The 60000-nt window shown below is 41.4% G+C and overlaps 1 protein-coding gene across 4 annotated transcripts; it reads right to left on the reverse strand.

Moving 5' to 3' along the window:
• Positions 1-32951: 32951 nt before the first annotated feature.
• LOC106571461 (verrucotoxin subunit beta) lies at positions 32952-50997 on the reverse strand. 4 transcript variants are annotated; one of them, XM_014144611.3, is made up of 8 exons: positions 50806-50997; positions 50618-50716; positions 48236-48349; positions 46539-47025; positions 43290-43515; positions 39047-39127; positions 36944-38890; positions 32952-36787 (listed from the first exon to the last, which is right to left on the reverse strand). In XM_014144611.3, the coding sequence occupies exons 2-8, from the start codon at positions 50653-50655 to the stop codon at positions 36261-36263; spliced, it is 3420 nt and encodes a 1139-aa protein (XP_014000086.2). In that variant the 5' UTR covers positions 50656-50716; positions 50806-50997; the 3' UTR covers positions 32952-36260. The 4 variants fall into 4 exon arrangements, with proteins under 4 accessions (XP_014000086.2, XP_014000078.2, XP_014000095.2 ...); XM_014144603.3 differs by having other exon boundaries at positions 43290-43518; positions 50806-50996; XM_014144630.3 differs by having other exon boundaries at positions 36503-36827; positions 43290-43518.
• Positions 50998-60000: the final 9003 nt, after the last annotated feature.

Consider the following 60000-nt stretch of genomic DNA (forward strand, 5'->3'; position numbering starts at 1 on the left):
GGTCAGGCTCTAAGCTAAACTACTCCTTCCGCGTGAGAACCATCAAATTAAATGGTATTTAACACCCATCTGTATTTTTGATAGTCCCCACAATGTTACAAGCCTAATGGCTGCCTTTCAATGGGCTTGTTTCAGAAAGGCTCCAAAGGCAATGTAGTCTAATATAAGCACCACTTGGGAGTGTGGACAGAGTTAAACTAAAGTCCTTCTGAACTCTTGGTCTCTCGCCCACATGCCTTGGATGCTGGTGGCGGTGTAGTGATAAGGCAGAAGACATGGTGGTGCCTTGCATGGGCGGCCAACCAAACATTCACAGCCGTGATAAAAGGAAAGAGTGGGGGGCGTTGTCATAATCCCGGCCTACAGTTTGTGACCTAGTCCTAACAGAGAGGAATCTGTCTGGGAAACAAACCTCTCTTTATAGGAAGTCTTTCTGAAGGGAGTCAGACCGTTAGAGCATTTTACTGCTGATGGACACTATTTGCTGCCATTGCTATGGGTTTCTGTACGCTAACATCGATTCATCCTTAATGATGTTTTCTTGCGATTTTGAAGATAACATTGAAGACAACCAATTTAATTGAAATGACTGCATATGCTACTCTTGAATGCACAAGATGTAAGGTTAAGTTACTTATAGCAACAGGCTATTTAGATTCCTTCTAGGCATTGCATAATTTATTCAGAAAACAGAAAGGAGCATATTTTCTGAAAGCAAGGTGAGTCAGTGTATTGGGGAAAAAATAACACACCTATAATGTTAATTCTCCAACAGTCTATTCTACAGGAAGTATTGATAGAGCATACTGTTCTGATGGAAAGTTTACATTCAAGTTTAAGCAAGATACTGTAATAAGACACAGGTGGACCTGGTATGAAAAGGACCAAATAATATGTCATTTTTTTCTCCTCCCAAGTCATCCAGGCTGTATAACATTCGGCCTGATTTGGAGTCCCATAGAGCGGCGCACAATTGGCCCAGCGTCGTCTAGGTTTGGCCGGTGAAGGCCGTCATTGTTAATAAGAATTTGTTCTTACCTGTCTTGCCTAGTTAAATAAAGGTAAAAAAAAAAAAGAATAATTAAAAAGTAATCATCACTTTTTTGGAGGGCTGATAACTCTCTGTTGTGTCTATAATAATAATTATTATTATGCTGTAATAATGTAATGATCATTTTTGTTCAGTAGTTTAACATTTTCATTCCCAGTACACATACCTCAGCCACTTATACAGTATAACAATGTGTAGAGGACAGTTCATCCTCCCTCGGGTCATAATAATGATGCCACCCACAACCATCTACATCTCAAGGTGACTAAAGTTTATTCCAGGTCACTCATATACCTCAAATCCAATTACTGAAACGTCCAATTTGCACAACTTGACATAAGCCACAGAGTCAGATGCTAAATTCCCCCTTATAATAATTTAAATGTACCATTCATTATAGTCAATTCTCCAAACCAACTCTGTTTTTTGATTGAAGCTTACAGTCGTTTACAAGAAGCAGCTTTCTGGAATCAATCAATGACTTACTTTTATGAAAGTATACCTTCACTCTTGAATCATTGTGTCCAAAATCTCTTGCAACGGCAATTGCGGTCGGATCCAGCAGCGCTTCAAATGTACGTGTATGAGAGAGATAATTAAATACCGTGTAACGTTGCTGAACTTCATGCTACATGCGCGCTAAGGTGTGCTTCCCTTGGTCTCTCCGTTCTTTTTCTGTTACCTCGTTCTCTCGCTCCATGTACCCCAAACTGAGATTTTCTGGCGACCTTATTTAGCATCGCAGGTTCTCAAAAGCATACTTTGTCAAGTGGATAAAAACCACTGTCAAACCCTCTTATGTGCCATCGGCACCCTCAGACAGTAGCGCAGGAGAGGTTAAGATATTCAGACGTTCTGTAGAATTGACAATATGTCTGTCTATAATCAGTTCCACAACAGACAAAATAACATGTTCAGAGATGGACTTTCATTGTGCTTCATACTTTTTTTTTTTTTTTACATTTTGTGTTGCTTCTTACTATTTTTACAGGTCGACCTAATTATGTTGAAATAATGTATTTGTCTCTGTAGGAATCATTTGACATTTTCGCATAGCAGTCACAACCTGTCTGATATTTCTCCTTCCTCTCTGTTCATTGTCAAATGGCAGTGTGTTTACTTAACAGTGATGGCACCAGTGAACCAGATGATTGTAATGATAGGGATAGGAGGTGTTTCCAGCTGATTGCTCAGGGAAATACAGCGTTGTATTACACCCCCAACTCAGTGAAACAGCACAATGACTGACCTGTCCATCCAAACATGACAAAAGTACACACAGACAGACAGACAGACAGACAGACAGACAGACAGACAGACAGACAGACAGAGACAGATAGACACACATAAACACACACACAGACGTGTTATGTACAATACATTTAAATGTTTTATGTCATTTTTTATAAATTTTTTCATGTTGATGTGACATTAAAGGCAGTATGCATAGCATATTGGGAACAAATGCTACAAAAAAAACAGTAGAATAGCATGGTCACACAGCAAATTCAATAGAAATGTAGGGGACCATTTCGTCTATAAAGCATGTGTAGGCCCACCCATCCCTGGTTTTCCTATAGAAGGCCATTGTGTATGACGGAAGTAGAGCTGTTTCCAATCTGCTCTTGTTCTGCCTCTAATCCAAAGAGTATGCTTGTGTCAGTTAAGCACAATGCATTGATTGTGCTCAGAGGAAATGATCTTATGCTCGCCTCTTTCATTAGCACCAGAACACACTTGCAATAGCGCTACACTGTACAATGGTCCCACACTGTGCATTCAAAAAGCCTACATACTCTAAGAATAAAAGGTGCTATCTAGAACCTTAAAGGGTTATTGCGCTGTCGCCATAGGATAACCACTTTGTAGAATAATTGCTGGTACTAGGTAGAACCGTTTTGGTTCCAGGTAGAACCCTTTCCACAGAGGGTTCTACCTCATACCCAAAAGGGTTCTAACTTGATACCCAAAAGGGTTCTCCTATGGGGACAGCCCGAAGAACCCTTTTGGAACCCTTTTTTCTAAGAGTGTACTTAAAGGGCATCTAAATCATTTCAGCCAGCAGGTCATGAAGATACATTACTGTGTGTATGTGATGACACTTGTGCGTGTGTGTGCTCTCATGTGCACGTGCATGTGACAAAGTCTGTGTGGCCAAGGAAGCCTTTGTAAGTGCCAACCCTTTGGACAGCACTTGTTGACAAAAGTTCAACATCTTGGTTCATTTAGATGCCTTCTCTTCCGCAGTAAGTTAGTTTCCTAAGTAACGATTCATTCATCCCGGCAGTTAAGTTGGTAACCACTGCCTCTCCTTGTGTGACACAGCTTCCTGCTATTCGAGGATGTTGTCACTCACTGGGTACCTTTTATCTTCATCCATTTGGAGATTAAAGTATATTTAACCTGATAGATTACCGTTGGAGGAGTGAGACACACATATGCGCACACACACACAGTTATTTGCATGCTTGTCTTGGTCAGACTGAGGTGATTGTACGATGGCAGTATGGTGCCTGAATATGTAACCTATACTTATTTCACCATGACTATCTCAAATACATACACCTTCAAACTCATACAGTGTGTGATACAGTGTTGAAAATTAAACTCTATTTTAACTTGATAGAAAAAAACAAAGTTGTCATCCGAGGGGGGGGGGGGGGGGGGGGGGTTTGTGGCAGGATAAAATAGTAAACATTTAAAAAAACAAAAAACCATGTAGCACCGTATATATGTTTTTTAAACCTCCAATAAGCTTCTTGAAATCTCCTGTTCCTAAACCAGATGCATTTGTAAAGAGGACAGCTTTTTTCATGTGAGGGTTTCAAAATGAGGACATGACTTTTGAAATTAATTTCCTTCTGATTCGAGGTCAGTGCTAATTAGAGACACACTTCTCCCCACAATAAAGAAATGGGTCAGAGAGCGACATGAGAACCATCAGCCACCCCGTCTGTGTCCCAAATAGCACCCTACTTCCTATGTAGTGACTACTTTTGACCAGGGCTCATCGGCAGGCCCCGTCTCTCTCTTTATGTTTCACACCACCTGGACCAGTTTGCTGAAGCTCCAGTTAAAGTTTGTCGGCACAAAACAGTCACCCAGTAATATTTTTGGGTTTGTATAGCTGCCTTTACCCCTGTTGACATAGTTACAGAATGTACTGTAACGTTCCAATGTAACAATATCAATAGCTTTCACTGTTGATTCCATTCAACATAATCATAATCTGTAGTCCACATGATCCTCACCATCGTCATCACAACCACCACCACCCTCGTCATCGCCTTCTTCATCCCATCAAACACACCAGCTATAGCCCTGCCATACTGTGACAAGCTGTGCTGACAATGCCGCTCAAATCAGTGTGTGTTTGTGTGTATGTGTGTGTGTGTGTGTGCGCGCATGTGCGTAGGGCTGCCTAGTTATCAAGGATTGTTTGATGATTTATGGAATGTGATACATAGGAGTTCCATTAAAACAATCACTTCAGCTCGCCCAGACAGACAGGCCAGGTGCCAGTCCTGGGAAAGAGAGACCCAGATGTTGACCCCAGCAGCCCATAGGTCGACCTAATTGCAGTGCCGTGCGTTTGAGGAGGAATTCCAGTCAAAACAGAGGGAGCTCTGAAAGGGCCATTGTTCTGTTAATCATGCCTGGGCTACATGTAGAAGTAAGATGTCAGTTTGGCTCAGAGCAGCACAGACCTATAGCTGGAGTTTCAACTCAAACGGGTAAAGTTATGATTGGAATCGCCATTTTCTCAACATGACATGCAATGATTAAAGTGAAGGAGGAAGAAAATACATTGGGTTGTTTACATGTCTGTCATTTAGCAGACACTCTTATCTAGAGTGACTTACAGTTAGTGCATTCATCCTAAGATAGCGAAGTGGGACAACCACATGTCATAGTAAGACAATTTGTCCTCAATAAAGAAGTTAAGTGCAAAGTCATTGCTAGTGGGGGGGGGGGGTCCTGCTACACTACAATCACCGGGTGACCGGCGTTGGCGTCAGACAGACGTTAAAAAGGGAAATCAATGAAAGCTGCTATACTGCCTATGTTGTTCTCGCGTTGAGTCACATCCAATGGCAGCATCCAAGCTCAAGAATCGGCAAGGTTACGTTTTTGACGCCTGACACGCGTGTTCATTCTATCTGAATTTAAATAATGAGAAATAAAGTTGATTTTGGTTGCATATGGCCTCCACTAGACACCACTGGTTATTTTAGTGAGAAGCTACTAGCTAGCAGAAACTCAAGCTAGCTTGACTATGTTCACAATGTAAACAAAAGCAACATGTGAAATTAGAGGATCATTTCGTACAACCACGAGCAACAATTTAAGAGTACTTGCGAAAAACTGGACCAAAGCTATTGTACTGACGCATAACGGATGGATATGGTACCGTAGCGGAGAATAGAATACACAAGCTCTGTGTAGCAGGTAGAACGTCACAGTGACACGACGCTGATGGAAAAACACTGCTTAAAGTGGAGATAAAGTGTCAAGAGGGCCAAGAGACCAGAGTTGTCAGAACGGAGTACTCAGGTTGAGCTGTAGGGTTTGAGCATAGCTTGAGGTTAGGGAGGGGCAGTTCCTCTTGCAGCTCCGTAGGCAAATACCATAGTCTTGAATTGGACGCAAGTTTCAACTGGAAGCCAGTGGAGTGTGCGAAGGAGCGGGGTGAGATGGGAGAACTTGGGAAAGTTGAACACCAGGTGGCTATGGCATTCTGGATTAGTTGCAGCGGTTTGATGGCATAAGCGAGGAGCCCAGCCAACAGCGAGTTGCACTAGTCCTTACGGGAGATAACAAGTGCATGTGAAGTAGGGTCGTACGTTACGATATTGTACAGCATGAATCTGCAGGAGCGAGTCACTGCTTTTATGTTTGCAGAGAACCACAGGGTGTTTTCCAGGGTCACGCCAAGGTTCTTTGCACTCTGGGAGGGGGAAATCGTGGAATTGTCAACCGTTATACATAGGTCTTGGAGCGGGAAGGCCTTCCCCGGGAGGAAGAGCAGCTCCGTCTTGTCGAGGTTGAGCTTGAGGACGTGAGCCAGCATCCAAGCTGAGATCTGTCAGGCACACAGAGATGCATGTCGCCATCTAGGTGTCAGAAAGTGGGGAAGGAGAAAGTAGTTTAGTGTCATCCGCATAGCAACGATAGGAGATACCATGTGAGGATATGTACAGTGCATTCAGAAAGTATTCAGACCCCTTGACTTTTTCCAAATTTTGTTACGTTACCATAAAGGCCTGATTGGTTGAGTGCTGAAGGATGGTTGTCCTTCTGGAGGGTTCTCCCATCTCCACAGAGGAACTCTGGAGCTCTGTCAGAGTGACCATCAGGTTCTTGGTCACCTCCCTGACCAAGGCCCTTTTCCCCCGATTGCGCAGTTTGGCCGGGCGGCCAGCTCTAGGAAGAGTCTTGGTGGTTCCAAACTTCTTCCATTTAAGAATGATGGAGGCCACTGTGTTCTAAGAAATCAATGCTGTAGAATGTTTTTGGTAGCCTTCCCCAGATCTGTGCCTCGACACAATCCTGTCTCTGAGCTCTACGGACTATTCCTTCGACCTCGTGGCTTGGTTTTTGGTCTGATATGCATTGTCAACTGTGGGACCTTATATAGACAGGTGTGTGCCTTTCCAAAACATGTCCAATCATTTGAATTTACCACAGGTGGACTCCAATCAAGTTGTCGAAATATCTTAAGGATGATCAATAGAAACATGATGCACCTGAGCTCAATTTCAAGTCTCATAGCAAATGGTCTGAATATTTTTTTTTTTTTACATTTCAAAAAACCTGTTTTTGATTTGTGATTATGGGGTATTGTGTGTAGATCGATGAGGGGGTTTAAAAAATATATATATATTTTAGAATAAGGCTGTAACGTAACAAAATGTGGAAAAAGTTTAAATACTTTGAGAATACACTGTATAGAGAGAAGAGGGCCTAGAACCGAGTCCTGGGTGAACCCAGTAGGGAGAGTATGTGGAGCAGACACAGATCCTATCCACATCACCTGGTAGGAGCGTCCTGCAAGGTAAGATGCAATCCAAGATTGTGCAGGGATGGCCAGCCCTGAGAGGGTGTAGCGGATACATCTAGGAAGATGAGAACAGAATAGAGAGAGTCAGCTTTGGCAGTGAGGAGAGCCTCTGTGACACAGGAGAGCAATCTTGGTTAAGTGATTCGTATTCAAGCCTGACTGGTTAGGGTCAAGAAGATCATTCTGTGAGAGATAGTGACAGAGTTGGTTAGAGACAGCATGCTCAAGTTATTTGGAAAGAAAAGAAAGGGATACCGGTCTGTAGTTTGACGTCAGAGGGGTCGAGTGTTGTTTTTTTGAGGAGGGGAGCGACTCTGACCATTTTGAAGTCAGTTGGGACGCAATCAGTGGTCAGGGATGAGTTAATTAGGGAAGTGAGGAATGGGAGAAGGTCTCCAGAGATGGTCTGGAGAAGGGAGGAGGGGATAGGGTAGAGCGGGCAGGTTGTCGGGATGCCGGACCTCACTAGTCGCAGGATTTCATCTGGAGAGAGAGGGGAGAAAAAGGTCAAGGGTAGTTCTGTGTGAGTGGGACCAGTGGACTCAGTAGGGTACTTCTGTGTGACTGGGACCAGTGGACTCAGTAGGGTACTTCTGTGTGAGTGGGACCAGTGGACTCAGTAGGGTAGTTCTGTGTGAGTGGGACCAGTGGACTCAGTAGGGTACTTCTGTGTGACTGGGACCAGTGGACTCTGAATGAATGAGGAGCGGATGTCGTCAACCTTCTTTTCAAATTGGAGAGAGAAGACAGTGGAAAATAGTTTCCTACAGTTAGAGGCAGAAGCTTGACATTTAGAGTGATAGAAAGTGGTTTTAGCAGCGGAAACAGAGGAAAGAAGGTTGAGGGGAGGGAGTGGAAGGGTCATAGGTCCCCCAGAAGTTTAGTGTTCCTAAATTGTCACTCAGCTGCCCACAGCCCTGTTCTGTAAGTTCGCAATGAGTCACTCAGCCACAGAGCAGGAGGGGAGGACCAAGCCTGCCGGGAGGAAAGGGGCAGGGAATGCAGCAGGGGATGGCATGGTTACTCCAATTTGAAAATATTAAAGTAATTGATACATTTGTTGAGTACATTCATTTATATGTGCACAGTTGCAACACATGAGAAATAGAGTCCAGATGCACCGTGACCTGCCTCTTTTGACTATTGCTGTAAGGGGATGTTTAAACAAACAAAAACATGTTTAAAAAAAAATAAACTATATTCCCAAGACATTATTCAGAAAATGACAACAGTCCCGAAACAATATTTTGTTGTGATGAGACATATGTTAGAATCCTCTGGCATGGTCTGTCTGTGGATACAGCAGGATACTAATTAATGCAATCACATCCCCATTCCTCAGCCCAAGCACAGGGGACACTTTAAACAGTCACAGCCCATGACCAGGCAGAAACAGAGAAGCCATTCACTACATGGAGGAAAGCTAGTTTGTCAAGCAAATACAGCAGTAGCATGTCTTTAATTACCAAGACGTTCCTCAGACATCATAGCCTAAGACGACTGTTGGAACCTTAGAGATACATATATATCACTACTTGGAAATAACCTGTTTTTGCATGGACATTTGTTTTGAGGACTTCCACCATTTTAAAGTAGTCAACTGAGTGCGACTTCCTATGGGTTATTAAGGAAGGATCACACAATTCCATCCAGGTCATCAGGAAGGATCAGCAAATGAATTAACTAGTGAGCAAACGTTCCATAAAGGCCTTGCCTTTATACCTGTTCAAACAACACACTCTAGGTGGCAGTATGCACCCTTTCAGTTTGTTTACCAACTCATAGAAGCAGTATAAGAACTTGGACTACTTCAAAATGGAGATGGCCTCAATGGCGCTGCCCATGCCCTCACAGACTCCAGAATTGGACGATACAAAGATGTGTTGTCTCACTAAGTCTATAGTTGGGACCCTGCCCCCTGCATCTTGAATGTGGCAGGGTTGTGATGATGAAATAATCCAGTCAATCAGAACCTGTCTTGGCAATGTCCACATGAATTGGCGGTGTTCTGATTGTTACAAAAGGGTACAAAGAATCTGAATCCAATTGTGTGTCTTTAATTGCATAATTGCACTTCATTTGCAGAATTAGTGAGGTAAAACAATACAAGCTTTTGGGAATCATGCGCATAAGGAAAAATGTAGTTACTCGTTTTGAGAATGTATGCAACTAATTTACGAAACTTGCGAGTGGTGAATCTTCTTCTGTGAATCAAAACTATATTTGCCGATGTCGAATCTGCGCATTCGGAATTCTGTCACAAATTTAGCGACTTTTAATTATTTATTTTGTTGTTGACGTTTTCACAAATCTAACGGGCATAATTCACATATAGAAAGACCATTTCTTTCAATAAACACACTGAGAAAACTTAAATAAAAATAAAACAAACATTCAGGAATCAGGAATCAAATTACAGAGATTTTTATAAATATCAATGGCTTGTTTATATAACTAAACAAGGGGAGGTAATTTTTTTACATTTGTGAATGCAATATTTTGCTATGATGATCAAGTTATATCAGCTTGGGGTGGCAGGTAGCCTAGTGGTTAGAGCGTTGGACTAATAACTGAAAGGTTGCAAGATTGAATCCCTGAGCTGACAAGGTAAAAATCTGTTGTTCTGCCCCTGAACAAGGCAGTTAACCCACTGTTCCTAAGCTGTCATTGAAAATAAGAATTTGTTCTTAACTGACTTGCCTAGTTAAATAAAGGTAAACAAAAAAAATTACAAATACTGAAAAGCAATATGAATGCAACAATTTCAACGATTTTACTGAGTTACATTTCATATAAGGAAATCAGAAATTTGAAATAAATTCATTAGGCCCTAATCTATGGATTTCACATGACTGGGCAGGGGTGCAGCCATGGGTGGGCCTGGGAGGGCATAAGCCCACCCACTTGGGAGCCATGTCCAACCACTGGGGAGCCAGGCCCAGCCAATCAGAATGGGTTTTTCCCCATAAAAGGGCTTAATTACAGACAGAAATACTCCTCAGTTGGTGAAGAAGTTGGATGTGGAGGTCCTGGGCTGGTGTGGTTACACATTGTCTGCGGTTGTGAGTCAAGGTTGTACGTACTGCCAAATTCTCTAAAACAACTGTGGAGGCGGCTTATGGTAGAGAAATGAACATTCAAACATCTGGCAACAGCTCTGGTGGACATTCCTGCTGTCAGCATGCAAATTGCACGCTCCCTCAAAACTTGAGACATCTGGCATTGTGTTGTGTACCAAAACTGCAAATTTTAGAGTGGCCTTTTATTGTCCCCAGAACAAGGTGCACCTGTGTAATGATCATGCTGTTTAATCAGCTTCTAGATATGTCACACCTGTCAGGTGGATGGATTATATTGGCAAAGAAGAAATGATCACTAACAGGGATGTAGACAAATTTGTGCACAAAATTTGAGAAAAATATGCTTTTTGTGCTTATTGGAACACTTCTGGGATCTTTGATTTCAGCTCATGAAACATGGGACCAGCACTTTACATACGTTTATATTTTTGTTCAGTATACATGCATTCAGCTTTCCTGTCCTCCATTAGAAAACCAAACCTGATATTATTACATGTTAAAGTGGGTATGAATAGATCATTATATGTCATCCAGTACTGAAATACACCCCAAAAGGTTTTAATAGGCTGACGTGTGTCACGCCCTGACCTGAGAGAGACGTTTTATTTCTCTATTTTGTTAGGTCAGGGTGTGGGGTGGGCATTCTATGTGTTATATTTCTATGTTTTTTTTCTTTCTTTGATTGGCCTAGTATGGTTTCCAATCAGAGGCAGCTGTCTATCGTTGTCTCTGGTTGGGAATCATACTTAGGCAGCCCTTTTTCCACTCCTTTTGTGTGGGATCTTGTTTTTGTACAGCTCAGTATAGCCTGCAGAACGTGCTGCTCGGTTTCCGTTGTTTATTCTTTTGTTTTAGTGTTCTGAGATATAATAAATAGAAATATGAACACTTACCACGCTGCACCTTGGTCTCCTCCTTACGAAGATCGTCACAGACGTGAAAAAAAACATGTTCTGCCATTTCAATATCTGAGTGACAAAACACACAATGGTTAATGTCAAAGTTAAATCTCTGTCTTAAGAAATTATTACACAGGTAAATGTCATTCAATGTTCTGAGAGGAACTTCTTTAGCTTTGGTGCTACATTTTTTGGAGAAGTAATGAGGTCTGCAGAGGCAGGGGATTTGGAAGGACTATATTACCACACCCAATACCACCTGCATGCTGATGTCTTGGCATCAAGATATAACTTCCTCCACTCATATCCAGGAGAGATATATGTGCACTGGATATGCTGTACCACAATGATTAATTTTCATGTTATAAATATAAATTATTTCTGTTTCAATCAGGTCTGATGAGGAATTATTATTTCCTACACAATAAAATACTATTGTTTCTTCTGACATCAGAATGCAAACAAGTCAAGAATATATATTTTATTATTTTGTACATTTTGTACATGTTTTCTGTGTTCTGTGATGATATTGTAGCAACCTTAAATCACCTAGCAACCACATCAAGACGTTCAGACCTCTTGGCATAACGGTTAAGGTGTTGGCTTGAACGTAGCTTGACCGGGATTCAAGTATTTAATTTTTTTTGAAAATGGGGAGGATCAAATGTTTGAGATTGTCATGTGAGAAACGCATGATGAAACAGTTTCAATAAGTATATTTTCATACTCAAATTAAACTGTCCTTTGTTATTATAGGTATGTCACAGGTGAGGAGAGGCGAGTATAAAAATATCCACATTTGTAGCCGACTATGTAAAAAAATGAAATACAAATTACTATCAAGAACACTTCCCCTTTCAATGCAGTTTTTCAATCTACCTGGACCACTTAACATGACTTCTGCTCCCGTGTTGAGAGGAGGTCATTGGTATGATCCTAAACCATTAAAGAAATCACAGGAATGTGACCAACAGGCGTGATGACAGCTTTACACCACAAGCCCACTGGATTTTCCTCTGCACCTCCAAAGACCCTATCTGTCAACACGGAGAAGTACTGGACCCAAGGTCTGGATCCTGACATGCAGACCCTTCCCATATCCACGGCCATGTTCACTAGGAATGTAACCGAGGAAAACAGACCAGCAGGGAGGGACTATCTGGATTTGTCCAATAACAAACTTTCAGAGAAAGAGAAAGAACCCTGTTTTTTTACATTTGGCTATGGTGTACTACTGAACACAACCCTTTAAACTCTCACTTACTGGCAGTCATTGGTCTCTCTGACCCCCACGCATTCATGGACATGTATGCTCTGTCACAAATAGTTCACAATGCCTTGATGGAATTATCTGTGAAAGAACTCAATGGGGCAAACACTGAGACCTTGAGATGAGACCACTACCGCGGTCCAACAAGGTACATAAATAAAGTCAGCCGAAATGTGAGATAATGTCTGGATGCTTTTTATAGTGGATATCAAGTTTATAACTTCCCTGGCTGGGCTGATGAGATAGTGGATTGTGTAGTCAGATGGAACAGAGTAAATAGGCATTTTAATGTCATAGATTTTTCTTGTGGTAACTTGTGAAATAGACACCGGCTGGAATACGCTTTTCAGCATTCAGGATTAGACCCACCTGTTGTATATAAATAGAGACATTCAGCTGCTCACAGAAGATCAAAAGGACATTTTCATTGACTCAGCCTTACTGCTATCCTTACCCTCTAATTGACTCAGCCTTCCTGCTATCTAGACCCTCTCATTGACTCAGCCTTCCTGTTATCCAGACCCTCTCATTGACTCAGCCTTCCTGTTATCCAGCCCCTCTCATTGACTCAACCTTCCTGTTATCCAGACCCTCTCATTGACTCAGCCTTCCTGTTATCCAGACCCTCTCATTGACTCAGCCTTCCTGTTATCCAGACCCTCTCATTGACTCAGCCTTCCTGTTATCCAGACCCTCTCATTGACTCAGCCTTCCTGTTATCCAGACCCTCTCATTGACTCAGCCTTCCTGTTATCCAGACCCTCTCATTGACTCAGCCTTCCTGTTATCCAGACCCTCTCATTGACTCAGCCTTCCTGTTATCCAGACCCTCTCATTGACTCAGACTTCCTGCTATCAGCCCCTCTCATTGACTCAGCCTTACTGCTATCTAGACCCTCTCATTGACTCAGCCTTCCTGCTATCTAGACCCTCTCATTGACTCAGCCTTCCTGTTATCCAGACCCTCTCATTGACTCAGCCTTACTGTTATCCAGACCCTCTCATTGACTCAGCCTTACTGCTATCCAGACCCTCTCATTGACTCAGCCTTACTGCTATCCAGACCCTCTCATTGACTCAGCCTTACTGCTATCTAGACCCTCTCATTGACTCAGCCTTACTGCTATCCAGACCCTCTCATTGACTCAGCCTTACTGCTATCCAGACCCTCTCATTGACTCAGCCTTACTGCTATCCTTACCCTCTCATTGACTCAGCCTTCCTGTTATCCAGACCCTCTCATTGACTCAGCCTTACTGTTAGCCAGCCCCTCTCATTGACTCAACCTTCCTGCTATCCAGACCTTCTCATTGACTCAGCCTTCCTGCTATCTAGACCCTCTCATTGACTCAGCCTTACTGCTATCCTTACCCTCTCATTGACTCAGCCTTACTGCTATCCAGCCTCTTTTATTGACTCAGCCTTCCTGCTATCCAGACCATCTCATTGACTCAGCCTTACTGTTAGCCAGACCCTCTCATTGACTCAGCCTTACTGCTATCCAGACCCTCTCATTGACTCAGCCTTACTGCTATCCTTACCCTCTCATTGACTCAGCCTTACTGCTATCCAGCCTCTTTTATTGACTCAGCCTTCCTGCTATCCAGACCATCTCATTGACTCAGCCTTACTGTTAGCCAGACCCTCTCATTGACTCAGCCTTACTGTTAGCCAGACCCTCTCATTGACTCAGCCTTACTGCTATCCAGACCCTCTCATTGACTCAGCCTTACTGCTATCCAGCCCCTTGTATTGACTCAGACTTCCTGCTATCCAGACCCTCTCATTGACTCAGACTTCCTGCTATCCAGACCCTCTCATTGACTCAGACTTCCTGCTATCCAGACCCTCTCATTGACTCAGCCTTCCTGCTATCTAGACCCTCTCATTGACTCAGCCTTACTGCTATCCAGACCCTCTCATTGACTCAGCCTTCCTGCTATCTAGACCCTCTCATTGACTCAGCCTTACTGCTATCTAGCACGTCTCCTCCTCTAACTAACACACAATCTTCACTGTGAAACCTTTGATAACAGGTCCTCACCCTCTCAGCCAAATGATGTATATGTCCATCTGCCCCATCCATCTTCTGAAACCAAACTGTCCTTCTCTTGGGACCAACAGAGGAATGTCCCCCTAACCCCTCTACGCCTGTACAACTCCCAACACTGTTGACATCAAACACTCAACAGGGCACAAACTGTCTAGGGCCATGTCTAATTGGTCTATGATACCACTTCTAAAACAATGTCACGTACCAACATGATAACATCAGCGGTTGCGTAAACACAGAAAATTATAGAGTTCCGTTGGAACGTGGACCAGGAAATGGTTATTGCCTTTGAGCCCATGCCCAGTGCTATTCCCAAATATATATTTTGTAAACATTCTGCAAATTAAAACCTTCAAATCTCTCCCTGGGTTCTCTCTCTCGCACCCCCCCCCCCCCCCCACCCCACCCCTCTCTCACACACACACTCTCTCTCTCTCTTTGTCTCAAAGGCAGATGCTGCAGTCTCAATCCTTGTTCATATAGTTTGGCTAGGAGGGGCAATCTGCAAACCAAAAGCAAATGTGCAGCGAGCAATTCAGCCTAACGTTTGGTCTTTTCATAGGGACACATGTCCTTTCTGTTAGGAAACTGGTAGTTTGACCATGTCTGTGGTTCGGCGTATTGTATCTACCGGAGGTATTGTGGCTGCTCCTCTCCTGCTTTCTATAGCTGGTGCCAGGTCAAAGAGGGGGCAGTTTAATGCGTTAATGTCATGATATTTATCAATATGCTGTTTCTCTCAATGTACATGCAGGCCTGGTGGGAGAGCAATGAGAGATAATCCCAGAGAAGCCCAAACAAACCAAATGACAGGTTAAGACAATATCCTGGACACAATTCCCCAAAAATATTCACATTTTATACTTACGCTGTGTATTTCCCATACCGATGTATGTTGTGGGTTTTATTCCACTATTTATTTCCCATACCGATGTATGTTGTGGGTTCTATTCCTCTGTGTATTTCCCATAACGGTGTATGTTGTGGGTTCTATTCCTCGGTGTATTTCCCATAACGATGTATGTTGTGGGTTCTATTCCTCTGTGTATTTCCCATAACGATGTATGTTGTGGGTTCTATTCCTCGGTGTATTTCCCATAACGGTGTATGTTGTGGGTTCTATTCCTCGGTGTATTTCCCATAACGATGTATGTTGTGGGTTCTATTCCTCTGTGTATTTCCCATAACGATGTATGTTGTGGGTTCTATTCCTCTGTGTATTTCCCATAACGGTGTATGTTGTGGGTTCTATTCCTCTGTGTATTTCCCATAACGATGTATGTTGTGGGTTCTATTCCTCGGTGTATTTCCCATAACGGTGTATGTTGTGGGTTCTATTCCTCGGTGTATTTCCCATAACGATGTATGTTGTGGCTTCTATTCCTCGGTGTATTTCCCATAACGATGTATGTTGTGGGTTCTATTCCTCGGTGTGTTTCCCATAACGATGTATGTTGTGGGTTCTATTCCTCGGTGTATTTCCCATAACGGTGTATGTTGTGGGTTCTATTCCTCGGTGTATTTCCCATAACGATGCATGTTGTGGGTTCTATTCCTCGGTGTATTTCCCATAACGATGTATGTTGTGGCTTCTATTCCTCGGTGTATTTCCCATAACGATGTATGTTGTGGGTTCTATTCCTCGGTGTGTTTCCCATAACGATGTATGTTGTGGGTTCTATTCCTCGGTGTATTTCCCATAACGGTGTATGTTGTGGGTTCTATTCCTCGGTGTGTTTCCCATAACGATGTATGTTGTGGCTTCTATTCCTCGGTGTATTTCCCATAACGATGCATGTTGTGGGTTCTTTAAATGTGTGTTAGCTGAATGTCCAGCTTTTACAGGTTACAAGCGTTCCAATCCACACAGCTAATGGAGATAGTTTTGTTCATGGAAAGCAGGTAAATTACACATGATTAGCTCACATAATCATGTACCCTCGGCTTTGTATGCGTTGAACAAGTACTCATGTATAATTTGACTTTTATAAGACTCTAAGAAATAAAATATAAAATACTCTATTGATAACAGGTAACACAACTAGATTCCATTTGATGATGCCATTGTAGATGCTGTTGTGCCTTTGAGAAAGGTACTTAACCCCTAACTACTCCAGTGGTGCTACACTGAGACTGACCCTGGCCTCTAACCCCTCTGGGTGTGTGTCAATGTGTGTCACCTCAACATTTTGTCTCAACCTGTGTGCACCTATGTTGTAAACTTTCATTTATAGGCTTGGTTGTAGCAACCTCATGATGGGTATAGGGAAATTTGAGTATCATGTAGTCGCCTAAACCTTTCGCTGTTACATTGAACTGGGTGAATGGAATATGAATGAGAGTCATCTAATATGCTGTAATGGAAATAAGGCTAGCTATATATCATGGCTTTGCTAGCTAGCCAGCTAGCTATATATCATGGCTTTGCTAGCTAGCCAGCTAGCTATATATCATGGCTTTGCTAGCTAGCCAGCTAGCTATATATCATGGCTTTGCTAGCTAGCTAGCTAGCCAGCTAGCTATATATCATGGCTTTGCTAGCTAGCCAGCTAGCTATATATCATGGCTTTGAGAAGTGCCTTTGTTCTATTCTGTTATAACAAAATGAAATAATGTCCTATCCCAGGTGCAACGTTTCATGTTCTTTATTAGGAAACTCACACCAGGCTGGGGGCTCACCGTAACCAATGACTGCAGCAAAAAGGGACCATTCAGTGGTTTGAATGTGGTCCCACAGGCTCCATATAAAAGGAGCACACCATAAGAGCAATGGAACCCTCGCAGTCTTACCAATAGCAAGTCTTTTGTTAAAGGAATATTGTGTTCAAGTCACCATACAGCCCCTAGTGTTGCACTGTTAAGAATAGGGTCCACAAAGGAGACCATAAAGGACACATTTATATAAAGACCCTGCTGAAGTAATGGGTTGATGATAAAGGATATGTTTGTATAGGTAAGCACTTATTTCTAATATAAGTCAGTAACCTTGCAGCAGGAGCCTTGGCTTGTGTGATTTGGAACGGCTCATAGACAGGAGCCCATCTCCTGTTTCTGTAGCGTGGGGCAGCCTGATGAACAAGTATACCCCCTGGACAGGATGCTTGTCTATAGCAGGGCCTTACCCCCAATCCATCTCCTTAATGCTGAACGCCAAACAGAGACACAAAGGGTTCCATTTTTTCAGGGCGGACACTAACCACAAGGCCAGCGGGTATATATGGTATATTTTTCTATTATATTTTATCATATATTGTCCATATTGTCTATACACACTATTCTCATACGTAGATATTTATTTATATTCCGAACTCGTTCTGATATGTCTTCATTTCTTTGTTCTTTTATTTTTGGTAGGATTACGTATTGCTATTCTATTGCTGCATTGTTGGAGCTAGACACATAAACGATAACATCAGCAAAACTGTATACGCAGCCAGTAAACTTTGATTTGATATAATGCTGGTCTAAAAGGTTGCTATGCAAGGTCGAACTACTGCTAATGGTAAAGAAATGATATATCAATGTCCTGAGTGTAATATTGTAAAGTAACGTGTGGGATCAGGAACATGAAACATTCTTTTCTTTTAGCTGAATTCCTTGTAATCTTAGATTCACTTTTATATATAAGTACACCGCTGATTATACTGATTATAATATTATAATACTGCACAATGTTTCAAAACAAGCAATATTAACTCCTAAACAAGTTTTTACATTGATCTTTCAACTTAAACCAAACCAAACCCCATCGTTCAAGATCCAAAGCACAAAGACTTGTTCAGTCTGGTTAACTTTCAAGCATCTCCTCAATGGAATACTAATGGCCTGGCCTTTGAACTTCTTAGCGCTGACTTTTTCAAATGCTGCATCTCAAATGGCAACCTATTCCCTATTTATTCCCTATGGGCCCTGGTCAAAAGTAGTGCACTATATAGTGAATAGGATGCCATTTGGGAATATCCGAGTTTGCTTGCTATTTAATACAAGATGAAGTCAAGCGTTTTGCAGAGGTCGCAAGTGAGATATTTATTGTTAATCGACCCAAAATAAGTATCTTCTTTCCCATTCACATGCCCCATTTGCTCTTACTTTAATGCCCAAGTCAGTGGTTCCCAAACTGTGAGTCAGGACCAACTTGTGGGTCACGGCAGGGGTCCAGGTGAGATGACATTCTTTGTGCATTGTTCCAAATAATTTCATTATTATACAGTCAATTCTCCTAAAATTGATCACAAGAACCCATACTAATATCTACATTCGGTTTGTAGGACTTTTTTTTTTTTTTTTACCAAACCATTCGTCCCTTTGATCTTCCTCTGTTAAAACTGGTGTGTTGAACATTTCACTTTCACATTCCAAAGGGGCGGAGTCTGCTGACAGGTCGCCTATAGTGACAGGTTGTCCAGTGTTGCGTTGTTTCACCCAGCCTTGACCTTTTCACCGTCTTATTAAGCTGAAATGTGTAATTTTGTTATCTCCTCTGTTGGCGCTGGGAGTGTGCGCTGGGAGTATTGTACAGTGGCACCATCTTGTGAATCTAACTTCAACAACTCTATATTAAAAATAGGTGAGGAATAAGGGAGTCATTTTGTCTGAACACTAGAATCAGTCTGTCAAGTCCAAGAACTCTGAAAGGATTCTTCATTATATAAAATATTAAATATTTGTCACGCTAAGAGAGCTGTTTTTTCTCCGTTTTGTTAGGTCAGGGTGTGATAGGGGGTGGGCATTCTATGTTTGTGTTTCTATGTTTTGGCCGGGTATGGTTTCCAATCAGAGGCAGCTGTCAGTCGTTGTCTCTGATTGGAAGCCATACTTAGACAGCCTTTCCCCACTTGGTTTTTGTGGGTAGTTGTTTTCTGTTTCGTTTGTGTAACCTGACAGAACTGTTGGCTGTTTTGTTTATTTGTCTAAGTGTTCGATTTCATTAAAATCCAATATGAGCACTCAACACGCTGCGGCTTGGTCCCCTCTATACGACGCCCGTTACAATATTTAAACATCTGTTGTTTCTTTTTGCCAAAAGGGTGTTTGTGGCATGTATGCAGTGGTGTAAAGTACTTAGGTAAACATACTTTAACAACTACTTAAGTCGTTTTTTGGGTTATCTGTACTTTATTATTTATATTTACTTTACTACATTTACATCACTACATTCCCAAAGAAAAGTATGTACTTTCTACTCCATGCATTTTCCCTGACACCCCAAATTACTTGTTACATTTTGAATTCTTAGTAGGACAGGAAAATTGTCTACTTCACACACTTATCAAGAGAACATCCCTTGTCATCACTACTGCCTCTGATCTGCCTCTGATCTGGCGGACTCATTAAACACATGCTTTGTTCGTAAATTATGTCTGAGTATTGGAGTGTGCCACAGGCTGTCTGTAAATATAGAAAACTTGAAAATGCAGCCGTCTCCTTTGCTTAATATAAGGAATTTGAAATTATTTATACTTGTACTTTTACTTTTACTTTTGATACTTAAGTATATTTAAAACCAAAGACTTTTAGACTTTTACTCAAGTTGTATTTTACTGCGTGACTTTTACTTTTACTTGAGTCATTTTCTATTAATGTATCTTTACTTTTATGCAAGTATGACAATTGGGCACTTTTTCCACCACTGCCAGTGGTGTAAAGTACTTAAGTAAAAATACTTTAAAGTACAACTTAAGTAGTTTTTTGGGGTGTCTGTACTTTACATTACTATTTATATTTTTGACAACTTTTACTTTTACTTCACTACATTCCTAAAGAAAATAATGTACTTTCTACTTTCTAATGTACTTCCATTTTCTTGGACACCCAAAAGTACTCGTTACATTTTCACAGGAAAATGGTCCAATTCAAACACTTATCAAGAGAACATCCCTGGTAATCCCCTGCCCCTGATCTGGCAGACTCACTAAACACAAATACTTTGTTTGTAAATTCATGTCAGAGTGTTGTAGTGTGCCCCTGGCTATCCGTAAGTAAATAAAAAAACCAAATTATGCTGTCTGGTATGCATAATATAAGGATTTAAAATTATTAATACATTTACTTTTACTTTTGGTACTTAAGTACATTTTAGCATTTAAAACCAAATACTCTTAGACTTTTACTCAAGTAGTATTTGATCATATATTTTCAAGTATGACTTTTTGGCACTTTTTCCCACACTGTAAGATATGAATAATGGAACACCCAATACTATACATGGTAGGGATTGTAATAAAAAAATATATAGGAAAATAACAATTCATAAAGAAATAAACTACAACAACACTATACCATTCAAGATAGGGAATGTTGTACAAAAAATTGTATTGGACTTTCTATTTATAGTATTTTATAAATAGATAAGACAGCATTAGAAGAAAGGATAATTAGCAAAATAATACATCTTCAAATATAAGGAACACAAAGTTCTCAGAATCAACATGGTAGAGATAAAAACACAGCAAACAGCGGACATAGAAGGCACAGTGTGTGGGTATGTGTGGGTGTATTGTCATGAAAGCTGAGGTGTGTGTTTTTGTGTTCTGAAAAGTGTGGAGTTAAGTGAGTGAAAAAGGAAAATGGTTGCAAATCCCAGAGCCCGTGTGTGTCTGCGAGCATGGGTTATGAGAGAGAGCTTTCAATTTTGTGCAGATATGGGATATACATTTTAAAATAAATTCTAAATACAGGTCATTTCATGATGAGATGGTCCCCAACCCTATCCCCTAGACACCTACCTGAGAGACCCATAGACTAAGGAGAAGTCCTTATATGTTTTATAGGCCTACTGTGAGTAGCCTATACGCAGCCAAGACAGAAAAATGAATGCAGTCAGAGACCCACTAAAGCAGCACCACCCCCTCAAGATTCTGATCCTGCCTGGCAGGGCTGGTTCTACAAAGCCCCCTGATGGGAGAGCATAATATACCAGGAAATTCTCAAAGCTGCTAATGAGAACCTTGATGACCTTGTACCTAGCCAGTGGGGATTCCGGTGTGGTGCCCCCACCCAGGTAGCGGCAGAGCTGGCAACATTAGCTGCAGTAACCAATCGGGAAGGGGTCACACTCAGACATTCAGAGAGAGGGCATATTATTGTGGCCCTGGTGGCACAAAATAATCAAAGTTCTGACTGCACAGAGATGCTTGGGAAAATGGTTACAACGGGGGACCAGCGTGTGGGTGTTTCAGGGGAAGGATTTGATCTCCATCAGCTAGGACTGTAACTGTAAATGCATTCGCACATCAAGTCCTTTCTTGAGTTGGGCTCAGGAATGGAACAACTGTTGAACATCTGAGCTCGTGGTTGTTTGTGGAGGAAAGGGGTCTAGGGGGGGTGGGTGTGTGTGTGTGTGTGTGTGTGTATGTATCACACATATGCTATGGAGTAATGATGTTAGGGACAATATAGGATGAATCACAATAATTGTTTGCTAAAATAATAATTGCTTGCCAAAAATGTACTCTTTGTAATAGCGATACTGTATACTGGTTATACTGTAGGTAACAACCCTTCGCATGAACTGCCTCCATTATTACACATATTATTCCTTAACTGTGGAAATTAAGATACACACAATTTGTTATATATATATATATATATATATCAAAACATATATATATATATATATAACAATACAAATTGAGGTGGCGGCATTGGAAATGCTTTTGGCGGTTGATCTGCTTCTGTTCTGTGGGTGGCACTGTGTGCTCTTTTCCAAGGATGGGTCCCGGTCTTTCGGGGGTCCCTGGGATGCAGGTGGACAGGGGTGGTCTGCCAGTCACTGGGATGGCAACCGGACTGGGGAGACGCACTGGAGACCGGGTGCGTGGGGCTGGCACAGGATATACTGGGCCGTGGAGGCGCACTGGAGGTCTGGAGCGTAGGGCTGGCACAACCCGTCCTGGCTGGATGCTCACTTTAGCCCGACAAGTGCGGGGCACTGGCACAGGACGAACTGGGCTGTGCAGGCGCACTGGCGACACAGTGCGTAGAGCTGGCGCAGGATATCCTGGACCGAGGAGGCGTACTGGAGACCAGGAGCGCTGAGCCGGCACAACCGTCCTGGCTGAATGCTCACTTTAGCCCGGCAAATGCGGGGCGCAGGCAACGAGCGCACCGGGCTGTGAATGCGCACCGGAGATACGGTGCGCATCACCGCATAACACGGTGCCTGACTGGTCACATGCTCCCCGCGGTAAGCACGGGGAGTTGGCTCAGGTCTCAACCCTGACTCCGCCAATCTCCCCGTGTGCCCCCCCCAAAACAAAATTTGAAAATTGGGAGCTTTATCTCGGGCTTCTGTCGTTGCCGTGACTCCCGATCTCGTCGCTGTTCCTCCCTCGCTGCTTCCACTTGTTCCCATGGGAGGCAATCCCTTCCGGCCTGGATCTCCTCCCACGTCCAGGATCCTTTGCCATCCAGGATGTCCTCCCATGTCCAACTCGTCTTCCCCGTAGGCGCACGCTGCTTGGTCTTTTTGTGGTGGGATCTTCTGTCACGTTCGCTATCTTCAAACTCCCGATCATAAATAAACCAAGGCGCAGCGTGCATGGAATAACACATCTTTTAATGAAAATGAAACTCACCAAAACAACAAAACAAGAGAAAAACGAAACGTGACGTTCTGGGGCTGCTCACAGGCAGCTACACAAAAACAAGATCCCACAATCACAGGTGGAAAAAGGGCTGCCTAAGTATGATTCCCAATCAGAGACAACGATAGACAGCTGCCTCTGATTAGGAACCATACTCGGCCTAAAACAAAGAAATAAACAACACAGAATGCCCACCCCACATCACTCCCTGACCTAACCAAATAGAGAAATCAAACGGCTCTCTACGGTCAGGGCGTGACAAGGGGGAAAATGTATTTAATTCATTTTAGAATAAGGCTGTAATGTAACAAAATGTGACCGACCGGCTCGATTCGGTCTTATGGAGCAAAATTTGACATTGTGTTTTTTACATTAGAGACTCAGAGCCAGAAAATGGTATATCATACACTACAGTTGGGGAACAATGGGAAAGTAATTCTGCTTTGAAAGTTAATAAACTTGTAACCTCACTTTTGAGAAAATGCCCCATTAATATTTTGGTACCTACTGGAGAGCTTCTCTTTGTCTACACCCATTCAGTATCGTTCACACCCTTTTAAGCTTTAGCCCCACCCATCTCTTTAAGGAATCACGTGAGGCTATGTACTAAACAACCAAAGATTTCTAGATTAAAGGCTGGTTATACTACGGGTGTGTTCGTAAATTTAATCTAGAGTGTCAGAATGTGCTCTGGGCATTCGTAAACTCAGAGCGTTTTGCACTCGGAGCTTCAGAACGCACACTGGACACTCTGGCCGAAAATTAGGGTTGATCCGAGTGTTCTGACCTAACAACAGCAGTCAAGCGCCCAAGCTAACTGGCTAATGTTGGCTAGCTTGCTAGCTACTTCCAGACACAAATGAGAGAACAGCTCACTCTGACCATTTTACTCACCCTAGCAGAGCTGGTTAGGCTGTTATGTTATCCAGAGCGTTGGTGACTGCAACTGTGCTGCTGGCAACAATTTAATTAGGCTTTTTTGCCAACGTTTATTGACACTGGCCATATTGAACCGGAGCGTTCGTAAATTTGGCAGTTATTCTGTGCTCTGGTACACTCAGACGAGAGTGCTCTGAAATCGCAGTAGATAGCCAGAACAAATTTACCAGCTACGTCTATCAACAGTTGTCGCAGTGACATCATAAACATTCTATTGAAATAGTTACGTGCAAAGTGGAGTCTTTTGTTTAGCTAGCTAAACAATGAACCATAATTCCAACTCATAACGTTACTACCCAGCATGAATCTGCAGGTAGCTAACCAACCAGGTTCAATGTTAGCTAGCTAACATTAGGCTATAACTAGCAATGCAAATGGATCTGAGATACGAATAATATTACTACACAGATCATACACGTAACATTAGCTAGCTAGCCAGCCAGCTAACGTTAGCTAGCTAGCTAACAGTACACTTTAACATGAAATTAAAACAAATTCCTGACAAAATGTTAAATGTGTAATATCTGAAAATTTAGCTAGATAGACTCTCTTACCCGTATACATGGATGGACGCTTTTCCCTCTTTGTCACGGATGCCATGGTTGCCCATAGTTTGAAGATGTAATCCGGAGACAGGTGTTTTACAACAGCTTTCTATGTGCTCCCTTTTCGACTCCGTCTGCATATTTGCATTCAAACGGAGCTTAGCTATCATAATCTAATTCCATTGATTTCCAAACTCGGTCCTCCAGAAAGTGGAGAAAGTACACAGAGCCACAAGAAGAAAACAAGGTAGCTGACTAAATGTAAATGTAGCTTATGATGCCCCAATCTGCCGGGGAGGAGTGTAAACAACCATGACTAAGCAGGGTTTTTTTCACCTATGGGTGATTTGTTGACCAGCTCCATTATTGCAATTCTTAAATCGATAATAAAGATTAATTGTTTGAAGAAATTACAAAGTCTCTCTCACTTGATTAGAATTTCACACAACATTCACAGCGACGAGGATGGGATCCTTATCTTTGTCTGCTGACCACTCCAGAGGACCAGGGTCATCCGTGCATGGGAATCACTCTAGGTGTGATTCAAGGCAACCAGCCAACCACTAAGGGAGCAGAAAGGGACCTGCCCAGGGTCCTGCAGAGGGAGCTGGTGGACAGATACAGGAGGGACTTGCCCAGGATCCTCCAAAGGGGGCTGGCGGAGTCGTGACCGTACTGCCCTAAAGTAAAAGACGGAGTCGTGACCGTACTGCCATTCTTAAGATTATAAGATTTTTAAGCAATCGTCATAATAGAAAGGAAGTTCTGATGATACTGTCCTAAGAGGAGAAAACATGGAGTTGTGAGCATACTGCTGTTGTAAGGAGAGGTGTGAAATGCATTATAATGCTCTGGGTTAATATAGTAAGATGCAAATGTGCAAATTATGTAATTCCAGGAACTTGTCCTGAAGTAGAAACACGTATAAGTAAGAAAATATTCATGGACGTTATAAAAATATTGATTAAGTATGTTTGGGAACAGTACTGTGTGAATGTGATGTAAGACTTGTGTGAGGGTGGAAATACGTTTTAAGCTGGAGTTTGGGTAATAAGAGATTGAAATTTGGATAATTTGACATTTGGATAAAAATATATAGAAATTTGCATAATAAGTGATTGAAATTTTGGATAACAAGTTTTGATTTATAACGTTATATGGGGATTCTGTGAGGATATGAAAACATGAGAACTTGTATGTGGGTATAATCGATTACTAGAGATTTGATAAAGTAACAATGGGAAAATTATAATAATATAGAACTTGCACTCCATATTTAGACCTACGTAAGGGGTGTCAAAGTATTCTGAAAGGTTCAGTGTGGTCCCTTTATGGATCATTGTATGACTGTCTAAATTGTCACGACTTCCGCCGAAGTCGGTCCCTCTCCTTGTTCGGGCGGCGTTCGGCGGTCGACGTCACCGACCTTCTAGCCATCGCCGATCCACCTTTCATTTTCCATTGGTTTTGTCTTGTCTTCCATCACACCTGGTTCCAATTCCATCAATTACATGTTGTGTATTTAACCCTCTGTTCCCCCCCCCCATGTCCTTGTCCGTAATTGTTTGTTGTCAGTGCTTGTGCACGTTATGTTCTGGTGTGTGTCGGGTTATGTACCCATTTATTTTCATTGTTCTGTATCCGGTGGGTTTTGATGATTAAACTGAGCCGTTGGAAACAGTTTTGCTCTCCTGCGTCTGACTTCTCTGCCGCCAGTACACACCCCTGACATAAATAGGTTTGGGAAATATGCTCAGAACAAGATTGGTGTATATCCACTTTTGGTAATGGTAGGGGACTTGACTTAACCCTAACCAATAAAATTATAAACGCTTATGGGATTTTCTCTGTCATGGTAAAGCATTTTTTATTTTTTTTTTATAAACCTGCCCACGAAGCCTGAAAATGCGTTTTAAGATGTAAACTGAACGATTTAGTTACTTGCAAAGTTCAAATTGAAAGGCTAATTTATTCAACAGGAATAGCGAGTCGATTTCGAGGTAATAACTTTTTTTGTTGCCTAATGGTCTGCGTAGCATACTGAGAATGAGGTCGTAATTTAAATCACTGAATCAAATATAAATCATATGGATATGAACTGAACATATGCTTGTCAACAACAAGTTTTATTACCTGTAGTCTAATCAGAAGGGACCGGTACCTAAATCTAATGCATTCTAATAACAGATGATCGGCAATTGCGATAGAGCTGTGACCATGATCATAATTTATAGCTAAACATGGGTATTAATTATTGCATGATAAAACAAGGCTACAACAGTAATGAATTGACATTGTGGGCAGTAAGAGGCTCTAGTATTGTGAACTATTTTAGCTCCCACCGAAATCTATATTTTCCCTTAGGAATTGGCTGAGGTATTTTACAAATTTGGCGCATTGCATGTTAATCTTAAAATAATAGACATTTAATAAGTGTGAAGCAGAAAGTGAATATCCAACAGAGGTTGGTAATAAATATAGAGTAACATTGTTAGGGTAGACTACAATCAAAACATTACCTTCTAATAAGGAGAGAATAATCATGTTGGGTTTTTTTGTTTTCTAAATCTTACGATAAGGGACAGTGACGTAGACATCGATAAGGAGTGTTGATGTAAACTTAATGAGTGTTGACACAATGTGAATGGTAATATGTTATTAGTGATTTTTTGGATAGCACTCTAATGTCATATTTTAGTCATGTGAAGTTTGAAGCAGCTGAGGTTTCAATACAAGGTTAAATGATGAACAGAAGGATTAAGCTTTGAGACTGACAAAATAGATAAGCTGCGTGTGACAGTGAGTAATGCTCACTGAACTCAAACAGGCTGTAAGGGCAAAAATGGGACATTTGGAGCACAGGTATGAATAGTTGAATGGGAGACGTTCTTTGACTATTTCTAATTATTATTACTAAATGTTATAGTTTGGATAACACCAGTGAATTTATGAAAGAAGGTTATGCCATTTAAAATTATAATCTGTTTCCATTACGAGGAACAGTGTCAAGTATTTAAAGTAGATTGAAGTAAATGTTTTAGTATTTAATATTAAGATAATAAGACAGAATCAACTTTTTGAAGGTCCTAATAGATTTGTTAAACAACAGGTTGTATATTTTGACTAAATCAAAGCAACAGGTTAAGATGATAAGATTGGTGTCAGGGCTCTGGGGATTGTTTACTTTAGGTGTTCTGCTCAACAGGATACTATCATCTGATGTCTTTTAGGTTGACACTACGGTTCGCAAGCACCCACACACAACACACCTGTTATGAATATTTGTTAGTGGTGTTAATACTGTGTTTGATTTATTGTGTGGGGTCTTTTAATTTGGTTTTAGTGTGGTTTTCACAGGTTAGAGAGCATGTACCTTAAGAGGTACACAAATTACATTTTTTTTCTGTTTTAATTCAAGTTAAAACAAGAGTTTTAAAGAGTTTTAATTAAACACATGTGAATTATTTTGATAAGAAATGTACTGAAAAAACCCAATGTAAACCTGGTATACAAAATGTATGAAATGTTAGAAATGTTTTTAAATAATTAGTCTGAGGTACAGGGAAAGGAAAGGGGTCAACCTTACCTCTGTCCTGACTTTCTAGTGTGGTTTGATCACCCTCACTGGAAAGGTGAGAGACATTGGGTGAGTATTTGTTATTAGTGATTAGTGATTTGTGTTTGGGGTTTTAGGCTGGGTTTCTGTACAGCACTTTGAGATATCAGCTGATGTAAGAAGGGCTATATAAATACATCTGATTTGATTTGATTTGATGATTTGAAGGTCATATGCAATACTGATTTAAAGGTCATATGTAAGGGTATTAACTCTAACTCGATTTGTTATTTTTTAATTATTTTTATTTAAGGCTTTTTGGTTAAATATGCATATTGATACCTGCCTGTAAAAAGAAGCAGTGTATCAAAGGATATATGCAGAAGTGTATGGCTGTTTGTTTTGTTTGTTCTGTTTCTGTCTTGCTCTAATATGAATCTCACCGGATTGGGTCTGCTGGATGGTCCAGACTTCTCCCTATGTCACCAGATTGGGTCTGCTGGATGGTCCAGACTTCTCCCTATGTCACCAGATTGGGTCTGCTGGATGGTCCAGACTTCTCCCTATGTCACCAGATTGGGTCTGCTGGATGGTCCAGACTTCTCCCTATGTCACCAGATTGGGTCTGCTGGATGGTCCAGACTTCTCCCTATGTCACCAGATTGGGTCTGCTGGATGGTCCAGACTTCTCCCTATGTCACCAGATTGGGTCTGCTGGATGGTTGAAATTTCTCCCTAAGAATTAGCCGTCTAACTCCCTCCCTGTAACTCTGCAGTGAGGTCGTCGATATGATGGGGGAGTATATGTAGCTATTCTCTTTGACATGTGTCTTAGACATTTGTATTAAGAATATTGGTAGAAGTAATAACTTGTCATACAGTAAATAATTTGTCCGGATTTCTTGACTCAGAAATGCCCTAAACTAAACTGTTGTTCTGATCTGTCCTCTCTCGAGGGTATGGCGAAGGTGACCTCAGATGGTATCTGTGGACCACAGATGGCCGTCATTGTAAATAAGAATATGTTCTTAACTGACTTGCCTCGTTAAATAAAGGTTAAATAAAAAAATTCAAAATCTAGATGCATGAAAGGGACCATTTGACCGAGAACAGTGTGAACCTAAACCCCCTCTAACCAGCTGAAGTAATGAGGAGAAAATGGAGTTCATTATGGTCCTTCACTGCTTCTACCGTGAGACCTGAGTCTGAGCCAGCAACCTGTACAGTATCCAGCCGATGCTACCAACTGCCGGTGCTCTCATGCCTTTTCTCTCAGGAGTGCGACAGGAGTCCACGTGGAGTGAGCGTCGAGAGAAATCCATTCCAAACTTCTCTCATGTTGCTGGTATACTGGTTGGCAAATGGACAAGACATAATGGACTGTTAAGGACAGTGTGAAAGACATTATCAAGGGCCATCCACTTTGAACATGTGTGCCATTGGGAAGACTAACTTTAAAGCTTTCTGAAGAAGAAAATGAAGAGACTCCAGAAGACTGAGTGACGGGGAGGGAAAGGGGTTGGTCAACTGTGCCTATATTGGGGTATTAAGTTGATTGTAGAGGTCTACACACTGCGAAATGTATAGTAATTTAGACTTAGAATGCATTGAGATACTGATCTGTAATTATCACCGTGATGAGAAAGTTAATGCTAGAATTATGGATAATTACACTGTATGTTAATGTACATTCTGCTCGAGCTGATGTGTGCTAAGTTGAGGGTTTTAACTTTGAGTCATAGAACCACCGTGAATCACTGAGCAATGTCATTCTAAATTCGGTTGGATAATTGGGTTTTAATTATGATTTGGAAACTGAATGATTTCCCTGACCTATTCCCTATTCCAGACAACATCTCTGATGATGAGGACCCCAATCCTGAGCATGAGGGCCCAAATGTAGAGCTCATATTCCACACTGTGTGTACAAAGTGCCCAAAGAGGGGTCTTTGTCACTGGTGTAGGAAGGGTTCTAAACAAAATGGACATTTCCATCACACTGACCCCACCACTGTGCTAGTTCTCAGCGGGATGATTGTCCCATTTGCTGTAATGAAGCTTGTGTGTGATGTTAATTTTATGTTTTTTATTATTTTCCATATTCAGTGTTTTGATAAATAAGGTATTAAACTCAGCAACACAAATTAAGGTTGTTTACCATGGAGGAAATGTCAGGCACCAGAAAGATGTATTTTGTTTGTTTAAATGTATGCTAAACAATAATTATGTAATAAAGATAAATTGTTTAAAGAAATGAAAAAGTCTAACTCTCACTTGATTAGAATTTTCCACGACAAGAGTAAGTACTTTAAGCATATGTTTTTGTTTCAGTCTCATCCATCTCCACTAACCATTAATAATGTAAAATTAACAGCTGTACAGAAAGACTCATGTGAATGCCAAATTTCAGAGGAAGAACTTCTTGATGCAATTAAAGCCTTTAAGTCTGGGAAAACTCCAGAGTTGGATGGCATACCAATGGAGGTATAGCAAACCTTTTTGATATACTCAGAGGACCGTTATTAGCATGTTTTAACCACTCCTACAAAAATTGTTGATTATCAGATACTCAAAAAGAAGGTCATATTTCATAATTACTGAAACAGGATCCTATCAAGGCGAGACCCAAATGCAGACACAGGAGGCACATGGTTGGAGTCTTACAATGTTTATTCATCCAAAGGGGTAGGCAAGAGAATGGTCGTGGACAGGCAAAAATGTCAAAACCAGATCAGAGTCCAGGAGGTACAGAGTGGCAGACAGGCTCATGGTCAGGCCAGGCAGGCGGGTACAAAGTCCAGAAACAGGCAAGGGTCAAAATCAGGAGGACTAGAAAAAGGAGAATGCTTTTTGCATTCTCCTTTTTCAGGAGAACGGGAAAACCGCTGGTTGACTTGGAAACGTACAAGACGAACATGCACAGAGAGACAGGAAACACAGGGATAAATACACTGGGGAAAACAAGCGACACCTGGAGGGGGTGGAGACAATAACGAGGACATGGTGAAACGGATCAGGGTGTGACAGATCCAAGTGGTAAATATAAAGATTGGTCCATTGACAAAATTGGAGGCCACTTACACTTCAGTTTTGTGAAGCAAAAATTCTAGCAAAATGCACAGTGCATAGAATGAAAAAAGTATTGTTGGATATTATTTATCCTAATCAGACATGGACGATACATTGGAGACAATATAAGACAAGTACTGGAAACAATAGAACACTAAATCTGGAAAACGAGGCCTGGTATTAATAGCTGAATTTGAAAAGGCTTTTGATAAAGTACGACTGGAATTTATATACAGTATCAGTCAAAAGTTTGGACACACCTACTCATTACAGGGTTTTATTTTTACTATTTTCTACATTGTAGAATAATAGTGAAGACATCAAAACATTTCAAGAACTTTGAAAGTTTCTTCAAGTGCCATTAAGCGCGACGATGAAACTGGCTCTCATGAGGACCGCCACAGGAAAGGAAGGCCCAGAGTTACCTCTGCTGCAGAGGATAAGTTCATTAGAGTTACCAGCTTCAGAAATCGGCAACTGCACTTCAGATTGCAGAACAAATAAATGCTTCACAGAGTTCAAGTAATAGACACATCTCAACATCAACTGTTCAGAGGAGATGCGTGAATCAGGCCTTCATGGTCAAACACCTGCAAAGAAACCACTTTGAAAGGACACCAATAAGAAGAAGAGACTTGCTTGGGCCACGAGCAATGGACATTAGACCGGTGGAAATCTGTCCTTTGGTCTGATGAGTCCAAATTTGAGATTTTTGTTTCCAACCGCTGTGTCTTTTTGAGACGCAGAGTAGGTGAACGGACAATCTCCGCATGTGTGGTTCCCACCGTGAAGCATGGAGGAGGAGGTGTGATGGTGTGGGGGTGCTTTGCTGGTGACACTGTCAGTGATTTATTTAGAATTTAAGGCACACTTGACCAGCATGGCAACCACAGCATTCTGCAGCGATACGCCATCCCATCTGGTTTGCGCTATCATTTGTTTTTCAACAGGCTGTGCAAGGGCAGTTTGACCAAGGAGAGTGATGGAGTGCTGCATAAGATGACCTGGCCTCCACAATCACCCAACCTCAACCCAATTGAGATGGTTTGGGATGAGTTAGACAGCAGAGTGAAGATAAAGCAGCCAACAAGTGCTCAGCATATGCGGGAAGTCCTTCAAGACTGTTGGAAAAGCATTCCTCATGAAGCTGGTTGAGAGAATGCCAAGAGTGTGCAAAGCAGTCATTAAGGCAAAGGGTGGCTACTTTGAAGAATCTCAAATATAAAATATATTTTGATTTGTTTAACACTTTTTTGGTTACTACATGATTCCATATGTGTTATTTCATAGATGTGATGTCTTTACTACATTGTAAAATATAGAAAATAGTCAAAATAAAAACTTGAATGAGTAGGTGTGTCCAAACTTTTGACTGGTACTATAAAATGGGTTAAAGTTATGTATAGGAAGTAACCCTAGGTGTAAAATAGTAAATAATGGCTTCCTCTCAGAAAGTATTAAACTGCCAAGAGGAGTTAAACAAGGTTGTTCACTATCGGCATATCTATTTATTATGGCCATCAAAATGTTAGCTATTTAAAAAATCACCCTGATTAACTATTTACTCATATCCCAGTTTACCTATTTGCTTATAGTCTTGCCTACACCTAGTGACCTGTTTTTAAAATGATATGGGCAAAAAATATTCAATTTTATTTGGAACGGCAAGCCAGACAAAATTAAACAGGCCTTTTTATATAATGAGTAAGAAATCGGATGGGCAGAAATGCTTAAATGTTAAAGCATTAGACCTCTCACTAAAGCGTCAGTGTCACGGCTTTCTTCGTCGGAGGACGATATAGCGAAATCGTCGTCCGAAAAGGTGGACCAATATGCAGCAGAGTTGGTGTTCATGTTCTTAATTTATTAACAAACGTTGAACACGAAAATACAAGAAAACAATAAGCACGACAAATGACAGTTTTGCAGGCTAACAAAAAACACGCAATGCAAAAACAATCTCCCACAAATACAAGACAAACACACCCAACTAATATAGGACTTCCAATCAAAGGCAACACCAAACAGCTGCCTTCAATTGGAAGTCCACCCCAATTAACTCAACATAGAAACACAATCACTAGACGAAACATAGAAATACATAAACATAGACCATAACTCAAAACCCGGAAATAATAAATCAAACACCCTCCTAACTAACACACCACCCCGAACCACATAAAACAAATACCCTCTGCCACGTCCTGACCAAACTACAATAACAATTAACCCTTATACTGGCCAGGACGTGACAGTCAGTCATACAAAAAGTAATACTTAAATCCGAACTGGTTCTCTAGCAGATTAGTAAGAATGTCTCACCCCATATTCAAGAATTGCCTTTTTCCCTTTATTCAGATTACAACCTCTCACTTTCGGTTATTTGAAAATGAAATAATATCTAAAATATCGCTGTTTTTAAAAAAAGCCATAGAAGTTTGGTTGCAATTTCAGTTTAATCCACCAGAAAAGACAGAAGAACGTATACAACAAATAGTGGTTAACTCAGACATAGTAATTGATAAAAAAACATTATAAAAAAAATATTTTAAAAAGGTATAATCATTGTAAATGATATCATAAATAAGACTGGTGGAGTTGTCACACATGCAGCTAACAAAAATATATGGAAATGTTTGCTCTACCCAAAATTACAACCAATGAATTGCAATATTACCACAAAAATGGAAGTGGGAAAAAGTAAGGAACTTGTCTGTCGGCCCTGCATTAAAGACCAAATTTGGTTAAAGAAAATTGTGATAAATAAAAAAAGTATACCAGTTGCATTTAAGGACCAAAACATTGACAGCTGTGCCATATAGATTGCAAAATAGTTGGAAAGAGATTTTTGATGTACTGATTCCATTGCACATGGTTTATGAACTGATACGCAAAACATTGGATTCAAAATGTAAATTTTTACCATTTAAATAATTATACAAAATTCTTGCAACTAATAGAATGTTATATGGGGGATACAACAATCCCAGCTCTGCAGATTTTGCTGTGAAGAGACCGAATCATGAGAACATTTGTCCATATGTAGATTGTTTTTGGTAGCAGGTACATGAATGGTTGAAGAAGTGAAACATTTACCTGGAGCTAACTCTGCAGATAGCACTACTGGGTGATTTGAAATGTCATAGTTAATCGATCAATAATATAATACTTTAAGCAAAAAATGTTGTGTTTAATTTACAATCTCTAGAAACTATGAGAATAGAAAGGTTCAGAACTTTTGTGAAACATCACAGCTCAGTTGGAAAATATATGGCAAATTGAAATAAAAAAGGGATTGTGTTAAGAGATAGATGGGAGGGGTTGAGCTGAAGGGTGGGATTAAAAACAACATTGTAATATACCGTAAATATGTCCATAAAATGTTCAGTACCAGTCAAAAGTTTGGACACACCTACTCATTCAAAGGTTTTTCTTTATTTTTTACTATTTTCTACATTGTAGAATAATAGTGAAGACATCAACACTATGAAATAACAAATATGGAATCATGTAGTAACTAAAAAAAGTGTTAAACAAATCAAAATATATTTTATATTTGATATTATTCAAAGTAGCTACCCTTTGCCTTGATAATAGCTAGGCATTCTCTCAACCAGCCAACAAGTGCTCAGCATATGTGGGAACTCCTTCAAGACTGTTGGAAAAGCATTCCAGGTGGCGCTGGTTAAGAGAATGCCAAGATTGTGCAAAGCTGTCATCAAGGCAAAGGGTGACTACTTAGAAGAATAAAAAATTTTTTAATAAAAATAAAATAACACTTTTTTGGTTACTACATGATTCCATATGTGTTATTTCATAGTTTGGATGTGTTCACTATTATACTACAATGTAGAAAATAGTAAAATAAAGAAAAACCCTTGAATGAGTAGGTGTGTGTGAACTTTTGACTGGTACTGTATATACATGTACGTTCAGAACTTTTGTGAAACAGCACAGTTAAAAATATATGGCAAAAAAATGTATCAAACTGGATGGTCTTCAGAGATAGATGAAAGGTTGATGGTAGCTAGAAGATGAGATTAAAACAAACAAAAGATAACTAATGTAAAATATACTGTGTCAGTAAAATGTATATAGTATTGTAATGACCCGGCTGGGTCATAAAGGAAAAAGAGACGGACTCTAGGTGTGCAGGGCAGAACACAGGTTTATTCCTAAACTGGGCTATTGTTCAGGCCACAGCCCACACCGCTAAATGCCGAACGTACACAATTATACCATGTCGAGTTAAGGGTCACTCCCATAGGAACAGATCAAGGCCCCGAACAGAAAAGAAAGAAGATGAGACAGTAATCCCTATTTATGCATTTCCAAATCCCGCGGGATTACCCATCATACCCCCCCAACTTTTCCCTCTGTCCTGACATATTTAACCCCTGCTAGTAGCCATGAGAACCATAACACACCCACAAACACAGAACACAATACCGGGTCGTTACAGTATGTATAAGCTGGAAGTAGAAGCCTAAGTGCTGTTGTCTATAAGTTTACTCCAATTAGGGGATGGGTGGTAGGGATAGGGGAAAATAATAAAGGAAAATATATGTAAATAAATATATGTATGTATATTTATATATTTATATGTATATTTACCAGAGAAATATATGGGGTATTGGAAATGATGCAGACAATTACATTGATGGAAGCAACAATCTATCTGCAGTATTAAAGCTGATCTACCTCCCCAATTCTTAAAAAAAACAAAAAAACTTGGGGGGCCAAGAAATCACTGCGAGCCGTTTTGGCGCCGGTTGCTGACCCCTGGAGCATTTCTATTCACACATTGGCAGAGATATGTGCTGCAGACACCAGCCACTAGAGGGAGGTACAGCACTGGTGTGTGATTATAGAATTACATAAAACACATCAGAACGTCACACACGCTGAGTGTGTCCCAATAATCTCTCCTTCTTCCTGAAGTGTGCACTCGTTCATTACTCCCCATTGATATTTTGGATCGGTGTAGTCATGTGCTAGTGGGAGTTAGTTTCCATCATATTTCTTATATCAGTCATTTTCTTTCAAATCAGTGAAAGTGCGTAAGCAAGTGCACACTATGGGAGAAAGGGGAGATAATTAAGTCGCACCCTGAACCTCTAATGTTGTCAGGGTTCTTATGATGCCTGGAAATCTATTTCAGCTCCTGGATCACAAGGCCTTTATCTCTTCCATAAGTTCTAAAAAGTGGGTAGATCCTCTCTCCCTTAGTGAAGACCATGTCAGTGATGGTGTAGACATGACTCCTGGACACAGCGTTGTAGAAGGAGACCCACCTCTCCTCAATATCCACACACACATCCAACACTTTGAGGTTAGAGGGCCAGGGGAGGTTGGTCTTGAAGACACACAGGGTGGAACTATAAGAAGGTTTACTTAGACACCAGTAACCTTCATTTGGAGAGAAAGAGAACCATCCTTTCCTTTCAGCAGACTCCCTGGTCACTCCTACAGCCCAACTTGCCTCCACCTCAATATTCACCTCCACGTGCCAGAAGTGTCGTCCTGAGTGGAAGCCCTCCTTCCCCAGGATACAGGACCACCCATCAAATCTCAGTGGATTATTAGGAACCTTCCTATTTTTTCCTGCTGTCACTCTCCTCCCATTATCAGACAGGATCAACTCACAGTGAGCTGTATCAGGGTCCAGAGTCACATCAGCTGTCGAGAGGAACAACAATTACCACGATCACAAATGTCACTATAGATTAGAAAGGAAAAATCTGATTTGAGATACAACATTATGGTTTACTATATTTTGGAACAGGTGCATGTCATTCTGAAGTATGAATAATATAATACTCCAAATAACCGTACCTGCCAGTGGGATGACTGTTTCCTTGCTGGGTTCACTCATGTCTCCGTCTCTATAGATGGCACACACTCTGACTCTGCAAGAGGTGTGTGTGGGTGTTAGGGAGTACACACACTCATCCCTGTCTGTTAGCAGTATGACCCACTCTTCCTGTCCCTCCTCTCTGTACTCCAGTCTGTAGTGGAGCACAGGCCGTCCCTCTGCAGCCTCCGCTGGTCTTCTCCAGGTCAGACTGACCGAGTTTCTGTCTGCTGACTGGACTACCGGACGCCCAGGCTCAGACCCTGACCCAGTCTCTGTCACAGTGATGTCACTGAACTCACTAGTCACTCCTGCCATGTCCTCTGCTCTGTGTCTGATCTGGTACTGTGTATCTCTCTCCAGGCCTGATATCACAAAGGCTTCCCCATTTTCTCCGGTCATCATGCTTCTCCAGTTCTTCTCCTCATGGAGAAAGAACAGGTCAGGTCTGACAGGTCTGTACTCTACTCTGAACCTGTCAGTTTGTCCAGTCTTCGACGGGGATAAGCAAAGGGTCACACTACTCTGCTGTGTGTCTACTACCTTAACAGTCTCAGGCTTTGACACAGCTTCATAGTCAGAGTCCACTAACTTGCCTCCCTGGTAGAGACGGATGGAGGCTCCAGGAGTGGAATCATCTGGAATGGAGGTTGCAACGAACTTGAGTTTCTTGGTGACAATGAAATCAAGAAAAGCTCTAGCTGCCGTTGTTACTCTCTCCTTGTTCTCCTCAGACTTGAACCAGGGTTGAGTGTGCTGGTAGCGGTGGCCAGGCCTGGTATGTGAGTATGTCTGTAGGGAGTCAAGATGCTGCTTCAGGGATGAGAGATACTGGTCTGTTTCACCCAGAGAGGTGAGAGTGAAACACACCACAGTGTCTGTCTTTGAATTACTAATGACTTTTTGCAGCTGGTCTGTAGACACCATCTTAGATCTGATTTTAGAGTCAAGAGATTCAAGGAACTTCAGCTCAGCCTGTTTGTCATCCAGCCACTGTCCTGTTGCTTCCATTCTGAACGGGGACAGATCATGACCTATCATCTCTTCTTCAACAGCTTTCTCCTCCTGCACTCCTGACCTCACAGACACCAAAACTCTACCCATGAGTTTCTGCAGTTGAGCTAGGTACTGTTGAATGAGATCTATAAAATGTATCAATTTATCCTTCAGGTCCTGAACTTTACTGACCCACTCATGCTTTACTATCTCCTCACACCTTGTGCCTATGCATCTGTAGTGTTCCATCTCTCTCTCTACCCTGGACTGCAGGTCTTCACTCATCTCCCTCACACAGGTTGCTGCAGGGTGCAGGTTCTTCAGAGGGCAGAGCCAAACTCTCAGAGGAACAGCCTTCTCTCCACTGGGCCCCAGCAGCTTAGGGAAGGACTTACAGAGATCAGTTATCTCTCTATCACCTCTATTTGTCTCAAGATCTCCATAGTAGGTACAGGTGAGACCAGAAGATTTAGCTAGTTGAGCAGCTTCGTCCTCTGCTGTGAGAAGTTGGATCATTTTCTTCAGTTTATTTATAACTTTGCTTGTGGTCCATGTTCTGTTTGTCTTACAAACGATGAAGGCCTGAGTTCCATATGTCACAGCCATGACCACGTGTGTGGCTGTTTGCTGCTGAATCACTTCAGGACGCCTCACCTTCTCTAACAGGAAGGAAGTCAGCTGATCCAGTCGGGTGGTTCTCTTGTAGTGCAGAGTCACATAGTCCCCTTTGTGCAGGAGAGGATGGTTTAGATACTCTGCAGCTCCTCTCACCTCCACCAGTCCAGACAGGAAACTGGTTCTGATTGGCTGATCCAGTCCCAGAGCTCTGAACCTCTCCTGCAGAGAGTCTGTCTCTATTACCTTGGTCTCAGTGAACGGGAACGGCAGGGATATTTTCCCTTTTATCTTATTGTCTGAGTCACACAAGACGTCTGAAAGGAGGGAAAATGTAATGTACAGTATTATCATTTATTATAATTCCATATTCTCCAAGACATTTATATTATTCTCATCCATTCCACTATCCCTATAAACACATAATAATTCTGAACATAATCGGTGCAGATATCACTTAAATGTAGAGTTACCTGGAGTGAAGGACTCAGAGCAACAGTCATACAGCATTCCAGGGTGAATGGGCCGACCCAGAGCTGGCACCTCCACCCAGCCTGAGAGACAACATGGGAGAGAACAGTAAGATATGAGACAATAGTCCACACAAGGAGACATGTTGATAATACTATCTTCTTTACTTCAGAAATATATAACTGTCATTCTGATAGGATCATAGTCACACTGACTAGAGTTGAATGCGGGAGACACCGAGATTTACTGCCTAAAACCACTCTCTTTTCCTGGGAAAAATAACTGCGAGAAACCGGTAAATTATTATAAATTATTTATAGGAACAGCATGGCGTGAAATGGAACTGTTAAATATATGCAATGTCTAAATCTGGCTTTTCTACGGCCTCTGCATGATGAATCATCAATGCTCAGGGTGGGGACAGACAGCCTATCTCAGCATCTTTCTCTCTCTCTATCAATTCCATTCAAATTCCATCCAAAATAGATAATCCTGTTGTAGATTGATATATATCCCTATACATTGCTTTTGGAAAGTATTAAGACCACTTGACTTTTTCCAAATGTTATTACATTACAGCCATATTCTAAAATTGACTAAATCACTTTTTTCTCTTATCAATCTACAAATCTACACACAATACCCCATAACGACAAAGCGAAAACAGGTTTTTAGACATTTTTGCAAACAAATTTACATAAGTATTCAGACCCTTTACTATAAGAATCGAAACTGAGCTCAGGTGCATCCTGTTTCCATTGATCATCCTTTAGATGTTTCTACAATTTGATTGGTGTCCACCTGTGGTAAATTCAATTGATTGGACATGATTTGGAAAGGTACACACCTGTCTATATAAGGTACCACAGTTGACAGTGGATGTCAGAGCAAAAACCAAGCCATGAAGTCAAAGGAATTGTCCGTAGAGCTCTGAGACAGGATTGTGTCGAAGGCACAGATCTGGGGAAGGGTACCAAAACATTTCTGCAGCATTGAACGTCCCCAAGAATACAGTGGCCTCCATCATTCTTAAATTGAATGATGGCCAAGACTCTTCCTAGAGCTGGGCGCCCGGCCAAACTGAGCAATATGGGGATAAAGGCCTTTTGGTCAGGGAGGTGACCAAGAACCCGATGGTCACTCTGACAGAGATCCAGAGTTCCTCTGTGGAGATGGGAGAACCTTCCAGAAGGACAATCATCTCTGCAGCACTCCACCAATCAAGCCTTTATGGTAGAGTGGCCAGGCAGAAGCCACTTCTCAGTAAAAGGCCCATGATAGCCAGCTTGAAGTTTGCCAAAAGGCACCTAAAGGACTCTCAGACCATGAGATACAAGATTCTCTGATCTGATGAAACCAAGATTGAACTCTTTGGCCTGAATGCCAAGCATCACATCTGAAGGAAACGTGGCACCATCCCTATGGTGAAGCATGGTGGTGGCAGCGTCATGCTGTGGGGATGTTTTCAGCGGCAGGGACTGGGAGACTAGTCAGCATCGAGGGAAAGATGAACGGAGCAAAGTACAGAGAGGTCCTTGACTAAAACTTACTCCAGAGCACTCAGGACCTCAGACTGGGGTGAAGGTTCACCTTCTAACAGGACAATGACCCTAAGCACACAGCCAAGACAACGCAGGAGTGGCTTCGGGACAAGTCTCTAAATGTCCTTGAGTGGCCCAGCCAGAGCCTGGACTTGAACACGATTGAACATCTCTGGGGAGATCTGAAAATAGCTGTGCAGCGACGCTCCCCATCCAACTTGACAGAGTTTGAGAGGATCTGCAGAGAAGAATGGGAGAAACTCCCCAAATACAGGTATGCCAAGCTTGTAGCGTCATACCCAAGAAGACGCGTGGCTGTAATCGCTGCCAAAGGTGCTTCAACAAAGTACTGAGTAAAGGGTCTGAATACTTATGTAAATGTGATATTTACGTTTTTTCTTTTTAAGAAATTTGCAAAGATGTCTAAACCTGTTTTTGCTTTGTCATTATGGGTTATTGTGTGTAGATTGAGGTGGGGGGGGGGACTATTTAATCAATTTTAGAATAAGGCTGTAACGTAACAAAATGTGGAAAAAGTCAAGGGGTCTGAATACTTTCCCGATTGCACTGTAGATGTCCTAACCTACCTCTTTCAGGTATTAAATTCAATTAGCCTTATATTTAATTAATTAATGATGGGTTATAATAACCCATCATATTGAGCAAGAGCCTCTGTCTCTTGCTCAATACCCACACACCTGTGCTCCACTGGCCTCTCTCCTTAAAAAACACTCCTTAGCTCTTGGAGTCCCATGCAGGAAAAGCTAGATTAGAATAGGCTGCTGGACATTTTTTTTTAAATGTCTTATACCAATAGACTATTCGAAGAGGGACGCAAGCTCTTGTTTGCTGAATGTTAAATACAGCAGCCAATAGAACTCACGGGTAGTTTCAAATATGAGTACATGCGGTAGGCTATAGCAGTTATTTATTCAGATCGATAACCATTCAATCTTTGTGAAGAAAAGTGAAAGCCTTCTGCATCTAATTCTTATATTATTCAAGAATGATTACGATAAGGACAACGAAACGTATTAAATTTAACTGTTGAAAGCGATTAATTAATGAACCAGAGAGAAAGAGGTAGGCCAATAACATTTGGGGAAATACACTAAATGGCAATAAGGATGTGGACACCCCTTCAAATTAGTGGATTCAGCTATTTCAGCCACACCCATTGCTGCCAGGTGTTAAAATCGAGCACACAGCCATGCAATCTCTGTAGACGAACATTGGCAGTAGAATGGCCCGTACTAAAGAGCTCAGTGACTTTCAACGTGGCACTGTCATAGGATGCCACCTTTCCAACAAGTCAGTTCATCTCATTTCTGCCCTGCTAGAGCTGCCTGGTCAACTGTAAGTGCTGTTATTGTGAAGTGGAAACGTCTAGGAGCAGCAAAGGCTCAGTGCGAAGTGGTAGGCCACACAAGCTCACAGAACAGGACTGCCAAGTGCTGAAATCGCCTGTCCTCGGTTGCAACACTCACTACCAAGTTCCAAACAGCCTCTGGAAGCAATGTCGGCACAAGAACTGTTTGTCGGCAGCTTCATGAAATGGGTTTCCATGGTCGAGCAGCCACACACAGCACTAAGATCACCATGTGCAATGCCAATCTTCGGCTGGAGTGGTGTAAAGCTTGCTGCCATCTGGAGCAGTGGAAACGCGTTCTCTGGAGTGATGAATCACGGTTCACCATCTGGTAATCCCACAGAAAAATCTGGGTTTGGTGGATGCCAGGAGAACGCTACCTGCCCCAATGCCCCAATAGGTCCATATAGAAACGGTTTGTCGAGATCAGTGTGGAAAAACTTGACTGGCCTGCACAGAGCTCTAACCTCAACCCCATCTAATATCTTTGGGAGGACTGAGAGCCAGGCCTAGTCGCCCAACATCAGTGTTCGACCCCACTAATGCTCTTTTGGCTTAATGGATGCAAGTCTCTGCAGCAATGTTCCAACATCTAGTTTTATAGCGTCAAAGGGGGAACCAACCCCATATTAAGGCCCATGATTTTTGAATGAGATGTTCTACAAGCAGGTGTCTACATACTTTTGACCATGTAGTGTATTATGAAAGCTAGATGATATGCGTCAGCTTACTAATTATACAAATAGGCCCTACTATATTTCAAAATGAAAATTAAATTCGCTAGCCTGTACCTGTAACTTTGTAGGCAGCATGTGCTGTACCAGAATCGCATGTTCTCTCCCTGCTTTATCATGGTTTGAACAATGTGCGTAATTCCAGTCCATATAATACAGTATAATACAACACAGTAATGCAGTTCACACTCAAAAAGATTAGCCTACTGGAGCTAGTTTCATGTATTTATCCAAGAGAGCATATAGCTAGCTACATCTATGGGCTTTTATGTTTTTCTGTCGTTCATAGCCTGCATTAGCCTATAAATATACATGTATTGGATAACGGCACAATCATTTGGGCTTGGGCTCCTTAAATATCTTTTAATGTAGGGCTCATAACATGTATTTAATATATGGCTCATCAAGCTCAGGTAGCGTTTTCGATCAAAGCTCTAATCAAATCCAGACATAGGTCTATTTACAGTATATGCTTTATAATGCTTTTGAATCACACTTTCGTTTTTGGCGTGAAATACCGGGTTACCCGGGAGAAAAGTGATTTATTCTCGGGATGAAACATTTGTAAAATACCGGGAAAATATTCAACCCTAACACTGACCAGCTGTAATATTCTCCAGGTTTCCTCTCTCAGTCTCAGCTGCTTTCTGCTGAAGGTCTGAGCGGAGTTTGTTGATGGTGTCCATCCGTTGTTTCTCAATTGCCTCTTGTTTTAATACTGAATTCTCCTTCTTCAGCTCAGAGATGATTTTCTTCAGCTCAGAATCTTCTTCCCCCATCTTCATCTTTTTAGAGACGCTCCCCTCCACCTCATCCTCATCCTCATTCTTCTGAAGAGTAACCAGGACACACACACAGTAAGTCTCATTATATCAACAATAGTTGGGTCGTTCCACAAATAGAGTACGTTTTGCCTCCCTTTGATGTTGTAAGTAGAAATTGTGCACAAATATCTAATTTTAAAAGCATGTTATATTAAATGAAGTGCATATAAAAGAATGAAGACCGCATGGAAAATTCAATAAATCAAATTTTTTTATGAATAAAGACTTACTAAAGTGCAAAAATAAATCTGCATTTTGTCATGATTTTCTGACTTCAAAGAAGATTCTTACCCACTTAAATCACAACATTTCTCAATTTCTCATTGTAAAGTTATTTTGTTGCTTTGAAGTCATGTCTGGAGATGATAATTTATTCCATGTGCTTAGTGATACATTATGTCTCTCTTTCAACCCTGTTAAGTGAACTAAATTCTCGTTTTAATATAGAGAAACTATTTTAAAATTATTTTTTCAAAAGAAACATAGAACATATAATAGTCAAATCATAGTGTAAAAGCAGGTGAGCTCTTTCCACTCTTTTTGGCAATTTCCTGGTGTTTTGGAGTGGAAAATTGAGTTATAGGTTTGCGTTGTAGGTTTCAGGATATTTGTATCTAAACCAAAGTAGACACTTTTAAGATTGTTCTATACATCAGTTGGGGTCTATATAAGCTTAAAATTAGGTCCTAAACCTAGCATGAAAGTGCATCCTTGTAGCTGTGTGGGCTAATATTGCCAAAATGTTTGCCTTGGTGTAAGTTGAGCCAATGGCAAGTTGAGTGTTTTCTTCCCAGGCGTAATGCAAGGCATTATCGCTGGATTATGAGGTAACAACAGGGCCTATGTTAAAAGTGTAAGTAACAAGAGAATTTCCCAGGACATAGACATATCTGATATTGGCAGAAAGCTTAAATTCTTGTTAATCGAACTGCACTGTCCAATTTACAGTAGCTATTACAGTAAAATAATACCATGCTATTGTTTGAGGAGAGTGCACAGTTTTGAACTTGAAAAGTTATTAATAAACCAATTAGGCACATTTGGGCAGTCGTGGTAGAAATATTTTTACTGAAACACAATAGTTCATTGGATCAGTCTAAAACTTTGCACATACATTGGCCAAAATCAAAATTGCAGCTGGACTGGAATAATACATTATGGCCTTTCTCTTGCATTTCAAAGATGATGGTACAAAAAAATACAAAAGAACGGTTGGTTGTTTCTTTGTATTATCTTTTACCAGATCTATTCTGTTATATTCTCCTACATTCCTTTCACATTTCCACAAACTTCAAAGTGTTTCCTTTGAAATAGTACCAATAATATGCCTATCCTTGCTTCAGGGCCTGAGTTACAGGCAGTTAGATTTGTGTATGTCATTTTAGGCGAAAATTGAAAAAAAGGGGCGGATTCTTAAGAGGTTATATGATGCTTAAAATCCATTAAAGACAAAAAAGTGAATGGGATTGTGTTGAGTTTTGTTTCGGAAATAAAGATAGTGCAAAATTTTATTCAGTACAGATATTTGTAGGTGGCTTAACTTCTTATGTCAAGAGACCACTTTTTTGGACAAGCTATGTGTTTAAAACCGCAATGTTTACATTCATTCTGATTATTTCCAGGGGTACACAACATCCTGAAATATATGTTGATATCTTTGTTAGAAAGAATACTATATTTCCCATGACGGAGTAATGCTGATGCCACATTCACGTGCTTTCGGAGCTCCTAGTTCCCAGTGGGAAATTTCACTTGAACAACCCTCCATGTCGGAATTACAAGTGGGAAAATGTTGTTACCCGAGTTGTGACTTTTCACCTTTTCAACCAAAAGATGATGACAAATCAGTTTTTGACAATTACAACCATGTCAATATTTTGATGTAGCTAGTCTGACCATATTGTCAATGTTAAGCAAGCTAGCTAACTTTATTATTAGCATTGTTAGCTAGCTTATCAAGCAAGCTAGAATTGTATTGGTTAAAGAATTGTTACGACTTCAACATCATTTGAACACAATCATGTCGTACTTGCCACTTCCCAGTTTCTTATTTTCCACGAGCATCTGAAGCCAGCATGAAGGTAAAAAATGACTCAACTTGCCCCTCTCCCTTACCCCTCTCCCTCTCCCTTACCCCTAGCCCTTAACCCTGGCCCTCTCCCTTACCCCTGGCCCTCTCCCATAACCCTGGCCCTCTCCCTTACCCCTGGCCCTCTCCCTTACTCCTGGCCCTCTCCCTTACTCCTGGCCCTCTCCCTTACTCCTGGCCCTCTCCCATAACCCTGGCCCTCCCCCTTACCCCTGGCCCTCCCCCTTACCCCTGGCCCTCCCCCTTACCCCTGGCCCTCTCCCTTACGCCTGGCCCTCTCCCATAACCCTGGCCCTCTCCCTTACCCCTGGCCCTCCCCCTTACCCCTGGCCCTCTCCCTTACCCCTGGCCCTCTCCCTTACCCCTGGCCCTCTCCCTTACTCCTGGCCCTCTCCCTTACTCCTGGCCCTCTCCCATACCCCTGGCCCTCTCCCTTACTCCTGGCCCTCTCCCTTACTCCTGGCCCTCTCCCATAACCCTGGCCCTCTCCCTTACTCCTGGCCCTCTCCCTTACTCCTGGCCCTCTCCCTTACTCCTGGCCCTCTCCCTTACTCCTGGCCCTCTCCCTTACTCCTGGCCCTCTCCCATAACCCTGGCCCTCTCCCTTACTCCTGGCCCTCTCCCTTACCCCTGGCCCTTTCCCTTACCCCTGGCCCTGTCACAAGTGGATTTATGGACGATTTAAGATGAAAACATCAACCCTATTATGGTCAACCCTGTTACTTTATTTGGCACTTACTATTGTCATTTTATTTATTTCACCTCTTGTGATGGGAAAACATGATTATTGAAGTTATTCATGTGTCTTTATGACCGAATGCTAAAATGTAAAAACCTCTACATTTCCAAATGACACTACCCAACAGTACTCTATTGGTGGAACAACCCAGACAAGTGCTTGTAGTCATATCTAATATTATATTTCTAATGACAGTACCTCTTTGATCCTCTCTGTCTTTCCAGTGTTACCATGGTGGCCTTTGTGTCCACCGTATCCAATGACATCGGCCAGGGTGTGTCTCTGCAGAGCTGGGATGGTGTAGTGCTGTCTGACGTGAAGCTCGCAGTAGGAGACAGTGCAGGTCAAACAGGACTTAACCGCTCTCAGCTTCTGGCCAGAGCATATATCACATGCCACATCCACGGGCCCAGCATAGCCCAGAGCAGGGAGGGCAGGACTGAGGCCTACCTGCTGGAGCTCCTGGAGCACCTTGGCCAAGGCTGCGTTAGTGTAGAGCACAGGCTTGGCTCTGAATCTCTTATTGCACTGGGGGCACACATAGTTTCCTGCATGGCCGGGCTGGGCCCAGTGTGTGCTGATACACTGCCTGCAGTAACTGTGTCCACAGGGAATGGAGACCGGGTCCCTCATCACATCTGAACACAAAGGGCATCTGAAATGATGTACAGTCAGCAAACTGGCACTGAGAGAGAGAGAGAGAGAGAGAGAGAGAGAGAGAGAGAGAGAGAGAGAGAGAGAGAGAGAGAGAGAGAGAGAGAGAGAGAGAGACAGAGAGAGAGAGAGAGAGAGTTAACTGTGTATTGCCTTCCTCCAAAACGGTCAACCTGGTCGCACCAATTAACATTATATTATATTTTTCACATTTTTTCACATTCACATGATATGATATGATCCTCCGTGTCACATGGTATGATATGATCCTCCGTGTCACATGATATGATACGTTCCTCTATGGCTGCGTTTCAAACACGTAAAAGACACCCTCACTTTATTGCCTTCGGGGAACTCACACGGCCATCTTTGCCGTCGGTCCAAACAATTAGCCCCATAATTCAATTTGCGTTGATTGTACATCCGCTAAGAAAAGTCAGCCAAAACTTAAAACCAACATCAATATGGAGAAGTCAACATACAAATGTAAGTAAAAACAGTTAGAAATTGTGCTACTGATGCACATGACGGCACAAACACGTATCGTAAAAGTAATGATGTTTTTGTTCGGTTAGCTTTCGGAAACGTTAGCTAGCGCATGTAACTTTCCCTAACATCACACTTAAACATTGTAATTTTCGATTTTACCTGAGATAGTCAGATGCCTAGTATTCGATGTCTGCGGATGCTTTGTCTTCTAGCCAAGATATGAAAAGCGATCATAATTGACTGTAGCGCATATAAGCACACACAACAGCTACCGGTTTTTCCATGATAACTGAAAACACAACCGTAAGATGAACAAGTGAGGAATTTCCGGGCAAGGCGGTCCATTTAAAATGTATTAATTCTTCCCTCGCTCCTTGCCCTGCAAGTGTCAACTCATCATATGTTATGATACGTCATCAGAAGTGTCCACTTAATTTGAGGGCTGAGGGGAGAGGGTGTGTCTTTTACGTGTTTGGAATGCAGCCCATGTCACATGACATGATACATCCCTCCATGTCACATGATATGGTACGTTCCTCCATGTCACATGATGCGGATTCATATGATAGAGCTGATTATATTATTTTGGTAGGGCGACCAACCTTTCTACCAAAGTTTCTGTCTTATTTAACCTTCTGTCTTAAGTGAACAGACCATTTGTACTCAAAAAACGTGTACTATCCTACATCTAGTTGGTGCGACCGGGCTGAAACTGTGTAGTGTTGCAGTCTGTCCTTTATCAACCCTCTCACCTTAGATCCGGGGGCATGGTTTCTTCTCTGAAGTGAATGGGTTCAATCATTGACCAGTTACTCTTCATAGACAGGCAGCTGAGAGCAGGTGACTCCACTCTCTCCTCCTTGACACTACAATTCAGACAATATTATTATCACATATCACAAAACATCTATTGTTTGACTCAGAGATGTTTTATAATCCGTAGTGTAACATTAAGTTATGGGATAGTAAAGGTTTATGGCTTGGTTGTAATTCTGGCCTCTAATCAGTGGTAAACCTGAACTTTGCTCAGGGTTTAGCCTCAGATAGTTGTACATGATTTGATTAATTGATACATTTTATTATTGCATCTTCAGGATTTAAACAATAAAGTGCACCAGTCCCTCCTGCAGCAAAGCACCCCCACAACATGATGCTGCCACCCCCGTGCTTCACGGTTGGGATGATGTTCTTTGGCTTGCCTTCTTCCCCCTTTTTCCTCCAAACATAACGATGGTCATTATGGCCAAACAGTTCTATTTTTGTTTCATCAGACCAGAGGAAATTTCTCCAAAATGTACGATCTATGTCCCCATGTGCAGTTACAATCTGTAGTCTGGCTTTTTTATGGCGATTTTGGAGCAGTGGCTTCTTCCTTGCTGAGCTGCCTTTCAGGTTATGTCGATATAGGACTCTTTACTGTGGCTATAGATACTTTTGTACCTGTTTCCTCCAGCATCTTCACAAGGTCCTTTGCTGTTGTTCTGGGATTGATTTGCACTTTTCGCACCAAAGTACGTTCATCTCTAGAAGACAGAATGCGTCTCCTTCCTGAGCGATATGACGGCTGCGTGGTCCCATGGTGTTTATATTTGCGTACTATTGTTTGTACAGATGAACGTGGTACCTTCAGAAGTTTGGAAATGCTCCCAAGGATGAACCAGACTTGTGGAGGACTACTATTGTTTTTCTGAGATCTTGGCTGATTTCTTTTGATTCTCCCATAATGTCAAGCAAAGAGGCACTGAGTTTGAAGGTAGGCCTTGAAATACATCCACGGGTACACCTCCAGTTGACTCAAATTATGTCAATTAGCCTATCAGAAGCTTCTAAAGCCATGACATAATTTTCTGGAATTTTCCAAGCTGTTTAAAGGCACAGTCAACTTAGTGTATGTAAACTTCTGACCCACTGTAATTGTGATACAGTGAATTATAAGTCAAATAATCTGTCTGTAAACAATTGTTGGAAAAATTACTTGTGTCATGCACAAAGTAGATGTCCTAACCGACTTGCCAAAACTATAGTTTGTTAACAAGAAATTTGTGGAGTGGTTGAAAAATCAGTTTTAATGACTCCAACCTAAGTGTATGTAAACTTCCGACTTCAACTGTATATATATATAAACATACGTTCATACGGCAGTGGAAAACTACTAAGAAAACAAAAACCTTTCAAGTATACAACTTATCTTGTTGCATCTTCCAAGCTTTGGAAACAAAATTTGCAACCAGGAATATTTATTTCCTAAATAGCCATTTAAGTTTTTCTTCATCTTTACTCCAGAAGAGTTCATGTTTTCTTTGCAACATTTAGTCGAACAGTATAGCTCTTAAATCATCATATAAAGTACAATAAACTAAGAAGGTCAGTTTATTCTCAACCCCCCTTAAACCACAGACAGTACATAGTCACTCTTCCTCATCTAAGGCATTGAACCTACCTACTTCAATTGCCAGAGGCAGTATCCCGGTTATCAACTGGGCACACAAGGACCTTTGGTTTCTGGTTAGGTGGGAGGTGACATAAGGTTCTGGATCGCAGCTGTTTTTGATCTGGTTGTAAGTTCAGAGTTTTGGTTTTATCCATTTGTCTTTGTAGCTCAGGGTTAACTTGTGTTTGATCAGGTTGATATTGCATCTTAACTTGTTTCTTAATATGTGTTGTAGATCAGCTTTCTTGAATATGTAATTGACTTCCTTTCTCCAGGGGTAGTGGTGTGTTTTATCTCAGTTTAAAAACGTTTTTGTTATTCTGTCCTCTGACAAAGTAATAAGACGGTTCCATAACCAAATCATTTAACCCTCTGCCTTTTGTCACTGGTCTCATCCCATGTCTCCTTGAATAGCAAGGCTTGGGGCAAACTTATACACTTCCCAGAAAACATTGTATGGCTCTTTTTTCTAAAAAGAGAGCTGTTTTGAATTCTTTAAGCAGCATAGTTCAGTGTAGGACATATACAGTATTGTACATTTACCATGTACGATAGTTAGGACGTTGTGTTCCTTTAAGCTCCTTTTGTAGCGTCAAAAATCCACAGTCTCTTAAAATCAATAGCTTAAAACCTTCTGTAATAAAATTCAACAGAGGTAGTCTTGTTATCGCTCGACTATGGACAGCCCCTCTCTCTGACTCACCTCCTACTCACGACTCCAGGGTCTCCCTCAGGCTCCATATAGTCTAATGTCTCTTTAAGACTATGCTGCTCAGAGAGATCTCTCAATCAGGAAGGCTACCTAGACAACACAAACATAATACATTAATACTGTATGTGCAACAATGCAATAACAATTTCAACCTCAAAAACCTATTTTCTCATACTCACTGAGCTCAGTTCTTCAGCACCCTTAGTCCCCCTGATCTTCCTATGTTAATGGCGTATTAAACTTTTAAATGGGCGGAGTCGGCTGACAGCTACTGTTGACAGACAGTGGCTTCATATTCAACTTTGGCCTTCGAATGTCCCAAGGATCCCACATAGCACTAACCATAAGTGAATCTAACTTAACTACACCAAAAACATGAAGGGACTTGGGGAGTCATTTTTTTCTGAACACTAAAGCCAGTCAGTCTTTCCAAAGTCTAATAACAACTCTGAAATGTAATTCTTCAGTATGTTACAACTGACCTACAGATTCCTCCCTTCAGAAGATATTTCATTAGGAAAGCAGCAAAATATTTCTTGACACTACAATTTTAGACACAATTGTTATCACATATCATTACAAGGTTTTGCATAAAGCATCTATTTGACTCAGAGATGTTTTATAATCAGTAGTTTAACATTAAATTCTGGGATAGTAAAAGTTTATGGGTTGGTTGTAGTCGTGGCGTATAATCAGTGGTAAAACTGAACCTTGCTCAGGGTTTGGCCTGAGGGTTTGACCTAGTTATAAATGTACCGTGTAGGCTAATTAGGTTGTCCCGTTCCTTTAAGCTACTTTCGTAGTGTCCAAAATCCACCACTTTTCAAATCAATAGCTCAGAACATGTAGGGACTTGGGGAGTCATTTTGTCTAGAACCACTCAGTCTGTCCTAAGTCTAATAACAACTTTGAAATGAACTTGTTCAGTACATAAAAACACTGCTTTGTATTTGTATTTATTATAGATCACTATTAGTCCCTGCCAAGGCAGCAGCTACTCTTCCTGAGGTCCAGCAACATTAAGGCAGTACTCCATGTTCAAGAACGGCCTTTTTCCCTTTATTCAAATTACAACCTCTCACTTTCGGGTTATTTTAAAATGAAAATCATCTCCAAAATATTGCTATTTTATAACAAGCCATAGAAAGTTGGTTGCAATTTCAGTTTAATCGACCACAAAAGACAGAACAAATATTACAACAAATATTATGGTTAAACTGAAATATACTAATTGATAAAAATAAAATAAAAACGAAATAATCTTTGTAAATTATATCATAAATAGGACTGGTGGAGTTATGTCACACATGCAGCTAACAAAAATGTAAGGAATCGTCTGCTCTACTCAAAACTACAACCAACATTACCGCAAAAATGGAAGAGGCAAGTGGAAGGGGGAGAAAGTAAGGAACTTGTCTGTCGACCCTGGATTAAAGCCCAAAATTGGTTAAAGAAAATTGTGATAAATAAAAAAGTTTCATTTAAGGACAAAAAAATTGGCAGCTGTGCTATATAGATTGCAAAATAGTTGGGAAGAGATTTTTGATGTACCGATTCCATGGCACATGGTTTATGAACTGATACAAAAGTGTTTATATTGAAATTATTATGTACAATTATTTGTCACGTCCTGACCAGTAAAAGGGGTTATTTGTTATTGTAGTTTGGTCAGGGCGTGGCAGGGGGTGTTTGTTTTGTGTGTTTCGTTTTTTTTAAATTTATGTTCTATATTTTCTATGTTGATTCTAGTTCTCTATTTCTATGTTGTGTTTTTCAATGACCTCCAATTAGAGGCAGCTGGTTGTCGTTGTCTCTAATTGGAGGCCATATTTAAGTGTGTTCGTTTTTCACTTGTGTTTTGTGGGTGGTTGTTTCCGGTATAGTCTGTGCACCTTATTGGACTGTTTTCGTCGTTTGTTTTGTTTAAGTGTTTTTTCCTTTAATAAATAAGAAGATGAGCACTTTACCCGCTGCATTTTGGTCCACTCCTTACGACGAACGTGACATTCTTGCAACCAATAGAATGTTATATGCATGGGGGATACAACCTTCCCAGCTCTACAGATTTTTCTGCAAAGAGACAGAATCATTAGATCATTTATTTTGGTACTGTCCATATGTAGCTTGTTTTTGGTCACAGGTTCAGGAATGGCTGAAGAATTGCAACATTTAACTAGAGCTAACTCTGCAAAAAGCACTGCTGGCTGATTTAAAAAGTCATAGTCAATCAATTATATAATAATATTGTTAGCAAAAAAATGTATCTTAAATTTACAATCTGTAGAAGCTATGAGAATAGAAAGGTTCAGAACTTTTGTGAAACATCACAGCACAGTTGAAAAATATATGGCAAATAGAAATCAAAACTGGATGGTGTTCAGAGATACAGTTGAAGTCGAAAGTTTACATACACTTAGGTTGGAGTCCTTAAAACTCGTTTTTCAACCACTCCACACATTTCTTGCTAACAAACTATAGTTTTGGCAAGTCGGTTAGGACATCTACTTTGTGCATGACACAAGTCATCTTTCCAACAATTGTTTACAGACAGATTATTTCACTTATAATTCACTGTATCACAATTCCAGTGGGTCAGAAGTTTACATACACTAAGTTGACTGTGCCTTTAAACAGCTTGGAAAATTCCAGAAAATGGATGTCATGGCTTTAGAAGCATCCGACAGGCGAATTGACATAATTTGAGTCAATTGGAGGTGTACTGTGGATGTATTTCAAGGCCTACCTTCAAACTCAGTGCCTCTTTGCTTGACATCATGGGAGAATCAAAAGAAATCAGCCAAGACCTCAGAAAGAAAATTGTAGACCTCCACAAGTCTGGTTCATCCTTGGGAGTAATTTCCAAACTTCTGAAGGTACCACGTTCATCTGTACAAACAATAGTACGCAAGTATAAACACCATGGGACCACGCAGCCGTCATACCGCTCAGGAAGGAGACACGTTCTGTCTCCTAGAGATTAACGTACTTTGGTGCAAAAAGTGCAAATCAATCCCAGAACAACAGCAAAGGACCTTGTGAAGATGCTGGAGGAAACAGGTCCAAAAGTATCTATATCCACAGTAAAACGAGTCCTATATCGACATAACCTGAAAGGCCGCTCAGCAAGGAAGAAGCCACTGCTTCAAAACCGCCATAAAAAAGCCAGACTACAGTTTGCAACTGCACATGGGGACAAAGATTGTACTTGTGAAGCACGGGGGTGACAGCATCATGTTGTGGCGGTGCTTTGCTGCAGGAGGGACTGGTGCACTTCACAAAATAGATGGCATCATGAGGCAGGAAAATTATGTGGATATATTGAAGCAACATCTCAAGACATCAGTCAGGAAGTTAAAGCTTGGTCGCAAATGGGTCTTCCAAATGGACAATGACCCCAAGCATACTTCCAAAGTTGTGGCAAAATGGCTTAAGGACAACAAAGTCAAGGTATTGGAGTGGCCATCACAAAGCCCTGACCTCAATCCTATAGAAAATTTGTGAGCAGAACTGAAAAAGCGTGTGCGAGCATGGAGGCCTACAAACCTGACTCAGTTACACCAGCTCTGTCAGGAGGAATGGGCCAAAATTCACCCAACTTATTGTGGGAAGCTTGTGGAAGACTACCTGAAACATTTGACCCAAGATAAACAATTTAAAGGCAATGCTACCAAATACTAATTGAGTGTATGTAAACTTCTGACCCACTGGGCATGTGATGAAAGAAATAAAAGCTGAAATAAATCATTCTCTCTACTATTATTCTGACATTTCACATTCTTAAAATAAAATAAAATAAATTGGTGATCCTAACTGACCTAAAACAGGGCCCTCTCTACACCCCGGATGGCCCCCCACTGGCCTCCGGCTGGCGTATCCAGGGCATGGTATGTGACCATGCCACACAGGGCATGTGATCAGACCGTTTGGTAGCCAAACCGGCCGCAATATGGTGCTACTTTTCCTTTTATGTCGGTTGTCATCTTATGTCCGACTTGAATGTATTCAGCCGGCAATACACTTGTGTCCCCCATTGACTGGCTCGTACATAAAACATCCTCCATTCAGGCTGCAAAGGCATCAGTTTCTTCCTTAACTCAATATAATGGTTTGTCAGTGGAAAAAGACGGCGAGAAAATGCTTACTGTCTTATAAAACACAATTTTCCACCACAGTTTTCTGATGTTGCACTGCGCATTTGTCCGTTGTTTACCCCTGGTTGAACGTGCACCGCAACATCAGGAAGTACCGGACAACACTCCTCGCAGCTCATAATTTTTCACCTTTATACTCAATCATACACCTGCGCATTTGTAGACTAACGCTAGATACATTTGCAGAGCAATGCAAGATATCCCGACAGTAATAAGTAGAGTCGATAACCTATATGGAGTAGGCTAACTGGGAAAGGCCCAGGTAAAATGGAGACTCAATATATATAACCTTCTCTCATGTGCCTATCAAATGGCGCGAAGATCAGATTTCAGAACCTTGGAGAGCTGTCGCAACTCAAGGAAAGCGCTGCACGACTTAAGAACTATCACTGGTGGAGAGCACCACTCCAAGACTTAAGAACTATCACTGGTGGAGAGCACCACTCCAAGACTTAAGAACTATCACTGGTGGAGAGCACCACTCCAAGACTTAAGAACTATCACTGGTGGAGAGCACCACCCCAAGACTTAAGAACTATCACTGGTGGAGAGCACCACTCCAAAACTTAAAAACTATCTATCACTGGTGGAGAGCACCACTCCAAGACTTAAGAACTATCACTGGTGGAGAGCACCACCCCAAGACTTAAGAACTATATATGTCCAGTCGCACACAGACTTGTGTGGTCACCTGAGGATTTATAATGAGTAGTGTAACAAGCCTGCACAGGCACAATTTGCAGCCAACTTATTTTTCTATGGGAACTCAATAGAGTAAAACATGGGCTGGCAGTGAGCAATTGACAGTGATCAATGAGCAAAATAGCCTAATCATGATGTTTGATAGATTGATTGATTGAATTTATTATACATTTTTTAAATCCATACATAAGGGCGCTCCAACCGGTGACGCCTCCACATACAATTTAAGAAAATCATCAAGGATAACATAGTAAAGCTTAAAAGCTTATTTCCATTGTGGTCTTTTTGAAGAGGGAAGGGGGGGGGGGTGCTGCAAGGTTAGTGGCAACAGACAACGACAGACAAGATTGTTGTTTGAATCATAACATGAGATAATTAGTACAATTCCATTTCCTAAAAAAACATATACCCTTAATATATAGAACAATCAATCCCTAATATATACAAGACAATCACAATATGATAAACAACAGGCACCAAAAGGCAGACCATATCCTATCCCAGGCATTTCCTTCTCAGCCACATCCTACAGTCTTACGACTAACTTTTGAGACATACTACTATTTGGAGGTTATACGTTTCAAATTCTTCGGAAGACTATTCCAAAGAATGGCAGCTGAGTATAACAAGTTTATTTCCCCATACCACTTTTAAATCTAAAACAAACAGCGTCAGTTTCACTCCTTCTAGTGGAATAGTTTTGGTTAATACAGACCAAGTTAAAGTAGTTACATAGGTACCTGGGGCCCATGGGGCAGCAGGTAGCCTAGTGGTTAGAGCATTGGACTAATAACTGAAAGGTTGCAAGATCGAATCCCAGAGCTGACAAGGTGAAAATCTGTTGTTTTGCCCTTGAACAAGGCAGTTAACCAACTGTTACTAGGCCGTCATTGAAAATATGAGTTTGTTCTTAACTGACTTGCCTAGTAAAATAAAGGAAAAAATACTCTTAACAATCTTATGTACAGGATACAATTTAATCTGAGAGACTCTCCTCCACTTTGAGGCATCTAAGGCTTCCAAAGTGGGAATGGTCAAGATGCGGAAGTGCTGGAAGTTTAAGAAGCTGAACAATAACCCTGAGTAATTTGTTCTGAGATGTCTGCAATTAATTTTTTATTATCTATTGTACCAGGAAGAGCACGCATAGTCAAAGTGGCACTGAACAAGAGCCCTTGCTCATATCCTAATTTTATGGTTCACTTTGGAGAAAACTTTATGTGCCATGCTCTTCCTTGTCAGATGGGTATCTAGCACTCATACAAGATAATTAACAGTCTTGCTGTGACTACTAGGTCAGCTACTACCACCTTAAAATCAGGGGATTTCATTCGTTTCACTTTAGACCCGAACAAGATGCACTCTGTTTTTCCAAGGCAAAGTGACAGCTTTCCAAGGCAAAGTGACAGTCATATAGCCATTTACTGACATTTAGAAGTTCAGCACTGAGGGCTTTCACTGTCAAACGCTCCCTACAACACTTCAGCGAGCAGGCCTTTCTAATCAACCTGGCCAGGGTATCCTGGAAGGATATTGACCTCATTCCGTCAGTAGAGGATGCCAGTAGAGGATTCTTTAAAAGTGCTTTCCTCACCATCTTAAATAAGCATGCCACATTCATTTAAAAAAAAACCAGGAACAGATATAGCCCTTGCTTCACTCCAGACCTGACTGCCCTTGACCAGCACAAAAACAAAAATATCCTGTGGCGTACTGCGTTAGCATCGAATAGCCCCCGCAATATGCAACTTTTCAGGGAAGTTAGGAACCAGTATACACAGGTAGTTAGGAAAGCAAAGGCTAGCTTTTTCAAACAGAAATTTGCATCCTGTAGCGCAAACTCCAAAAAGTTCTGGGACACTGTAAAGTCCATGGAGAATAAGAGCACCTCATCCCAGCTGCCCACTGCACTGAGGCTAGGAAACACCGTCACCACCGATAAATCCACGATAATTGAGAATTTCAATACCCCTACCCCGGTCAACAGCCCTGCACCCCCCACAGCAACTTGCCCAAGCCTCCCCGTGTATCCTTCACCCAAATCCAGATAGCTGATGTTCTGAAAGAGCTGCAAAATCTGGACCCCTACAAATCAGCGCGGCTAGACAATCTCTTTCTAAAATTATCTGCCGAAATTGTTGCAACCCCTGTTACTAGCCTGTTCAACCTCTCTTTCGTATCGTCTGAGATCCCCAAAGATTGGAAAGCTGCTGCGGTCATCCCCCTCTTCAAAGGGGGAGACACTCTAGACCCAAACTGCTACAGACCTATATCTATCCTACCCTGCCTTTTTAAGGTCTTCGAAAGCCAAGTTCACAAACAGATCACTGACCATTTCGAATCCCACTGTGCCTTCTCCACTATGCAATCTGATTGCCGAGCTGGTCATGGGTGCACCTCAGCCACGCTCAAGGTCCTAAACGACATCACAACCGCTATCGGTAAGAGACAATACTGTGCAGCTGTATTCATCGACCTGGCCAAGGCTTTCAACTCTGTCAATCACCACATTCTTATCAGCAGACTCAACGGCCTTGGTTTCTCAAATGGCTGCCTCGCCTGGTTCACCAACTACTTCTCTGATAGAGTTCAGTGTGTCCAATCGGAGGGCCTGTTGGTAGTCTATATGGGGGTGCCACAGGGTTCAATTCTTGGGCCGACTCTTTTCTCTGTATACATCAATGATGTTGCTCTTGCTGCTGGTGATTCTCTGTTCCACCTCTACGCAGACGACAGCATTCTGTATACTTCTGTCCACACCTGCCCACCTGTCCAGCATCACTACTCTGGACGGTTCTGACTTAGAATATGTGGACAACAACAAATACCTAGGTGTCTGGATAGACTGTAAACTCTCCTTCTAGACTCATATTAAGCATCTCCAATCCAAAATTAAATCTAGAAACGGCTTCCTATTTCGTAACAAAGCCTCCTTCACTCATGCTGCCAAACATACCCTCGTAAAACTGACTATCCTACCGATCCTTGACTTCGGCTATGTTATTTAAAAAATTGCCTCCAACACTCTACTCAGCAAATTGGATGCAGTCTATCACAGTGCCATCCGTTTTGTCACCAAAGCCCCATACACTACCCACTACTGTGACCTGTATGCTCTCGTTGGCTGGCCCTCACTTCATATTCGTTGCCAAACCCACTGGCTCCAGGTCATCTATAAGTCTTTGCTAGGTAAAGCCCTGCCTTATCTCAGCTCACTGGTCACCATAGCAGCACCCACCCGTAGTAAGCGCTCCAGCAGGTATATTTCACTGGTCACCCCCAAAGCCAATTCCTCCTTCGGCTGCCTTTCCTTCCAGTTCTCTGCTGCCATTGACTGGAACGAACTGTAAAAATCACTGAAGCTGGAGACTCATATCTCCCTCACTAGCTTTAAGCACCAGCTGTCAGAGCAGCTCACAGATCACTGCCCCTGTACATAGCCCATCTGTAAATAGCCCATCCAACTACCTCATCCCCATATTGTTATTTATTTTGCTCCATTGCATCCCAGTATCTCTACTTGCACACTCATCTTCAGCACATCTATCACTCCAGTGTTTAATTGCTATATTGTAATTATTTCGCCACTATGGCCTATTTATTGCCTTACCTCCCTTATCCTACCTCATTTGCACACACTGTATATAGACTTTTTCTATTGTATTATTGACTGTGTGTTTGTTTATTCCATGTGTAACTGTGTTGTTGTTTGTGTCGCACTGCTTTGCTACTTTGCTATCTTGGCCAGGTCGCAGTTGTAAATGAGAACTTGTTCTCAACTAGCCTAACTGGTTAAATAAAGGTGAAATATATATATTTTTTTAAATAAACCACGTTTTGTCTTGGTTGGAAACCAACAGTGCCCGAATCATCTGCATAGATGATAGACGGGAAGATGGGAAATTGACAGTAGGCCATAACCTATAGCTTAGCCTGCCTAGCACGCATTAATTTGTGCTTTGCAGAGGGGTTATTAAGTTAAAGGTATTGTAGTGATTTCCGTCATATAAATAAATGAATTGTCTATTGTTTACAGTCACCAAAGATTAAATTGCATTGTTTTGCAGATTTTTGCATTGAAATGTTAAAGGATAGATACAGTTAAAACATTGACACATTATAATTACAGTAGATCCTACATCAAATTACAATTGAATCCTCCTTGGGTCATCCCACTTTATTCAGTGTAACCAAAAACCTTTGATTATAGTTCTTTAGGGCTCAACTGAAAGTGTAGACAGATATAACAAGAGCGCCATCTTGTGTACAAACAACATGAGAAGGTTTTTCTCTTCAAATCAAATAAAATGTTATTTGTCACATGCGCCGACTACAATAGATGTACACCTTACCATAAAATGCTTACTTACAAGCCCTTAACCAACAATGCAGTTGAAGAAATAGAGTTAAGAAAATATTTACTAAATAAACAAAATAAAAAATAAAAAATTATAACATCAAAAAGTCTTATGTACATCCCTGAGGGTTTCTCAACCACATTTGTCTTGGTGGGAAACCAAC

This window comes from Salmo salar, chromosome 01 (assembly GCF_965601325.2).
Source record: "Salmo salar chromosome 01, fSalSal1, whole genome shotgun sequence".
Taxonomy (NCBI): domain Eukaryota; kingdom Metazoa; phylum Chordata; class Actinopteri; order Salmoniformes; family Salmonidae; genus Salmo; species Salmo salar.

Coding starts and splice junctions, on each gene's coding strand:
- LOC106571461 (XM_014144603.3), bottom strand. CDS start 50,655: ATGGAGCCTGAGGGAGACCCTGGAGTCGTGAGTAGGAG. Junction 48,350..50,617: donor CCTGGAGTCGTGAGTAGGAG/GTGAGTCAGAGA, acceptor TCTGAATTGTAG/TGTCAAGGAGGAGAGAGTGG. Junction 39,128..43,289: donor CCTGGAGAATATTACAGCTG/GTCAGTGTTAGG, acceptor GTTGTCTCTCAG/GCTGGGTGGAGGTGCCAGCT.